Raw genomic sequence first — 72,089 nt, forward strand, 5'->3', positions numbered from 1 at the left:
GAGAACATTTATAGAAAGTCTTGTAGACAAGAAAGTGGAAACTATAATTTCTTGCGAATCATGGAAAGAAGTCCCATACATATCATATCCTGATTGAACTGAATAATGTGAAGGTCTAATAATAGATTTGAGCAACTCGATTTTTGGTACAAATAGGACTTATTTTGAATTTTCCAAAAGTTTCAGATTTCAATCAGAAGCTTTTGGGATTCATCCCACATAAATAGCTCAAAATGGTGGCTGAATCATACAGATCATAATACAGAAAAAAAAGGATTACATGATATTGGGTGGTAGCCGGAGAGCTTCCAGATAAAGCCTTGCAGGCAGCCCTCCCTTTAGCTCAGCCAATCATGAGGTACTATATGTGCAAGTTATTAATGACTGTGGATGAGTCATATCAACTATAAAACATCCTATCCAGGAAATATTGCAGATTTTGGGGGCACACAGAATACAGATAGGTAGTGGACCAGTGTCACTGAGTGTGTGTCATAGAGAGAAGAAGAAAATAAGATTAGCTTTTCAAAAAATGTCCTACTCAGTTAGTCAGTGTCAGTTAGGCAGGCACAGGAAGCCATTGCTGTAAGTGATGCTGCACCTATACAATTCAATTTCTTACAGTACATTCATTTGTGAATCGCTAACCATTTATTATCATTTCAAAATTCAAAAATCTCTTCAATAATATTAGTGATGGTGCTGATAGCGTGCCGTTCCCCTCTAAAACAGATGCCGCTGTCATCATGTCATTTGTATATATCTAATGGTGCCACCAAGTATTGTACTGCATCTAACATTTATACAGCACCATTATACTTCATTCTGTACCCAAGTGAAAATCGGAACACTTTTGATTTAATTTGAAGAAAATTGAGAACTTCATTTATCTCTACCCACTAACTATTTCACATGACAATCTTGTGCTACATCATCTGTGGATCCAAGAAATTTTTAAAAGTTGTCTCTTTAAGTGTAAGCTAGATATACAGTAATGTATGGCTCATGTGAAGCTTGGCATCTTTCATGGTTTTGAAAGTCACAGTATATTAAGACTTTCCACGTGGCTGATTTCCTGAGTTGTAAGCCAACATACAGTAGTACTTTTACTGCACATCATAATTTAATATTTTATTATTTTTATAACAAATCATTGCGGTTAATTAAATTTACTATATATATAACATTAAGATTTTATTGTGTAGTTTGGAGTTTGATGTACTCTTACCTAAGTATATTGCCTATGATTAAACATTAACACAATTTTCTATATTAAACTGTGAATATTGATCATTGCGGTAAGATGTTTTAAAAGTTATAATATTAAGAATAAAGACCTCTATACATATTTGACTAATGTCGGCTGAACCAATATTTTTTGTCAGCACCAGCCTAAATTGTAATTTGTATGGGGACTTCAAAATTCTACACCAAAATATGATGTCTATGGAAAGAAGAATCAGTTTTAGATCCATTTTCTCTCAAAAGGCAAGCTGCTGCCAGGGGCAGTTGGAGACTTACCAAAAAAACTAACTAATGGGCTTCAAGTATTGTAAATCAATAAATAACAATCATTCTATTAACTTTTCATTAAATTAGCTCTTTTTTCTCTCAAAGATAGTAAATCTTTCATTTACATTTTGCAGAGACCATTTTAATCACTCCCCCGTTAAGTAAGACAACATCTCATCCAATTTGTTCAGTGATAGAAGTGGAAAGAAAATTTCTGTTTTGATAAAATAGAGAAAAAATACTTTAAAATACATAACTATAAATACAAAATTACAAATAAATACCCTGGTTGCTGTCGCATCACACATCAAAGAACAAATATATATATGTATATATATATATATTTGTGTAAGGGGCTTACGGTAGTACAGTGAAGAGCCCTGGGAAAGCAGGGAATGAGTGCAGTCGGTTGTGGTGTGCCGAAACCGAGGATGAGGTAGGCCTGAGAAAGAAGAGGGCCTACCCAAGGAAAAGATATAGAAGAAATTAGTTGTAAATGAGTGGAGTGGTGGGAGGGTCAAAGCTCAGACCTCAATGATGCAGGAGCCAGGTAAGGGGAGTGCCCTAAATAGGCTGGAGGCGGACCTCAGCCCCTCCCACAAATCCAGGCAATCTGCCTTAATACTTGTGTAAGGGGCTTACGGTAGTACAGTGAAGAGCCCTGGGAAAGCAGGGAATGAGTGCAGTCGGTTGTGGTGTGCCGAAACCGAGGATGAGGTAGGCCTGAGAAAGAAGAGGGCAAAAATGGAAATAACCAGTTTATTGTAGCCAATTGATGTATCAATAGCTTAACCCGACATGTTTTGGAAAGCCACTCTTAAACTCTTGTGTTGGATTGGGGAATGTATTGCGCGTAAGCGGATGACTCCCAGCGCCCCAATCCCCTGATGCCATGAGTGAGGATGTTGGCACTGGAGGCCGTGGACGTGGCTCCAATGCGAAAGGAGTGCCCTGAGTAGTTGGCTGCGTTGAGGCCTAGTTGTGTGAGGGATGACCCGACATGGGTCATGAAGGTGGTGGTGGTGAGTACCGAACCATGTAGTTGAAGTAGCGGTTGAGAGGGTAGAACTTGTGACGCTGATTGTGAGCATCCAGGACCCTGACTGGACACCATCTGTTGTGCGTGGGGTAATATGAAATGTTGACGGGTAAGTGCTGACTATTCTTGGAGTGAGGTAAGGACAGGATGTAGTGAACCATGTGTTTGACAAGTGGGAGACAAGAAGACAAGGTGAGGTTCGGGTCGTGGAGGCTGTAGTGAATTTCCCGGAACTCAGGAATCCGTAGAAGGTCAAGTAAATGCCGTATTGATGATGAAGTTGGTATCTGTTTCCAGAGGCGTGGCGTCCAGTAAGTCGGATAATGCTTTGAAGATATGATTGATTATGGGTAGCCTCTGGGCTGGACGTGCGGGTTCCGTTTCCTGAATACCTCTAAGTATGGATTTGATCTGGTGCGAGGACATGAAGCTGATGTTATTGGGGTGTATGATTAGCATATGATGTTGAAATGCCAGTGAGATATGGTTTGATGGTGTTGTATGACATGAGTTTGAGGTGGCAAAAAGAAGCCAACCCCGGAAGAGACGTCATGACAAAAAGGGTGCGTGATGTTGTGTTCCAACAGGACCTGTTGAATAGTGTGAACGCTCTGTCGTATGTTCTATGTGTATCGTCTGATAGTGCTAAGCGGGACAAAGACTGGCTATGCCGCATGATGCCTTCTAATCCAGAATGAGCTGTTTGAAATGATGGAGTGATGGAGGCCGTGGGTAACGCTGATGGGAGAGCTTGATGAAATGCCTGAAATTTGACGCGAGACAGACTGTCAGCTGCCGTATTGCCCACCCCCGGGACATGGAAACAATGCAAGAAGAAAATATTGCAAGCGGCCAACCAAGGAAGTCTCCGCAGAAACCTCACGATTGTGAGAGATTTGGAACAATCCTGTTGATGAACTGGCAGGTCGTATGGTTGTCTGAATAGCACCGGACCGACATGTTGCCCATGAATGACCCCATGCTACGGCCGCCGCCACGATGGGGTAGATCTTGAAAAGCGCTGAGGCAGTGGAGAATCCTTCCAAACCCCGGACTGCAGGAGGCCAGCTGCCCCACAGCCAATCGTTCCCAAAAATGGCCGCGAAGCCTGTGGTAGATGCCGCATCTGACCAGATAGAGGGGGAAGAGTCCGACGGCTGAGGGAGAAACAAGCTCCCGCCATTCCAGGTGGACAGAAATCTCCCCCACATGCCCAGACCTGCCTGCAGCGTGGGCATCCAGGGACAACCTGTGCGAGTCGTGTAGGAAAAGGGGAGAGGTGCAGGAGCCGTGATATAAATGAGCGACACTGAGGTGGATGCGCATGGCAAAGATCAGGGAGCCCAGCAGGGACTGCAGTTCTTTGCGGTTGCCGGTGCTGAGTTGAAGGTAGTTGCCTATGTGGGCGAGAATGTCCTGGATCTTCCCGGATGGCAAACTGGCTGAATCCAACTGGGTACCCAGGAAAGGTGATGACCGTGTCTGGCCCTTCTGTCTTCTTGGTGGCGATGGGTACCCCCGGTTCCTCCTCCGGTATTATGTGCGTCGGGCTGACTTCTTGGTCCTCCAGGCTAACGGTCGACGTGATCACTGGCAATCGGGCCGGTGACGCTGCCGGTGGTGGCCCCGCCAAGGAGAGGGTCGCAGTGACCGATTCCAGCCTCTCCAACCTGGCGTTGACTTTAGACATGGATGACATTTAGGGAGGACAGCATGGTATGTATATCCCCTGTGCTGGACTGGCTAGGTCCTCCCCTGCCTCCCTGTTATCGATTGGCGTGCGCAGCAGCCGGAAAAGCTCTGCTTCCCTTGCCGTGGCGGGGAAGGGAACATGCCGTCACCTTGACTCCGTCGTTATGCGCGGGATTGCCCAGGATCTGATGGGTGCTGGACTGGCTAGACCGTCTCCCTGGGTAACAGTGACGGATCTAGCAGGGGTGCCAGGTAGGGAGAAGTTCTTTCCCTTCCAGAGATATAGTAAAACAAAACAGTTGATTAGCTTGGGGAAACACAGGATCGTGCTGGCTAGCTAGGCCGGACGGCGAAAAAATTATACTTGCATGGTGACAGATGAGGCCCTGCTAATTGCCAAGCGGCTTGAGAGGCTCTACCTATGATTTGGCGCGAGGGGTTAATGAGGCCACTTGTGGTAGTGGCAGGAGCGTTGGCCTCTCGGTGACTGTAAGACAGGACTAGGGGAAGGGAGTGACAGGTGAGGCCCTCTCTATGCAACACGCGAGGCGGCTTACTAACGAGGTGGCGCGTTGGGCGGGTGCCTCTGTACGTTTGAGGCGGGGTGTCGGCCTCGCGGGACCACTAACTGCTGGCGAAGCCAAGAAGGGGGTAACCTAGTGGGATGATGGTGCCCCTAAAGCCAGCACGCTGACCCTAACGGGATTATTCGAAATGTAAGGAAGACTTTTGTTAATGAGCAAGTGAACGTACCTGGTGGTAAGAAAAATTCTCAGGATACATGGTAGTGCAAAATACAATATAGGTTAACCGCCTGAAAAAAGAAAGGGGGAGGGTAGACATAAAATAGTGTGATGAAATGTGCAAATGCATATGGTACATATACACGACCGGGCGGATCATGGCGGTTGTTCATGAAACGACAGCTTGCGCCTGGTGTGAAAAGAGACCAGTGCGTGCCGTGTGGCCATGCCCAGGCGGAAAGCGCGTGCCGGCAATTTAATGGAACATTTGGACCGTGTCCCTGCAATTCCCACCTATTTATTGATTATGATGAAACAATTATAATATATATATATATATATATATATATATATTTTTTTTTTTTTTTTTTTCCGGATGACCAGACGATGACTCCTCCCCCCAGTGCTTCCATTATTATTATTATTTTTTTTTATTTTTTTTATTTTTTTTTAAGCTGATGACCTATCCAAAGGGTAGATCATTGTTAGCAAAAAGGTGAAGAACCCTTTTGAGACAGTCTCTTTGCAGCTGAGTGTGTGTATGGGAAGTTATGCCCTTTCAGCCAGAAGAGCATTTATAAGATCATACATTGATTTTGGACAAGAGGGCCTGGCTTATAATCTTCATGTTTATTCCAAAAGGTGTTTGATGGCGTTTTTTTATTTATTTATTTTTCTTTTCTTTGTGTGGGCTGCTGGGGTGTTATATGACTGTAAGGGGCGTGCTGGAAGGCTCCCCTGCCGTCCGACGGCGCCCCCCGGCAACAGAAGCGGCGCGCACGGCCGCCGGGACACCGCGCACGCGCCATCGCCGCGCATGCGCAGAACCCCGGCCGCGCATGCGCAGACCAGGCACCAGGACGCGGCCGGGCGCCATCGGCCGCGCGGCAGGAGGAGCGGTAACCAGGCAGGAGGTGGTGGGGAGGGGATGTCAGGGCAGCGGTAAGCCCAGTGGAGGTGAAATGAATGGGGGGGGTGCAGGTTGCACCGCCGCTGGCCCCCGTGACAGCGCACCTAAATGACCGGGGGGGGGGGGGGGGGGGGCCATGAACGTTGTTGGTGAAGTGAAAATGAATCATGTGGAACATGCTTGGAGGATTATGTGACTGTTTGTAAGGAGTGACATTTTGGAGCATAGGAAAAATGAAAGCCATTTATTTTTGAACCCATTCGTCCGGAGTCCCCCCACGGCTGCCGGGACACCGCGCATGCGCCGATGAAATCGCCGCGCATGCGCAGAACCCCGGCCGCGCATGCGCAGACCAGGCCCTAGGACGCGGCCGGGCGGCGCCATCGGCCGCGCGGCAGGAGGAGTGGCAAACAGGCAGGAGGCGGTGGGGAGGGGATGTCCGCGCCGCGGCAAGCCCAGTGAAGTTTGAAATGAATGGGGGGTGTGCCGGGTGTACCGCAGCTGGCCCCTGTGCTGTGTACCTGGAAAACGAGGAGGGGAGGGTAGGGGAGGGGAGGGGGGGGGGGGGAGGGCATGAATGTTGGATGTTTGAGGGGTGAAACCCAGAAATGGGGAATGGGGCTGGAACCATCAGGGGGCTGACCGGAGTGACGGTCCTGTGGGGAGACGCCAGAATAGGCATGAGCAATGAGCTGCCGGTGATTGCTGAGAGCAGCCGTGACATGGATGCAGTGTGTGTGAAAAGAACCATGGAAAAAAAGGGGGGATTTAATCCACGAACCATTGGTCGCATGCTGCCAGAGCTGTTGACCGGAATGGTGGTGTGGTTTGTGAATGAATATGCATGAAACAGGTGTGACAGAAATGAATGCTGGTGACTTGCATGAAAACCGTGACATTGGTGCGCATTGATGAAGTGAGATGAACCGGTACAGGGGCAACCGTGAGGCCCTGCTGTACCGTATGAAATAACTCATACGCATTTGTGCTCCTGCAGCCGTGCACATGAACATGAGGAGGGGGGGGGGCATGAATGTGGATGATTGTGGGGTGATATGGACTGAAAAAGAAATGGGGAACAAGCCTGGACCCCAGGGGTGCTGACCGCAGTGTTGTGCCTGTGGGAAGATTGCTGAACGAGACATGACAAAAAGAGATGCTGGTGACTGTGAGAAAGCCGTGACATTAGCGCAGCGTCCATGAAATGAAACAGAAATGGGGGATTAGGCCAGAAACCATGCCGCATGCTGCAGAGGTGTTGACCGGAATGGTAGTACGGTGTGGACAAATTGCGCATGAACAAGGCGTGACAGAAATGAATACTGGTGACTTGTATAAGAAAACCGTGACATTGGTGCAGTGTATGATGAAAAAGAAATGAACCGGTACAGGGGCAACCGTGAGGCCCCGGCTGTACCGTATGGATGACTCAGAAACCACTGCCTGCATGCCGCAGGGGTGTTGACTGGAGTGGTGATACGGTGTAGATAAATTTACGCATGAACAAGACATGACAGAAATGAAATGCTCGTGACCTGGGCGAGAAAGCTGTGACATTTGCAGCGTTCGGTGAAACGAAATGAACAGAAATGGGGGATTGCCCAGGAACCGACTGCATGCTTGCCGCAGGGGTGCTGACCGGAATGGTGGTACCATGTAGACAAATTGTGCCTGAACAAGGCGTGACAGAAATGAAATACTGGTGACTTGTATGAGAAAACAGTGACATTGGTGCAGCGTTTGGTGAAATGAATTGAACCGGTACAGGGGCAACCGTGAGGCCCCGGCTGTACCGTATAGATGACTCGCAGTTTAACGGGCAAACGTGACCCACAGTGAACCTGAGTAAAGCTGGAAAAATAGAACCGAAATGCTCCAAATCCAGAACTGATGGCAACGAAAAAACTCCCAGGAATTCAGCGACTCGCAGGCAACTCTCCCGACACTCCACAAGCGACCTCCTCTCTCCAAAGCTCAGACCTCAATGATGCAGGAGCCAGGTAAGGGGAGTGCCCTAAATAGGCTGGAGGCGGACCTCAGCCCCTCCCACAAATCCAGGCAATCTGCCTTAATACATATAGTGGATAAAAATGTCAGTTTTATGTAGAAAAAAAGAGACAAAGATAAATCATTTCAGAACTTTTTCCACCTTTAATGTGACCTATAAACTGTACAACTCAATTGAAAAACAAACTGAAATCTTTTAGGTAGAGGGAAGAAAAAAATATAAAAATAAAATAAGATGGTTGCATAAGTGTGCACACCCTTAAATTAATACTTTGTTGAAGCACCTTTTGATTTTATTACAGCACTCAGTCTTTAGGAGTCTATCAGCATGGCACATTTTGACTTGGCAAGATTTGCCCACTCTTCTTTGCAAAAACACTCCAAATCTGTTGGATTACGAGGGCATCTCCTGTGCACAGCCCTCTTCAGATCACCTCACAGATTTTCAATCGGATTCAGGTCTGGGCTCTGGCTGGGCCATTCCAAAACTTTAATCTTCTTCTGGTGAAGCCATTCCTTTGTTGATTTGGATGGATGCTTTGGGTCGTCGTCATGCTGAAAGATGAAGTTCATCTTCATGTTCAGCTTTCTAGCAGAAGCCTGGAGGTTTTGTGCCAATATTGACTGGTATTTGGAACTGTTCATAATTCCCTCTAGCTTAACTAAGGCTCCAGCTGAAGAAAAACAGCCCAAAGCATGATGCTGCCACCACCATACTCCACTGTAGGTATGGTGTTCTTTTGGTGATGTGCAGTGTTGTTTTTGCGTCAAATATATCTTTTGGAATTATGGCCAAAAAGTTCAACCTTGGTTTCCTCAGACCATAACACCTTTTCCCACATGCTTTTGGGAGAATTCAGGTGTGTTTTTGCAAAATGTAGCCTGGCTTGGATGTTTTTCTTCGTAAGAAAAGGCTTTAGTCTTGCAACTCTACCCCATAGCCCAGACATATGAAGAAAAAGGGAGATTGTTGTCACACAGTCAGGACTTGCCAAATATTACTGCAGCTCCTATAATGTTGCTGTAGGCCTCTTGGTAGCTTCCCAGACCAGTTTTCTTCTCTTCTTTTCATCAGTTTTGGAGGGACCTCCAGTTCTTGGTAATGTCACTGTTGTGCAATATTTTCTCCACTTGATGATGACTTCACTGTGTTCCATGGTATATCTAATGACTTGGAAATTCTTTTGTACCCTTCTCCTGACTGATACCTTTTAACCTTTTAACAATGAGATCCCTCTGATGCTTTGAAGCTCTCTGTGGACCATTGCTTTTGCTGTAGGACGCGACTAAGAAAATTTCAGGAAAGACCAACTAGAGCAGCTGAACTTTATTTGGGGTTAATAAGAGGCACTTTAAATGATGGCAGGTGTATGCTGACTCCTATTTACCATGATTTTGAATGTGATTCCTTAATTCTGAACACAGCTACATCCCCAGTTATAAGAGGCTGTGCACACTTATGCAACCATATTATTTTAGATTTTTGTTTGAATTCTTCCCTCCACCTTAAAAATTTCCATTTTTTTTTTTTTTTCCAATTGAGTAGTACAGTTTATAGGTCACATTAAGGTTGGAAAAAGTTCTGAAATGATTTATCTTTGTCTCATTTTTTTTACAGCACAGAAACCTGACATTTTAACAGGGGTGTGTAGACCTTTTATATCCACTGTTTATATACAGTACAGACCAAAAGTTTGGAGACACCTTCTCATTCAAAGAGTTTTCTTTATTTTCCTGACTATGAAGGCATCAAAACTATGAATTAACACATGTGGAATTATATACATAACAAACAAGTGTGAAACAACTGAAAATATGTCATATTCTAGGTTCTTCAAAGTAGCCACCTTTTGCTTTAATTACTGCTTTGCACACTCTTGGCATTCTCTTGATGAGCTTCAAGAGGTAGACCCCTGAAATGGTCTTCCAACAGTCTTGAAGGAGTTCCCAGAGATGCTTAGCACTTGTTGGCCCTTTTGCCTTCACTTTGTGGTCCAGCTCACCCCAAAGCATCTCAATTGGGTTCAGGTCCGGTGACTGTGGAGGCCAGGTCATCTGGCGCAGCACCCCATCACTCTCCTTCATGGTCAAATAGCCCTTACTTTCAAAGTTTTCCCAATTTTTCGGCTGACTGACTGACCTTCATTTCTTAAAGTAATGATGGCCACTCGTTTTTCTTTACTTAGCTGCTTTTTTCTTGCCATAATACAAATTCTAACAGTCTATTCAGTAGGACTATCAGCTGTGTATCCACCTGACTTCTCCTCAACGCAACTGATGGTCCCAACCCCATTTATAAGGCAAGAAATCCCACTTATTAAACCTGACAGGGCACACCTGTGAAGTGAAAACCATTTCAGGGGTCTACCTCTTGAAGCTCATCAAGAGAATGCCAAGAGTGTGCAAAGCAGTAATCAAAGCAAAAGGTGGCTACTTTGAAGAACCTAGAATATGACATATTTTCAGTTGTTTCACACTTGTTTGTTATGTATATAATTCCACATGTGTTAATTCATAGTTTTGATGCCTTCAGTGTGAATCTACAATTTTCATAGTCATGAAAATAAGGAAAACTCTTTGAATGAGAAGGTGTGTCCAAACTTTTAGTCTGTACTGTATATACGATTAGACAATTTTTTAATTGTCCAAATCAATAATACATGAATGAAGTAGGCTCCCATTTGCCTGAAAATTGGTATATGACACTCTGAGGTCTCCTAGGACACAATAACAGTAATAGTGTCATAAAGCGACACTGACATATATAACTATGGGTAAATGCATGGTTTAAGGTAGATGGTGTTAACAAACAGCATGTTTAAAAACACACTGCACCGTCACATCTGTTATGCTTTTTTGTATTATAAATAAGGTTGAGCAAATCGGGTTCTGATGCTGTATCCGAACCTGATTCTTTTAAAAACTTGGTTAAGAATATCAGCCCCATCCTACTGTAAAATTTCTTGTCTTTGTGGAAGTCTTTCCAAAGTTTCATCAAATATTGCAAGACTTATTTTGACTCGCTTATTCCAAATAACAAAAGATTTCCAGCTCACCGCATCCACATGGTGCACCAAACAGACCGGACCCGTCCTCGAATGCAACGACAAAAAAAGAAGGAAGTTCCAACATCCAGTTCATCCAAAAGTAGCTCCGTCTTTATTCAGGTTACTTTAAAATATCAACTTTAATAGACACCTTCACCCACCACCGCAGTTTAACATGTTTTGAACTTCAGCGGTTCTTACTCATAACCTCAAGTGGTGTCCAGCTTCAGGGTTAGAAAAAGAGAACCCCTTCCCATCAGAGGAGGGGGGAGGGAAATAGAAGCACAAACAGAAAGAAACAAAAAAATGAAAATCCAGCAAGTAAAGACAAAATAGAAATACCAGACCCTCGTCGACATGGACACCACTTGGTTTAACATGTATCACCAATTTCCAACATTAGATTAAAATAGATACATTCCCAACTACTGTGCAAAAAGAACATAGGCATACTAAATTCATTGTCAGGATAGCTCTACATCACTGTTGTCTATACATATGATAGTTTAATTGGACCCCCACCCACCCTGCCATTTATCACAGAATGGCCTTTGCTGTAGCTCCAGACAGCAGGTCCAAAGTGAACCGTGTGTTTTCTATACAAGATATATCTACCCAGGATTGGCTGGGGATGAAAACCAAAATGCAAGAGTTGGAAAAATTATTAATCCAAGAGATTAAATTGTGGTGGGATCATACAATGCTCACTAAATACGTTGAAAAATCCATGATTCCAAAAGGATTGCGTATTAAGAAAATTCCTACCACTGTCTTTTTGGACTATTTTTGTATCTAGATGGTATGGCATATTATCCTAATGTTCACTCCGCTGATGACACTTATCATTGAATGTGAAAGAGAGAAACTAACTGCGATTCAACAAGATATAGAAATTTGCCATACCTGTCTTAAAAAGTTCGAAAATATACACAACTTCCATGAGTTGGAGGAAAAAACCTCAGCTGTGGTAAAAGATCTAGAGGAGAATATTATAGCTAACAAACAGATTAAATTTCAGCGTGATCTCTTTCACTATAATAACAAAGAAATATATGAATGGGGCAGACGAGAGAATCCTCTACGTACCCCGAAATCCATTCTTAAAGAGGACCTTTCATCAGAATCAAGTATGTAAACTGAATATACATACATGGAGAGCGGCGCCCAGGGATCCCCCTGCACTTACTATTATCCCCGGGCGCCGCTCTGTTCTTCTGTTATAGGCTCCAGTAAAGTCATAGTTAGGCTCCACCCATTTGAGCCTGCCGGCGTCTCTTTCTCCTATGTTGTAGCGCTGGCCAATCACAGCGCTCAGCTCATAGCATGGCTAAGAGCTGAGCGCTGCGATTGGCCAGTGCTACAGCATAGGAGAAGGAGACCGCGGCAGGCTCAAATGGGTGGAGCCTAACTATGACTTTACCGGAGCCTATAACAGAAGAACGGAGCGGCGCCCGGGGATAATAGTAAGTGCAGGGGGATCCCTGGGCGCCGCTCTCCATGTATGTATATTCAGTTTACATACTTGATTCTGATGAAAGCTGTTAAAAAAGTTAATAGTTCGTCCGAACCTTGTACCGGCATGCTGGAAAAAAATCTTCCCTAGAATCTTCCGTAGGATCCGAACAGACGTCTGAAGCAAAGCTCCGCAAGCACCGCATGTGAGTCCACCAAGCACGCTGACGATACTGGATTCAGAGTCAGCTGTCACGGACTTGTTCACCGATCGGGGAGGTAATATCCCGGAGAGACAAAGCGACCAGACCAAGGTAATATTGCGCAAGTGAGTGAATCCACCACGAGCGCTCATTCTTCTGTACCTGGGGTCAGTTTGCAAAAACCGAAAAGGATCGGTGAACTATTAACTTTTTTAACAGCTTTATGTGCTAGGAGCGGAATTGTCTTTATCAAAATTTCCTGAATTGAGTGACTATTACGATTCCTTATAAAGAACCACCTGTGCTGCTATTTTCCTAGAAGGAACTATCTATGCTGCTATTTCTCCATAAGGAACCATCTATGTTGCCATGGTGATTAACCCAACTCCAGAGTTATATATTTTGGATCCAAACATTATTTGAATGCGTTATATCACCTATTTGTCTTATGCCACATGTGCTGCACTGATATATTATTGCTGCTATATTTATTGTTAGTGTTATATTATATTGTCACAGTTTGTTTAATTGAATTTTATCCATTTTTATCAGTGTGTGAATAAATATCTCATTTTAGTAACATATATTAAGTGCCTGGTCTATCCATTTTTATAATATATTACTGTCTGGGAAGAGGTGAAGGACCTGTGGTCAGGGCTGGCCTTTGGGGTGTGCGGGCTGTGCGGCCGCACAGGGCGCCATAGCAACAGGGGCGCCGGGCGGCCAATAGCCCGCCGTGAACTAAGTCTAGAGGAGTCTCTACTCACGATTATTCTGCGATTGCGTCGCCGACTAACACAGCGCTCAAAGCGCACGGTCCGGACGATTGAAGGAGTGAGGAGGGGGCGGGGCCCGCGGCCGCTCTGAGCTCCGCTCTGCTGCCTCGCTGGCCTGCCTGTCTCTTTAAGGGAGCAGACCAGTGGCTGCTGGAGCGTAGCTGCCGCACAGGCACTTCTTCCCTTTTGACGTTGCCACTGAGCTCCACCCCCAGAGAGAAGACTGAGCGCGCCCGAGCGCCAGCCAGCAGCCACAGCAAGGAAGGCCCACGCAGCAGCACTACAGTCTACACAGCAAAAGAACAGGTAGGTATTTGGAGAAATGTGCCATGGGGGCTGGGGGGGTGGAGAAATGTGCCATGGGGGTTGGGGGGGGAGAAATGTGCCATGGGGGCTGGGGGGGGGAAATGTGCCATGGGGGCTGGGGGAGGAGCAGAGATGTGCCATGGGGGCTGGGGGGGACGGACAGAGATGTGCTGATGCTGCAGTGCCCATCTGGAGGGGAGAAATGTGCCATGGGGCTGGGGGGACAGAGATGTGCTGATGCTGCCCATCTGGAGGGGAGAAATTTGCCATGGTGACTGGGGGGGGGGGATGTGCTGCTGCCAGCCGACTGGCCCATGGAGTGGGAGAAGTGTGCAATGGGGAAGGAGGGGGGCTCAGAGAGGACTCAGGGGGGGCTCATAGAGGACAGGGGGACAGTGTGCTTTCCTGCTACTACATCAACCTCCCCCCCCAGGGATTTTGGGGGCCATTAAGGGTTGGACTTTAACTCCTTGCTGCTGATGTTGAGTGTGCACATAGCCACTAATCATATTCCTCTCCCCCAGCACATCAGTTACCTTTAGGAGGGGGGGATATGATTGGTGGCTATGTGCACAATCTGCATCATCCAACCCCTAATGCCCCCCAAAATGCCCGGTGTGGGGGGGGGGGGGTATGACAGGCAGGAGGAGCAATGTGTATGCGGGCCCTTGCCCTGCACTCGCTCAGCTGTGCTTGCATACATATCGTGCCCTGTGTCCACTGTCCTGTGCCCACTCTGCTAAAGCCTGGCATAGCCCAGCTATGCCCAGCTTTACCAAAGCAGACAGGCAGGAACTGTGATGTGATCATATTTATTGTATGTATGTGTGTGTGTCTGTCCCTGTGTGTGTGTGTCTCTTCCTGTGTGTCACCATCACCATGCCCACAGTGTTCCTATGTCTTGACGCAGCTGCATCAGGACGTTCTGTGCAGAGGAAGAAGGAAGAGGAGGCAGCGCCGCCAGCAGGGAGTCCGTGCGATAGACACAGGAAGGCACACTAAGGACGAAGGTAACACTACCACATTATCAGCACTAGTGTTATCTGTAGTTTTACATAGGACTGCAGGTAACACTACCCAATTATCAGCACTAGTGTTATCTGTGGTTTTACATAGGACTGCAGGTAACACTACCACATTATCAGCACTAGTGTTATCTGTGGTTTTACATAAGACTGCAGGTAACACTACCACATTATCAGCACTAGTGTTATCTGTGGTTTTACATAGGACCGGAGGTAACACTACCACATTATCAGCACTAGTGTTATCTGTGGTTTTACATAGGACTGCAGGTAACACATTTTTTTCCTCTTTGTGTGTGTTTATGCGACCAGGTGTAAGGAGGGGGGGCGCCACAAGGTTAGCTCGCACAGGGCGCCTGAACACCTAAGGCCGGCCCTGCCTGTGGTGACATCACAGGTCATGTGATCAGCAAAACAGGCTGTGATAGGATGACCTGGATGATGTCACCATCATGTGATCAGTGCAGGATCGGACCTGAGTGAAAAGGAGAAGGAGCCTAATGGTGATTTCTGTACATGAGGAGAGGTAAGTAAAGGGAGAGGCAGAGCAATGCTGGGAGTTGTAGTTATTTAACTAGGATGTATGTTAGGGCTGAAGGGAGGGATGTTATTGACATGGAACTGTGTGCTTGAGGTGGCTGGGGGAGGGAGTGATGTTATTTACATGGGACTGTATGTTGAAAGTGGATGGTGGGGGGGGAATGATGTTTATGTACATGGGACTTAATGTTTAGACTACGTTCACACTTGCGTTTGGGGATCCGCTTGTGAGATCCATTTCAAGGCTCTCACAAGCAGCCCCAAATGCATCAGTTTAACCCCAATGCATTCTGAATAGATGCAGATCCATTCAGAATGCATTCGTTCGGCTCCGTACGCCCCCCCGTTCCGTTTTGGAGGCGGACCCCAAAATGCTGCAAGCAGCGTTTGTGTCCGCATGGCCTTGCGGAGCCAAACGGATTCGTCCTGACTTACAATGTAAGTAAATGGTGACGGATCCCTTTACATGGACACAATATGGTGCAATTGAAAACGGATCCGTCCCCCATTGACTTTCAATGTAAGTCAGGACGGATCCGTATTGGGACTTAGAAATTCAAATCTAATACAAACGAATCCGTCCTGAACGGATGCATTTGTTTGTATTATTGGTGCGGATCCATCCTGTACAAGTACAGGACAGATCCGCACGAACGCAAGTGTGAAAGTAGCCTTAGGGGGTGATGCTTACATGGGATTGTGCGTTGGAGGCGGCTGGGGAGGAGGTGATGTTATTTACATGGGACTGTATGGTGGAGGGAGGATTATAACTGCAGGGGGCACTGCAGATCCAGGGGACATTATAGGCGGTCTTATTACTACTGGGGGCTCTATAGGAGGGTCTTATAGATCCACCTTATTTCTACTAAGCACACTATGGGGGCCTTATTACTACTGAGGGGTCTATAGGGAGCTTTATTTCCACTGGGGCAGCAATAGGGGGCCTTATTTCTACTGGGGACTCTGTGAGGGTATTATTAATATGGGAGGGCTCTTCTAATAATGGGGGCATTGTTGAGGAGCATTATCACGGTTGGGGCAGTGTTACTAATGAGGGCATTCTAGAAGGGAATTACTATTGGTGGGACTATGAGGAGCACTATTACTATGGGGGGCAGTAATGTTTCTTCAGGATAGTATTTGGGGGTATTGGGGGGGGGCAGGGGGGTAACTAAAGGCTCATGGGCTCCGGTGCAAGAGTTCAGCTTGGGCCCCCCTTCCCTCAGTGCTTTGTGTGTCTTCTTATGCGGCACAAGTGTCTTTGGGCCCCTTCAGGCTCCTGGGCCCGGTAGCGACTGCTACCTCTGTTCCCCCTATAGCTATGCCCCTGGGGGGGGGGGGGGGGGCACATCAAGCAACAGGATAACACTGTGGGGACTCCAGTTGGGGGATAATGATAGAATGTGAGGAAGCTAAGATGTCTGTGTGTCACACTCTGCAGAGACGAGGCGGCTGAGAGAAGTTGTCCAGACCGAGTGGAGAAGATGATGAGAGAGAAGATCTACAGAGAAGATGATGACAGAGAGGAGACGTCACCTGGAGGCCCTGGACGTGACAGGTAAGTGCTGCTGTAAAGCAAGTACAGCAAAGTGCGGGGGCGTGGGGGGGGGGGGGGATCCAGGGGGCCCAAGTAAATTCTTGCCCAGGGTCCAATCAATATTAAAGACGGCCCTGGGTAGAAGACTGCAATGTTACAGACCAAGCCTTTCTATTACAAAAGAACAGAGAACAAATCTAAACGGGGGATCACCCAAAAAACAAACGAGAAGAGCAGGTCAGAAACATACAAAAAAAAAAACGCATGGAATAACAACCAGACACCGGAGGCAGGTATTTGACAATTCAGTTTCTTCTGATGTTATTAATTTATCCCAAGTGAGTTTAACTGAGGATCAACTGGAAGTTTTATCCCTGGGATTGAATTTTTCCCTGGTTTGTCTCACTAATTTACAGAATAAAAATGAGAGCTTCACAGCAACAGTTCCCAAATAGGATTTCAGGACCGCAAATATTAAATATTATCAAATTAATTCCCGTACTCCAAGTATGGACACTTTTCAAGAAGTCCTGGAAAAAGAACTGATAGCTATATATGCATTTAACCCCTTCAGGACCTTGGACGAGAATGCTCGTCCTAACTTGCAGGTATTTAACGCACTAGGACGAGCATTCTCGTCCCAGGGTTAATGCACTGCCCCACAACTGCTGCCACGATCAGCAGCAGGGGCCCGTATCTGCCAGCATCGGTGAAAACACAGATGCCGGCGGATTAACCCCCTGTATGCCGCGGTCACGCTGACCGCAGCATACAGGGGGTTTGCGGCAGCTTGTACATCCCTATCGGGTTCCCGTGCTGCGGTGACGGGGAACCGAGGGTTGCTATGGCAGCCCCGATGTCTTAACTGCCAGCTACGGAAGCCCAGGAGATCCAGCCCCAGGGCTGGGTCTCCTAGGCAACTGTTAGTGTCTTACAGTGTAAGACACTGACAGTTCAATACAGCACAATACAGATGTATTGTGCTGTATTGAAACAGGGATCAGACCCTGTCCCATAGTGGGACAAAAATGAAAGTGAAAAAAGAAGTTAGGGTCCATTCACACGTCAGTTTTTTTTTTCCGGATCCGTTCCGTTTTTTCGGAACGGATGCGGACCAGTTGCGTACCCATTCATTCTCAATGGATCCTGAAAAGATTAGGACAGCACAATGTGTGCTGTCCGTTTCCGTTGTTCCGTTCCGCATGTCCGATTAAATATAAAACTTGTCCTATTATTATCCGCAAAAATCGGTTCCTGGTACTATACAAAGTCAATGGATCCGCAAAAAACGGATGAAATACGGAAACATTTTCAGGAACAACAGATCCGCAAAAAACGGACCGAAATTCGGGATATAGAAAAATACTGACGTGTGAATAAACCCTACCTAAGATAATCACCCAAAAAACTGAAAAAAACTAAAGCTCTCAAACTATGGAGACACAAACATTTTTTTGTTTCAAAAATGAAATCATTGTGTAAAAATTACATAAATAAAAAAAAGTTGGCATATTTGGTATTGTTGCGTCCGTGACAACTTGCTCTATAAAAATACCACATGATCTAAACTGTCAGATGAATGTTGTAAGTAACAAAAAAATAAAAATGGTGCCAAAACAGCTATTTCTTGTTACTTTGCCTCACAAAAAGTGTAATATAGAGCAACCAAAAATCATGTACACTAAAATAGTACCAACAAAATTGCCACCTTATCCCGTAGTTTCCAAAATAGGGTCACATTTTTGGAGTTTCTACTCTAGGGGTGCATCAGGGGGGCTTCAAATGGGACACGGTGTCAAAAAACCAGTCCAGCAAAATCTGCCTTTCAAAAACCGTATGGCATTCCTTTCCTTCTGTCCCCTGCCGTGTACCCGTAACGCAGTTTACGACCACATATGGGGTGTTTCTGTAAACTACAGAATCATGACCATAAATATTGAGTTTTGTTTGGCTGTTAACCCGTGCTTTGTAACTGGAAAAAAATTATTAAAATGGAAAATCTGCCAAAAAAGTGAAATTCTGAAATTTCATCTTTATTTTCCATTAATTCTTGTGGAACACCTAAAGGGTTAAAAAGTTTTTAAAATAAGTTTTGAATACCTTGAGGGGTGTAGTTTCTAAAATGGGGTCACTTTTTTGGAGTTTCTACTCTAGGGGTGCATCAGGTGGGCTTCAAATGGAACATGGTGTCAAAAAACCAGTCCAGCAAAATCTGCCTTCCAAAAACCATATGGCATTCCTTTCCTTCTGCGCCCTGCCGTGTGCCCTTACAGCAGTTTACGACCACATATGGGGTGTTTCTGTAAACTACAGAATCAGAGCCATAAATATTTAGTTTTGTTTGGCTGTTAACCCTTGCTTGTAACTGGAAAAAATTGATTCAAATGTAAAAATCTGCCAAAAAAGTGAAATTTTATTTTTCCATTAATTATTTTATTTTTCCATTAATTCTTGTGGACCACCTAAAGGGTTAACAAAGTTTGTAAAATCAGTTTTTAATATCTTGAGGGGTTTAGTTTGTAAAATGAGGTCATTTTTAGGTGGTTTCTGTCGCGGATGATCCGCGAGAATATTGAACAATATTCACAATATTACCAATATTAATATCCCTTAGTGATCAATTGGTCTATTAAAGAGTACTTATTTCCATAGGGCCACTGAAGCTGCAGGGCCCCAGAGCTTACAATTAGTGATGAGAGGGAGGTGGTATATTCAATTTTGCGATATTTCACGAATATTTGTTTGAAAATTCGTTAATATATTCGTTGAAATCGAATATTCGTAATTATTCTATATATTGTGAATGTTACGCAAATTTATATTCGCATTGCGAATTAAACTTTGAGTTTCTTTTCATATTGTCTCAAGTAGTTTATCATTTATTGCGGGATGAGGTGATGGTTTGCTCGGTACTATTTTGGGGTGCATACACCTTTTTGATCGCTTGGGGTTGGAATTTATGTCATGGAACGTTACAAAATATGCCTATAAAATATGTCTGTTTTTGACACCTTTTTTTTATAATTTTTGTATGGGATTTGCCAAAGGTGTAAGGTCACGCTATATTTTTATAGAGCTGTTTTTTATAGAGCTGGTTTTTACGGATGCGGCTATACCAATTATGTGTACTTTTTGTAATGACCGGCGTCACGCACAGGGAGGGAAAAGGGAAATCCCTGCCCAAGGGAGAGGGAAAGGTGGTGACCCCTGACTCACCTTGCGGCTGGCACCTGACTGCCCTGGCGTCCCTAGACGGGTTGCTCACCCGTGCGGCGATCACGTGCCTAAACCCTGGCTTTCCCTAGAATGAGCCCTAGATAGTGAACGGGCCGGTGGGATCGCTAGTCCGCACCACTGACACTAAGAGGGAAACACCAGGGAGAGGACAGACAATACAGACAAACACATACACCCAGGTGGGCGACCACAGCAGACCCCCAAGGTCCAACAGGGATCCGGAGGGTAACGTTCTGGACCAACTACCAGAGAACGCAGCAACACAGCTCCAGAGGGTCAGTATAGAAGTCCAGGCAGGAAGCTCTATATCTGGCAACCAGAGAAGTGTGAGAGGGGAATATAAGGAGGTTGGGAGTGCTGGACAAGGAACAGCTGAGGAGAAGGAGCTACGGATCCCTGAGTGAGCCAAAAAGGGTTGCAAAGCAAACCCAGAAAGCTACCATAAGGAAACAGGCCTATCTTAAATAGAGCGCGCAGCCAACCGCTGCGACTTCCTGACCCCGGGTATAAAGGAGTCAGGCGTGGGTCTTGACACCCTCGTGACACTTTTATTATTTATGTAATTTTTAGATTACCTAAATAAATATATATGAGAAAATACCATTTCAAATTTATTTTTCTTTAAAAAATTTTTTATTGTCTTTCAATTTTTTTAGGACTTTTTTTTATATATATTTTTTTTTATTTATCAAGAACCATCTGGATCCTGAAGATCCATTGGGTCTGATCACTACACAGTGCATTGCAATAGTCATCTATTGTAATAAACTGTATAGTCAGTGCTACACTTACGCTAAGGCTGATCAGGGCCTGATTAGCCTTAGGTAAATGGCAACTAGAACGCCTTTGTAAGGTGCCATGGCAACCATCTTGACGTTGCGGCAGCAGTGACGGCAAGATGGAAGAGAGAGGGAGCTCCCTCCCTCTCAACCACATAGATGTCGCTGGCCTGAAACAGGCTTTTTTTTTTAAGTGCTGCGCTACGATTGGTTAGTCTGCAGAGCCAAAACAATCGAAGCGCTTACTAGCAAGGGAACACTCTGATTGTTCCTTTGCGGCTTACCACATGTGTCTGCTTCTGGGGAGAGAGGAGACTCCGGGGCTGTGACACTTTATAGTGTCACAGCCCCGGTACGCAGTTTTGGCGTGGCCGTACGTCAAAATGCAGCAAGTCACTTGTTATTTGGTCGTACAGTTATGTCAGAAAGCATGAAGCGGTTAAAGGATAAAGATTTAACATGTTTATTATTGTTTGCTGGAACTGACACCAGTGACTGAGTTAAAACACCCACAACACATATTATTTACCCTCCTGGCGGGGGGTGGTCACCAGCTCCTCCTCCTCATTCTCCTCATGAGAACCGTGGTGGTCTGGGGGTCCGGCATCCTCATGCTGTGGGGTAGGGTCAAAGGGTCTGGCCTGCTCCTGCTCCTCCTCCACCACCACTGCCTTTTTTGAAGGCCTGCAGCATAACTGTACATATATATTACAGAGTGTTGGTGTCGGGTCCCGTCACAGCAGCACGGGGACCCAATAGCCACTGCAGATGCTTCCCGATCACCCGGAAACACTGCAAACTGGGGTGGCATTGCTTTTATTTCGCAATTTTTGTCCATTTTGCATTTTGTTTGGCTTCCTAATACATCATATGCAATATTAAATGGCGGCGTTAGAAAGTACAACTTGTCCCGCAAAAAACAAGCCCTCAAGTGGCTCTTTGAAGGCAGTGAGCGAAATAAAAGGCTAACAAAAAAAACTCTGGCTTCGACAGGGTTAATATGCACTGAAGCTAGATAACATGTGAATTTGTATAAATACATTGAAATAACAAACATGTCATATGTAATACAGTGCTGTAATGTGGAATTACTTAGTGATCAGGAGATCTTCCTCGACTTCTTTAAAATTGCTCGAGACCATTTTCACGCGAGTCACACACGAGTAATGCACTGCGCTTCAAACTTCCACCTGTCAACAAACTCTGAAGACAAAGCCATGCCCGTATAGGCTCACACAAATATTTCAATGAAGAATTATTGCGATAGAAACACCATGTGCATATTGCGAGTGCAACTTAGGCAACTTCCTATTGGTTGCCTTGATAGAATGAACGATTATTGAGAATATACCCCTCTGTAAGTTGGATGCGCAATGCGAGTAAACTTACTTAAATTACTCGCATTGCGCATACAACTTAGTTCTGTGTATAGGCAAAGTTTTCCTAATAATGGTTTGCTTGCTAGAATTAACGAATATGACGAATACGAATATAGCGCTATATTCTCTATATTCGTTAGTTCTAACAAGCCAACCATTAGGAACGTTGCCAATACACAAACTTAAGTTGTGTGCGCAATGTGAGTAATTTAAGTAAGTTTACTCGCATTGCGCATCCAACTTTTACCATGGTCTCGATAACCGTGATTCTCACATCCGACAGTTCATTCTAGCATGGAGGCGTTCCCATGGTGATGGGGATGCTCCATGCACACTGGAAGTCGGCACTCGGCAGACTCTGCAACGGGCACTGACTGGAGCGTGCAAGGAGCATGGAGTCCCCCGGACATGTAAGAAGAACTGCTTTTGGGAAGTGGGAACAACATAAAAATAAAAAATAAATGAATATTCGAATTAACGAATATATAGCACTATATTTGAAATAGTCGCAAATTAGCGAAGTGCCGATATTCGCGATTAAAATTCGCTATTCGAATATTCGCGCTCAACACTACTTACAATCTGATTGCTGAGAGCGTCTCCATCTGTAATGACTGAATTTATGGATTTGGCGTGTACAGTACACAGAGAACAAAAGGAGTCCTTTTGTTCAAGTCATTCAATAGAGGCCAGCATATGGTTCAGGCTACCTGCAAAGTGTCTGTAACAGCTAAGCTGGAAATGGACACTTCCGGACCGAATAGTAACTAATTATGGGGCCCTCGTCAATTAGCTAATCAGACTTTGGCTATTCATCTGCGTCCCCTGGTAAATAGGAGGTTACGTGGTTAGGGCTCCCTTTTGTCAGACCCACGTAGAAGTGTGAAGTCAATTTACTGAGAAGGAAGCTGTCCTGATAAACTGCAGACAGCCAGGCACCGAAGTATGAGATATGATTTTGCCCTTTTTAAGAGAGACCATGCATCTTACGGACATGAAACTTACATCATCTTGTCACTCAGAATTGACTGGACCATTCCATATTACACACATGGCTCTAGGAGAAGCCCAGGTAAAGTTATGGCTTTTCCCCATCATAGAATAGGTTATAATATTCATATTTGATATCACTGAACTTTATATTTTGTGGGGAATGTAAATCTGTGCTGGTTACTTGTGTACAGCGGAGACATCCCGACATATGGCACATACCATATTTCAGAACTGACGTTCACCTCAGGAATACAGCCGGCCCCAGCAGGCGGACTCTCAAGCCCCGCCTTGATCCTGGGACCCTTATAACAAGGACCTAGAATCTGCTAAAGGGAGTTCTCCAATTGTAACAACACCTGAAGAGGGCCACAGCCAGAGAACCCGTGGGCTGTAGGTATATTGGGATTATTTTATGCAAACCAAGACATCCTGAATTATTGGACTTCCTGAATAAAGGCTCCTTGGACTTTATCCCTGCAAACGGACTCCTTCACCAAAGGACCTCTTTCCTGCGGAAAATAAGTATCCTTCTGTTTTCTTCCCTTTTGTTTATTGGACTATACTTTTCTCAATTATTGTTTTAATAATTACTGTACATCTTAATAATTTGTATTATATATATATATATATAAAATGACCTCCAAGTCATTTCTCTAGCCATGCCTGTTTTCTAACACTGCAATAACTTACCCTAGCCTCTCTGAAGAGAAAGCTACTCGACTCTGTTATCCAGATCGTGGGTTCCTTGCTTCCATAAGTCGCAAGGTGGTGGCAGTAAACTACCCTGTGGGTGGTTCCGGTCCAGTTGCTCACACGCTTACTCGTGGACCATCTGCGGTCCAATCCCCGTGGTTTCAGCCTATCGACTTTACGGACTCAAGTTAGACTGTCGGTGTGCTGAAAGCGGCTGGGAGGCCTGCTTTGCGGATCGACAACTAGGGGCGAGGTGACAGTTTCGTGACATATTTTGGCCACGGCGGTGGCAGTTCATCACAGTTTCTATTATGTAAGCCTCATAGTATTTCTATTATGTAAACCGCACCTTGAACTGGTCCTGAAAAAGTGGGCTTTAGAAATTTTCTGAAAAATATCAAGATTTGCTTCTAAACTTCTAAGCCTTCTAACGTCCCCCAAAAATAAAATGGCATTCACAAAATGATCCAAACATGAAGTAGACGTATGGGGAATGTAAAGTAATAACCATTTTTGGAGGTATTACTTTTTATTATAAAAGTAGAGAAATTGACATTTGGAAACTTTAAAATTTTTACAATTTTTTGGTAAGTTTGGAATTTTTTCATAAATAAAAATGTATTTATTTTTTTACTCAATTTTACCATTGTCATGAAGTACAATATGTGATGAGAAAACAATCTCAGAATGGCCTGGATAAGTAAAAGCGTTTTTAAATTATCACCACATAAAGTGACATATGTCAGATTTGCTAAAAATGGCCTGGTCCTTAAGGTGAAAAATGGCAGAGTCCTTAAGGGTTTAAACAGTTTGACAAACAAAGATATCATAATCTTACTAAAAAACAGGGAGAAGCTATGAGACAACTTGGGAGCATACAGACCTTGTCATTAAAAAAGCGGATAAAGGGGGCTCTATTGTAGTTATGGACAAAGTTGTATATTGCCAACAAATGGTAGATCTGTTATCGGATGACTCCACATACAGGGGAACCCACTGGATAGATACCAAAAGGAATATACCTCCATTTTGGATAAAGGCCGAGATAAGGGCTTTATAGACGAAAAATAATATAATTTCCTGTGTGTGGAAGATCCTGTAACTCCGATCATACATGCACTTCCTAAAACGCAAAAGAAGGTGTTTCCTCCCCCGTTATGGATAGGGTCCCTATTAGAAAGGATAGGAGAATGGTTCGATGCTATTTTACAACCCCTTGTTAAACGGTTACCTGGCCTTATTAGGGATACCTCTAATGTCCTTTCTAGACAAGCCTTTCTAGACAAGCCTGGGATGGAGGGATACATTTGGTTGACCATGTATGTAGTCTCCCTGTATCCCTCCATTCTGCATAATATAGGCCTCCTAGCTTTGGAGTACCATCTCCATAGATTTTGCAGTCACGCTACAGATTTTATAGATTATGTTTTGGAGGTAACTTCTTTTCTCATGATGCACAATTATTTTTGTTTTGACAAATAATTATTTTTGCAAAGTAAAGGTGTCTCGATGGGTGCTAAATATTCACCGTCTTTTGGAGCGGAGATGTGTTTGCCATACCAGACTTCATCAAATATGCCAACAATAACAGTTACAACTTGAAATTCACCCACCATATGGATAGATGTTCAATCTGTTTCCTGGATATAAAACTGATAGGGGTTCCCAACCGTATTATAAACACGGAGACCTCCTGCAAAGAGGTCTCCGGTAATACTATTCTGAGAGCTAACAGCCATCACCCGGTACATACAATAAAGGCAAACTCAGTGGGTGAATTTATAAGGGCAAGAAGAAACTGCAGCACGGATATTGACTTCCAGAAAGAATGTGAAGTGATCTGGAAGCGATTAAAACAGAGAGACTTTACCAAGTGGATGTTATCTAGAGCAAAGAATATAGCTGTGAATAAGGGTAGAATAGAGTTACTCATGAAACATCCCATAAAAAAAAACTGGTGACATCAGTAAAAACAGGAGAAATTGAAAAACATACCTTGGTACTTACCTACAGTAGACAGTTTTCAGCAATAGAGCAGGCTATCCGTAAATGCCTTCCAATCCTATATGAGGACAATAATCTATATGAGACCTTTAAAAATGGTTGTAGGATTGTATCCAGATGGCCCTGTAATTTAGCCAATTCTCTGTCCCCTTCTATGTTCACACGCACTTCTGGTACGATCAAAAATACCTGGATGAAATATCTGGGGTTTAGCAAATGCGGGGGTTGCTCATGTAAAATATGCAGATATGCTTATGCCACCACAAGCTTTGATAATTCCGGACACACAGAAACTTTCCCCATAAAATGTTATATTAACTGTAATAGTGTGGGTGTTACCTAAGTGATCAAATGTATCAGCTGCGATGTTATGTACGTGGGTAGTATAAGCAGACAAGTTAAGGTCAGATTCCGTGAACATTTAAATTATATTGCTAACCCCGGAGCTACTGGTATTTTTAATGCAGCAAATCATTTAATCAAACAACATAATAGAAGTGTAGAGAGTTTCCGCACATATGCCATTGAGAAGCTGATCATTTCACCTGGGGGGGGGGGGGGGGGGGGGGGGGGCGGGCAATATAACAAATAAAATACTCTTACGTGAAGCATTTTGGATTTTTAGATTAAATACCCGCTATCCATTAGGATTAAACTTAAAAAAGGAACTTTTTGTACTGCTATGTATAGTGCTTGATATCAGAATTGCAGGGAGGTAGATCTCTGTATTTTCTGATGTAGAGCATTATATATTTTCTATAAAAACACACTTATAACATCATTGGATGACATATAATATTGTCCAGGTATTACCAGCTTGGGGCCATTGTTCTAGTCACATGAACCTGAAGGGAAAAAAAAAAATTTTATTGAAAATTTTGAGTATATTCACACTATTATAATTTTTTTTTAAGCTCATAAGGTGAACTTACTATTTGTTTTTTTCCCTCTATTTCTTTCTTGTAAGGTTCTATCTGTGCTCTCAGTTTTTTATATGAATTTGGTATGCTTATGTTCTATTTGCACAGTAGTTGGGAATGTATTTATTTTAATCTAATGCTGGAAATTGGTGCTACATGCTGTCTTAGTTTTTATATTTTTGTGACAAGTGATAAACCAAGTGGTGTCCATGTCGAATAGGGTCTGGTATTTCTATTTTCTCTTTACTTGCTGGATTCAAATTTTTATATTTTTTTATTTTATTTTTGTGCTTCTATTTCCCTTCCCCCCCCCCTCCTCTGATTGGAAGTGGTTGTCTTTTTCTAACCCTGAAGCTGGATACCACTTGAGGGTATGAGTAAGAACAGCTGAGGTTTGAAACATGTTAACCTGCGGTGGTGGGTGGAGGTGTCTATTAAAGTTGATGTTTTAAAGAAACCTGAATAAAAACGGAGCTACTTTTGGATGAACTGGATGTTGTAACTTCCTTCTATTTTTGTTATTTTGACTCGCCTCTATTATGCGTCACTTTGCTTATTCGCATAAATTGCTGCATTAAAATACTAAGCCGGACTCGGCTTTGTGCTTCATTAATGAAGCCGAGTTCAGCTTTGTATTTAGATACAGTCATTTATGCGAATAAACAAAGTGACAAGTGATAGAGGCAAGACAAAGTAAGTCTCCAAAATCCATGCCTCGTTCAATTTGACAAAAGTGATGTTTTGTAGACTGGCAAAAGGCAACTTTGTCCGTTTGGGTGTGACAATGCCACATGCCACGCTGAAAACGGTCTGTGAAATGACACTAGCGGCTGGAAGACAATACATAGAGAGCATACAGAGCCAGTTCCAGTCACTGTTCAAATCTGCCTCTACAGAAGTTCATGGAGTCGGTAACACATTGCACTGGAGAAAGTCCAGAGTTCAGGTAAGACTGAAACCAGAGGCAGTACATTTCCATTTGCTGACTTGCCTGCACTGCTCTGCGCTGTTTCTGTTGGGGATGGGAGGATGTCCATGGAGGAGGATGTGAAGGAGACAGCTAAGTGCCTGGTGTGGGACCCAGACCAACACAAACATGCAGGTGTCAATAAGACCTGGCCTTGATGCTGCAGTGGTGCCCTACAAAAAAACTGACCTAGTGGGTGGTGAAAGATATATTCTGTCCCTGCTGATAACAGCTGCTCCAGGTGTCCACTGTGGCGTGCACCTTACTACACAGCGAGAATCACAAGGAGCGGCCCATGTCCTCTGCCACATAAGATTACAAGGCAAGCATGGTTTTTAGAGAAATAATGTTGATTAGGAGAAGATAAGCACACTCCATCATCCTCCAAAGAGCAGCAGAATATAATAAATGGTAAGGAAATGACTACACTGCCAGCAACTTGACCAGATGGGAGTTAAGCTTGCATGTTAGCGAATTTCTGGGCTGTAGAGTTGTTTCTTGGCCACATATTGCGTTAGTGATGGCTGAGTAGGGATCAGAGTAGAAGGAGGAGGAGTAATCTGAGCAGAAGAAGAAGTAAGATGATGCTGCAAAGGAGACCTGGAGAAAGTGGATGCTCTTGTTGCCCTAGCTTGCGGTCACTTATCCATCTTTCCACAGTAACTGGTGATGCTATATCAAGTGCTGCAATAGAGCCATGGTTCTAAGTTTGTGTTTGAACACCTATGGCTTATTTTAATCCTCTAAATCTTGCACATGCTTTTGTTTTCAAGCACTGTAAAGAAAAACTGCTAGATGGGAGATACTAGCACACTCTGCACAGAACTAGCCTCAGCCAAGCTTGACTTAGGTCTGGCATGTTTTTAGCATGTTCCACAGTATGAGCAGCATCCCCAGTTCCTGAGCTGACCATAATAGAAGCATACCTGATGCTGGCAGTTTTTTGGGGCAGGTTCTGGCTATACTCTACCTGTGCTCTTTATTGTCACTGCCATTGCCACCTCCCTCCTCCTCTGATGTTACCTCCTCTTCATCACCCTTAGGGTCCATTCACACGTCCGCAACGTGTTTTGCGGATCCACAAAACACGGACAGCGGCAATGTGCGTTCTGCATTTTGCGGACCGCACATTGCAGGCACTAATAGAATAAGCCTGTTCTTGTCCGCAATTGCAGACAAGAATAGAACATGTTCTATTTTTTATGGGAATGGAATTGCGGACCCGGAAGTGCGGGTCCGCAATTCCGTGTCCGGGCAGCACATTGTGCTGCCCCTCAGAAATGAATGGGTCCGCAAAATGCGGAACGAAATTGCGGATGTGTGAATGGACCCTTATCCAGATCCCAGGTCCTGTCCAACAAAGAATCATCATCTTTATCATCCTCGTCCTCCATGCAAATTTTATCTGAATGTGATATGTTCTGTATTTGCCCAAAGTTCCATTGTCACTACAAATGCCCATACTGCCACCACCATAGTAACAAGTGCTACTACGATCACCACCACCTAACATAGCTACGCATGAGGCTCCTCGTCTCCACCTGAACCTCTTCTTCATGGCAGTCAAAAAGCTGACTGTTCTTACACAAGTCATCAACAAAGACATAATCTTAAGTATCTTCCATAGACAGAAAAAGATGAAGGTTGAGAACGGCAATTACGAAGTGGATGATGATGAGACACAGTTGCCAATAAGTCGACCGCAATTAGTGTCTCATGAGGTTCATGATGAAGATGAGACGCAGTTGTCAATAAGTGAGGTTAATGTTAGGTCAACAATTCAGTTGGATGACCAGAGTGAGGAAGTGGACGATGAAATCACTGGATCTCACAGGCCGGAAGCTGTATGAGTAATACTCACTGTATTACTCATACAGCCAATGCATTCCAATACAGAAGTATTGGAATGCATTCTAAACGGATTAGACCCCCAAAAGTTCAAGTCCCAAAGTGGGCCAAAAAATAAAGTGAAAAATAAAGTTTCCCCCCCCCAATAAAAGTTTCAAGTAAAAAACAAACAAAAATGTCATTTTCCCCAAATAAAGTTAAAAAAAAATTGGTAAAAAATAGGCGGGAAAAAAAAGTATACATATTAGGTATCAAAAAAAAGTGGTAGGTTGTGGTGGCTCACTAGCAAGTAGTTAAGGTATGGTGCTGCAAGCTCATATAGAGGGAATCACCCCACCCTCTCTTAAAGGCAAATGTAGTAATAGAGTAATGAGCGAGCACTCATACACTTGGCAACCAAATTGACATGTGCAGAAAATATTTATTATATCCCCATAAAATACAAGTAATAAAATTTATAAGAACAATGTAGCAATAATATACAACATTACAATCACATATATTGTGGTAGATATGATCAACACTATATTCATATGACTCAATAGTGTCGATAAATTCAATAATATATATCACACCAAGAAACTTCAAGTATATGCTGTTATTTGGGAAAGAGGGGGTATTATCTTCTAGCGCTCTATCCCAATTTGGGAAACTGAATGTCACTGAAAATGTTGTAGGTGTATTCACTGGGAGCGCAATATGTTCATAAAGTGTCCACATAAATCCTGATAATGTGAAAAGTCTCTTATAGCATATCCTTTTAAGTTCGATATGAGCTTTGGATTGGAGAAAACTTTAAATCGATGTTTGGCTTACCGTCTAGCCTCTTACCACTGAGGAAGGGAGAGTGAATCTACCCGTAACGCGTATGGTGAAACAAGTGATGTACCTGCATTGAAAAGCCTCCGATAATACTGTATGGCCATACAGAAGAAAATCTCTACAGTAAAGGATTAACTATTCTTATCGTCGAAAGCTGCACCACAGGAAATTGCGGAACAGAGTGGTAACTCCTGCGATCTTTGGAACTCCTGCGAAATTTAAACCAGCTTGCTGTATGGAGCGACTGAATAAGCCGGCAAATATTTAAAGCTCCATTGAAGCAATAGGGAGACAGCAGACGCTAGACGGTAAGCCAAACATCGATTTAAAGTTTTCTCCAATCCAAAGCTCATATCGAGCTTAAAAGGATATGCTATAAGAGACTTTTCACATTATCAGGATTCCTGTGGACACTTTATGAACATATTGCGCTCCCAGTGAATACACCTACAACATTTTCAGTGACATTCAGTTTCCCAAATTGGGATAGAGCGCTAGAAGATAATACCCCCTCTTTCCCAAATAACAGCATATACTTGAAGTTTCTTGGTGTGATATATATTATTGAATTTATCGACACTATTGAGTCATATGAATATAGTGTTGATCATATCTACCACAATATATGTGATTGTAATGTTGTATATTATTGCTACATTGTTCTTATACATATTAGGTATCGCCACGTCCGTATCGACCGACACTATAAACATATCACATGACCAAACCCCTCAGATAAACACCGTAAAAAATAAATAAAAACTGTGCTAAATAAACCATTTTTTACAACAGCAAGCAATCAAAAAGGCGTTTTCCCACCAAAATAGTACCAAAAAAACTGTAACCTCATCCTGCAAAAAATGAGCCCCTACCTGAGACAACCACCCAAAAAATAAAAAAAAACTATGGCTCAGAATATGGAGACACTAAAACATAAAAAAAAAAAAAAAGCTGTTATTGTGTAAAACTTACATAAAATATTTTTTTTTTTATAATAATAATAATAATATTATATATATATATATATATATATATTTATTTGGTATTGCCGCGTCCGTATCGACCGGCTGTATAAAAATATCACATCACCTAACCCCTCAGATGAACCCCCTTGAAAAATGTAAAATAAAAACTGTGATAAATAAACCATTTTTTGTCACCTTACATCACAAAAAGTGTAATAGCAAGCGATCAAAAAGACACACGCACCCCAAAATAGTGCCAATAAAACCGTCATCTCATCCCGAAAAAATCATACCCTACCCAAGGTAATCGCCCAAAAACTGAAAATATAATGGCTCTCAGACTATGGAAACACTAAAACATAATTTTTTTTGCTTCCAAAAGGAAATCATTGTGTACAACTTACATAAATAAAAAAAAGTATACGTATTAGGTATCTCAGCGTCCGTAATAACTTGCTCTATAAAAATATCACATGACCTTACCCCTCAGGTGAATACCGTAAAAAAAATAAAAACCTTGTGAAAAAAAAGCCATTTTTTGTCATCTTACATCACAAAAAGTGTAATAGCAAGCGATCAAAAAGTCACACGCACCACAAAATAGTGCCAATAAAACAGTCATCTCATCCCGCAAAAATCATACCCTACCCAAGGTAATCGCCCAAAACTGAAAAAATTATGGCTCTCAAACTATGGAAACACTAAAACATGATTTTTTTGGGTTTCAAAAAAAGAAATTATTGTGTAAGACTTACATAAATAAAAAAGTATACATATTAGGTATCACCGCTTCCGTGACAACCTGGTCTCTAAAAATACCACATGATCTTACCTGTCGGATGAATGTTGTAAATAACAAAAAATAAAAACGGTGCCAAAACAGCTATTTCTTGTTACCTTGCCTCACAAAAAGTGTAATATAGAGCAACCAAAAATCATATGTACCCTAAACTAGTACCAACAAAACTTCCATCCTATCCCATAGTTTCTAAAATGGGGTCACTTTTTTTGGAGTTTTTACTCTAGGGGTGCATCAGGGGGGCTTCAAATGGGAAATGGTGTAAAAAAAAAAGAACAGTCCAGCAAAATCTGCCTTCCAAAAACCGTATGGCATTCCATTCCTTCAGCGCCCTGCCGTGTGCCCGTACAGCTGTTTACGACCACATATGGGGTGTTTCTGTAAACTACAGAATCAGGGCCATAAATATTGACTTTTGTTTGGCTGTTAACCTTTGCTTTGTAAAAGTAAAAAAAAATATTAATATGGAAAATCTGCCAAAAAAGTGAAATTTTGAAATTGTATCTCTATTTTCCATTAATTCTTGTGGAACACCTAAAGGGTTAACAACGTTTGTAAAATCAGTTTTGAATACCTTGAGGGGTGTAGTTTCTTAGATGGGGTCCCTTTTATGGAGTTTCTACTCTAGGGGTGCATCAGGGGGGCTTCAAATGGGACATGGTGTAAAAAAAAAAAAAAAAAAAAGTCCAGCAAAACCTGCCTTCCAAAAACCGTATGGATTTCCTTTCCTTCTGCGCCCTGCCATGTGCCTGTACAGAGGTTTACAACCACATATGGGGTGTTTCTGTAAACTACAGAATCAGAGCCATAAATATTGAGTTTGGTTTGGCTGTTAAAATTAAAATTATTAAAATGGAAAATCTGCCAATCTGACATTTTGTAATTGTACCTCTATTTTCCATTAATTCTTGTGGAACACCTAAAGAGTTAACAAAGTTTTGCATTTTTGGGTGGTTTCTATTAAGTAAGCCTCTCAAAGTGACTTCAGACCTGAACTGGTCCCTAAAAATTGTTTTTTTTCAAGATTTGCTTCTAATCTTCTAAGCCTTGTAACATCCCCAAAAAATAAAATATCATTCCCAAAATGATTCAAACATGAATTAGACATATGGGGAATGTAAAGTAATAACTATTTTTGGAGGTATTACTATGTATTATAGAAGTAGAGAAGTTGAAACTTGGAAATTTGCCATTTTTTGAAAAAAAAATTGTAAATTTGGTATTTTTTTATAAATAAAAATGATTTTTTTTTTACTTCATTTTACCAGTGTCATGAAGTACAATATGTGACGAAAAAACTATCTCAGAATGGCCTGGATAAGTCAAAGCGTTTTAAAGTTATCACCACTTAAAGTGAAACTGGTCAGATTTGCAAAAAATGGCCTGGTCCTTAAGGTGAAATAAAGCTGTGTCCTAAAGGGGTTAACCTAGTGGTTTAGCGGTTTCTCAAAACCTACCCCAATTTGCCTAAGCTACTAGTGAAGGTGTGCCGCGTTTGTGCTCATTTCCAAAAGTCATCTACAGCTGACGCCGGTCTGGCAACACTGAAGCAGCGCTTGCAATTGCCAGCTCACCGACTGTTGTGCGACGTGAGCATGCGCTGGAACTCGAAGTTCCACATGTTGGCCAGGCTTTATAAGTAGCAGAGGGCAGTAGTGAAATACCAGCTGCAACATGGTCGTCACCTTTCCAGTCAGCTTCCACTGTTCACAAGCGACGAGTGGGCATGGATGTCTGACTTCTGTGAGGTTTTACGCAACTTTGAGAAATCAACACAGATGGTGAGCTGCGATGCCGCTATTATCAGCGTAACCATCCCACTTCTGTGTCTACTGAAACGCTCGCTGCTCACAATGAAGGCGGATGCTTTACATGTGGAAGAGGTGGAAGTGGGCAAAGACAGTACACAGGGCCATAGCCAGACCACCCTCAGTTCATCTTCTCAGCGCGAATGGGATAATGATGAGGAGGAGCAGGAGATGGTTGACTCCGCTACAGAGGGTAGTACCCATAGCAGGTTTATTTTTTCTGTTCGGTGTGGATGGGTCATAGAGGAGGAAGAGGATGAGAGGATTGAGAGTCATCCTCCTGATGAGGACAGCAAAGTCTTGCCTGTTGGGACTCTGGCACGCATGGCTGACTTTATGTTATGCTGCCTTTTCTGTGACCATCGCGTTATATGCATTTTGGCCAACACCGATTACTGGTTGTTCACCCTTCTTGACCCCCGCTACATAGAGAACTTCTCATCTCTCATTCCTGTGGTGGAAAGGACTAGCAAAATGGTGCAATACCAGGAGGTCCTTGTGGAAAAATTGCTCCAAAAAATTCCAGCTGACTACGCTTGCGGCAGAGTACGTAGTTCCTTGGGCAACCGGGAAGGGGAGACAAGGGGAACACACAGCAGTTCCAACAGAGGCAGGGAAACACTCTCCAAAGCCTGGGACAGTTTCTTGACATCCCTCCAGCACCCTCACCCTGATGCGCGGCATAAGTGACACAAGGAGGGAAAATTTTTGGAAGATGGTGAAGGAGTACGTAGCAGACCGTGTCAGAGTCCTTAGTGATCCCTCTTTGCCTTACAACTATTGGTTGTGCAAGCTGGACATGTGGCACGAACTGAGCTCTACGCCTTGGAGGTGCTGGCCTGCCCTGCCGCCAGCGTTTTGTCAGAATGGATATTTAGTGCTGCTGGGGGCATAATAACCGATAAGCGCTTCTGCCTGTCAACTGAAAATGCTGACAGGTTGACTCTTATCAAAATGAACAAGGCCTGGATTGCCCCTGACTTCTCTACTCCACCAGAGGAAAGTGGCTGAACATAAAGGCACTAAGGCACTTCAAATGTGGCTTTTATGGTATATTGAATACACTGTATTCCCATGCACCCCTTCCACCACAAAAAAGGTATATGGTTCAATATTCCTTTTCTCATCCTTCTCCTCCCTCATATCAACATGCTTATTAGGCTGCCCTCACTCCTACTGTTTTACAGGGTCAGCTCAGCAGCAGCCCCTCACCCCTAATGTTTTAGAGGGTCAGCTCAGCAGCAGACCCTCACTCCTAATGTTTTAGAGGGTCAACAGCAGGCCCTCGCCCATAATGTTTTAGATGGTCAGATCAGCAGCAGGCCCTCGCCTCTAATGTTTTAGAGGGTCACCAGCAGGCCCTTGCTCCTACAAGTGTAGGAGTCCCACTACCTGAACAATTGTACCACAATGTGAATAAGGCCCTCCTTTATGTGATATACAGGTTGTATTGGAGTGCTTCTTCCTTGTAATTTTTGGCAGCACTTGCAATTTATATCCAAGTAAATATAAAGGAAATAATGTTTCCTAACAATTTTTCCTCTAAAATCAATTTTATCTTCGGTTTTGTGCGTATTATTGTCAGTCTGTTAAAGTGGCGTACTACTCAGACAACATCGTTCCCATCAGCGACCTGGGAGTCCAAGATGCATCCAGACATCCTTCTCATGCTGTTCCCGAACCATTTCAGTGGTGTTTCCATCAATTTCTGACCTTTTCCTGTGAACCGTCAACCTCCCCTCTTCAGAGCAGGGGGTATCTGGTTTAATGCTCGGGTTCTCCCATTGACTTTCATTGTGCTCGGGTGCTCTGTTGAGCACTCGAGCATCCCAAAAAGTGTTCTACTCGAGCACCCGAGCACTTTGGTGCTCGATCAACACTATAATGTTTTTTTTATTTCCTCTAGTTCGATACTGTGCTAATATATCATATGCACTGTTCGGATATGATCTATTAATACGGTATGTGATGCATCCTGGACTTGTATTGACGTTATGTTTGAGTACGTCTTCTCTTCTGACATCCTTGGAGTCAGTTGTAAACCTTTCTGACAGGAATTTGGACAATGGATGCTTGTTTTATTTGATGGACCTTTTTGCCACAATGGACTTCCAAATTTAGCATTTACATATTTTATTTCAATATTTTTTCTTATTTTGGAAATCTTGTCTTTTGATACTTTTTGAGGGTATTTGTAATCATTATTTATTTTGGCATTTATTGATTTTTGTTTAGTCATGCTTTTCCCCCATTTTCCTGTCTGGCGACCAGGGCTATCATTAATTTATATTGTGTAAGGGATCGCCTCTTATTTGGGGGTCATTCTCACAGATACGGCTTTAGGACACCAGGTTTCAGGTCCAAACCGTGCATTTATTGTGCACACTCCAACCAATACAGGTTATCATGAAGTCGCAGCTTCACCTAACACATGTGACATCCACATAAAATAATAAACACTTGCCCGGCTAGGCTCTAACTAACACAGAGTTTCCTGACTCACCTAAGTCCTTGTTCAACCCCTGTGAACACAAGCGGCTTTCTCAGCCAATGTCCCACAGCCTCCTGGCTGTACAGAGCACAGTACGCCCACTGCCTCCAGTCCAGTGTCTCAGCACACATGGGGAATAGTGGTCTCTCAGCCCTCCTGGCTTGGACCACACAGAGCCTCTAGGCCTCTGTCCACAGGCAACACACTCCCCCCTTTCTGACACTCTGGGAGGTCCCTTATACCAGGCTTAATACCTCCAGCTTCTATCACCTGTGGTGGAACAGGGGTGTGGACCACACTATCCACCCCTTCCTTGCCTCTAACCTGAGTTAGACCTGTCACTGTCTCACATATCCCCCCCCCTTTGTTCAAGCCCGTGAGGGTGAACACCTGCATAACCACGGGAGGCTGGTGAGAGGGTATCGACCTGGCCTGGACGTGGGGAACAGCCACCCACCCTGCTCTTTGGCTGCTCCCAATAAGAACAGGCCCAGATTGGCTTTACAGACACACTAAGTAACCCAGTGTCAGCGAGCACTAGCTGCCGCTGACACAGATAATTACTGGTTCTTATTTCACCGAGGCCAGGAACCTCGGTGACACGTACCTTCCCTTTGTTCTGCCAGACCCACGCCAGCAGAGCTTGGTTTATCACCAAAACCAACATCTTGCCTAACTGAAACTGCCTAAAGGCCTCATGTGCCCATCTCATGGCCAGATACTCTTTTCTTACTCTTTCCCCAGTGATGATGATGCGTTGTCGTATATTTTGATCTCTCTCTCTTTTTAGATCCTCTGGCTCCTGTACATGAGCCTCACGTCCTTTCTTGGACTGCTGCAGCTCTTGCCTGAACTGTTGCCAGTCATGGTCATATCCCAACACTTTCTCCTTTGCTTTGCAGGGCTCCTTCAGCAGAGCATGCTTGCCCCTACTCGCTTCTTTTACGTGCACCTGGGTCACTTCTTCCTTCTTTCCAACAGTAGTTACTCCAGCTACTATGGCAGTTTTAGAGACCTCTGCTTCTTTAGCGGCTTTTTCCACTTCGGCCGCGGCTCCCTTTGGCTTAACTTTGGTCTCTGTAGAACCTGGGGACCTCATGTCAACCAACATATCGGCCTTAACTTTTTCAGTCTTTGTCTTCTTGAAGTCTCCAGTCTCTTTGACCGCCTTCTCATCCTTCTCGGACATGGCACCATACACTTGCCCTGTTAACCCCTCCCCCTCTTTCTCATTGAGGCAGGAGGCACCAGGGTCTTCAGCAGACTCCTCGTCTTCTGTCATTTTCTCCAGAGGCTCACCCAGGACCCTGTTCTCATTTTGTGGAGGAGTCAGGAGATACAGCCCATTGTAATAACCCGGATCCGAAAACTGATCGTTCACCTCCTCGTACTTCTTCCCCAGCAGCCTGCTGGCTATTTAGAAGGCCTTGTATGCAGAGGGGACGTCTTCCAGGCCTAGGCTACACGCTACCACGGGTGTGTGGTCTTCGGCATCCACATCAGCCCCATCATCTGGTTTAGAAGAAGCATCTTCCATCTTCTCTGCCACAGCCAGCACCACAGTGCCACGCTCTCCAGTCCCATTTTTAACAGGCTCTGGCTTCTTAACGTCTTCAAGAGAACTCTCCTCTTCAGGTTTCTCACCTTCCACCTGCTGTTTGAGAGCACACTTAGATTTCTCCAACTCATCTTTTAAGCTCATGAGATTTTCAGTCTCTGCTCTGAGTTGCTTGTTCAGCCTCTCCAATTCAGCATGCTCCTCAAGCGCTTTTTCCAGGGCTTTAGCCAAGGAGAGGGCCTTGGTCTCCTTTTCCCAAGCATCAGTCTCTGTTTGGTCACGTTTTTCACCATATCGAGCCGAGATGTATTTCTCTTCAGCTAGGAGCCAATCACACTTCTCCTGTTTCTTTGCTAGATTAGACCTAACTTACTTCTGGTGGTCAAGGTCCACCATCAGATCATCCAATTCTCGCTGAAGTTTGTTCTTGGTTTTCTCCACCTTTTCATATGTCACACCCTATTTCTCCAGGCGCTGAACCATCAACTCCCTGTTTTTCAGCAGTTTCTTTTCAGCTTTTTGCACAAGCTTGTGGGAAGTGCCCCGCTTTTGGGCCTCCGGTTCCAGCTGCTCCTTGCTCGGCTCTGCTGCAGCAGATGTAGGAATATCACCATTCTCTTTCTGGCTCTCCTTCTTTGCCCTTTCTGAAGCCTTCTTCAGTTGCTCTGTGAAGACAGCTAGTCCCGTCTCTAACGTTTCTAGGGAGCGTGAGATGAGAGAGAGATCATCCTCCTGTTTGCAGCTGTACTGTCGTGTCAGGTCACCTACCACTGTCTGGATATGGGCTTCAGACCCTAGGCTGACGTCACCCGACTTAATTCTCATCTCGTCAGATATAACTGTCTGGTCGCTACTAGTAACCACCTTTGTTTCACAGGACCTTGACATGGTAGCTTCACTCTCTGGGTTGCTACCGGTCACAGCACATACGTCACCTATACCGCTCGTGTCATTATTAATTCTGACCTCTAGGGGCACCGATGAGCTAATCCCCACCTGGGACACTTCCTTAGTAAACAACCAACATTGTGGAGACTGCATTTCCACCTCTGGTACGTGCGGTACACCCTCTAACCCAATTATATTTTCCTGCACCTTCAAACACTGAGCTGGAGCTGGGCTTTGCTCCACACTACTTATATGCATGTCTTCAGACCTTTTGATTAAGTCATATCGCGCTTCATGAAACATAGCAGATGCAGAAAATAAAGTTTCATCATCATTTACATTTTTACCACCAGGGGGCGTTTCTCCCCTGACCTCAACCTGCAACGGAAAAGATAGATCACTGTCACCACGTATTTCATATGACATCATATTTTCCTTATGCATTTCCGCACTTTTGTCACCATCACTTTGCACTTGACCAGCACCATTGTTTCCAATGGTCAATATTCTTTCCCCATGCAGGTCAAAGTGCAGCTCCCTTAGATCCTCACTTAAAGGGACAGGTACAGGTTCTGCAGGAGTTTCGTCACTATCTGCAGAAGTGTCTACCTTACCCCATAGCAACAAACCGATATCACGTCCCAACACTCCCTCATGCATGAGCGTATCTGTAACATCAAATTCATCAGTCTCTGTTCTCATTGGAGTCTCACGCTCAGTGAAAATCAGCGGATAGTCCTTATCCACACGACTGTCCAGCACCTTTATTATTTTACCAGTCCCAGGTTTCAATATTGTGCTGCCTCTTACCCGGGCTAGCATGGGATCCCGGATCCTTGTCATCCCATGTCTAGCCTTGATCCTGGGCATTTTGGGTAACACAAGAACATTCTCCCCTGCAGATTCCTGCGAGGGAGCGATCACAACAAGTTTACCCGCCTGTTCAGACACTGGTTTTTCCATGTTATCACACATTTTCGCAACAGTTTCTTGCCTCCGTGACTTATCACCTACCGGCCCGACAGGTATCAACTGCCGCCGGCTTACTGTCACTGGGTCTGCCACATAATCACTAACAGGAACAGTCTTACCCTTTGTAATCAACCATTCTGGTAAAGCAGTGACATTCTCTCCCGCGGACTCATCAAGGTTGTGGTTGCTCCTAGCAACAGCTTTACTGCACCTCCGCACTCCCTCTCTAGGACTCCGGACACAGTCGCAGGGAAGATATGCACTCCTGAGAACCGCATCACTCTCCACCTCTTTGTCTTCCCGACGGTTGCCCTTGGCAACGGCATATCTTTGCTTTTCCCCCCGATAATCCCGGCACACCACCAACCTCTTGGAACTTTGTACAGGGTCCATACAATGTTGAGAACCCATTTCTCAAGGCCAGCTGCAACTGCGCCTCCAAAGCCTCTCGCTCTGCATTCAATTTTGCCAATTCATTCTTAGTGTAGCCAATTGCTATGGCCATTTCTTCTGCCTGCTGTATGCGCCAGCGCTGCCGGACGTACTCTTCCCCGAGACCCATGGTAGCAGGAAAAACTTTCAGCCACAAGTCCACTTTTGCTGGGCTACTGGCCCTTTAATTCACTAGTTTTACTTGCACTACAGCAAAATAGTCCACAAAAGCATGAGCAGCACCTGCTCCACTGGACAAACAGGCTTCCAGCCCTTTAACTCCAGAGCACAGCAGGATTCAGCAGCACCTGCCCTTTCTCATTGTTGCTCCTAGCAACCGACCGTTGCCCTTCTCTCATGGACAACTTGCCCGCATCCTCCACCAATTGTAAGGGATCGCCTCCTATTTGGGGGTCATTCTCACAGATACGACTTTAGGACACCAGGTTTCAGGTCCAAACCGTGCATTTATTGTGCACACTCCAACCAATACAGGTTATCATGAAGTCGCAGCTTCACCTAACACATGTGACATCCACATAAAATAATAAACACTTGCCCGGCTAGCTCAGCAAGCCCGCCGCCGGGCACCACACGGTTGCGGCGGGTCCGGCCGCCGCCGCGCCTGAGCCCAGAGGATACCCCCAGGGTCCGGCGCCGTGTTAGGAGCCCCTTGCGGGACCCTCCGCGCCGGGGGGCCAATGTGCAGACTCCCTCCAGGTCCTCCCGGCGCGGGAGGAATCCAGTTGTTCGGCGGGGCAGCGTACGACAGGGAAGCAGGAGCTGGTACTGCAGGCTCCCCTCTCCAGGCGGGGGGGGGGAGGGCTGCTTGACGTGGGAGAGGCAGCAGCAGCAGGGGTCGCGAGGCTGTGCACCAGGAGCGAGGTGGAGTGCACAGGCCTCAGCAGCATGACGGACAGCGTTCCGCTGGTCCTGCCCGCGCTGAAGATGAGGAGGAGGAGTCGTTTTCGCCGCACAGCGCATCCAGCGTGGAGGATGCTGGGATGCCCGGTCCGAGCGGGAGAGTGGCGTCTGGAGTGGTCGTTCCAGTGACGGCGGGGTCACTACGTCAGGAGTCAGGAATTCCAGCTGCGGGGTTCACAGCGCCCCGGCAGCCAGGTGAGGCGGCATTGGGAGCTTTTCTTGCGCTGGCGCAGGGTTCTGGGCTGGGTGGTTTAGGAGGGGGACAGAAAGATATGATGGCGGGTTTGGGGAGATTATTGTGTGGGTTAGCTGGTGTGGATTCTGGGAGTGGTGTGTCAGGCGGGGGGCCGATGCAGGCTTGGGGTGTTGGGCCTGTTGGGGGAGTGGAGACAAGGGGCTCAGGTAGTGCAGCGGCAGCTTCCGTGTCGGTGCAGACGCAGGCAGGGGGTGACGACGATAGGCCGCGGGTGGATGATGCTGCTAAGGGGGAGGTTTATGTGTGCTTTGAAGGCCCACTAGGTGCGCACTTAAAGCAGGAGGTCAGGGATCGGATTTGCCAAGGGGAGTACGTGGATATATTTTCGCTGCTTCCCCTGGAGCGTTTCAATCTGGATTTAGCAAAGCGGGACGGGTCAAAAAGGGAGGAGGAGGAGAAGCGGCGTTATAGACTGATACCGCGCACGTTTGCTAACTGGCTGCATGCCTTCGCCATTTTGGCTAGCGTGATTGGGGAAAGGGCGCCGGACAGTTGTTCGGCACTTTTTTGTTACTTGGATGCGATTGGGGAGGCGTATAGGGTTTATGGGGGTTCTGGGTGGTTGAGATACGATGAGCAGTTTCGTCAGAGAAAAGCGGTCCGCCAGAGTATGCGGTGGGACCATAAGGACATAGGGTTATGGATGAAGGTAATGGCGCCGGTACGGGCTGTGCAGCCCTTTCGGGGGGAGCAAGGGGGGTCAAGTCAGTCGGGATTTGCATCCGTCTCGCCCGGCGGAACAGGGGTGTAGGGTCAGGAAGAATTTGCGGTCAGCCTTAGAGCACAAGGAGGTTGTATCGGAGAAGCTGGCTAAGGAGGTAGCGTTGGGGAGGATGGATGGGCCGTTTGGTGACTTGCCGTGGGAGGATTTGAGGGTTTCCCCTTTGGGGGTAGTGCCTAAGAAGGAGCCGAACAAGTTTCGGCTTATTCATCACTTGTCTTTCCCAAAGGGGGCGTCGGTCAATGACGGTATTGATCCTGAACTTTGTTCGGTGGTCTATACCTCGTTTGATGCGGCGGTAGGTTGGGTACGTAGGTTGGGGCCTGGGGCCTTGTTGGCAAAAACGGACATTGAGGCGGCATTCCGTTTGTTGCCTGTTAATCCAGATAGTTTACACTTGTTAGGTTGTTTCTGGGACGGGGGTATTTTGTGGACAGGTGTTTGCCAATGGGGTGCTCGGTGTCTTGTGCATTCTTTCAAACATTCAGTTCTTTCTTGGAATGGGTAGTTAAGGATGTGTCGGGGTGTGTGTCGCTGATACATTATCTTGATGATTTTTTATGCTTGGGTCCGGCGGAGTCACGAGTTTGTTCATTGTTGTTGTCCACGTTGCAGTATGTTTTTGACTTGTTTGGGGTGCCGTTGGCGGCAGAGAAGACGGTGGGACCCACGACGGAGTTGAGTTTTTTGGGTATTGTTATTGACACAGTTAAGATGGAGTGTCGGTTGCCTGAGGAGAAGGTTCAGGACCTGAGGGGGGTGGTAGGTAGTGCACTGAGGGCGCCCAAGATTCGACTGAGAGATTTGCAGTCTTTATTGGGCAAGTTGAATTTTGCATGTCGGATTATGCCAATGGGGCGGATATTTTGCAGGAGATTAGCGGCTGCTACCGGGGGGGTGGTTGCCCCACATCATTTTATTCGATTGGGGCGGGAGTTAAAAGAGGATTTGGTGGTTTAGGACAAGTTTTTGAAGGATTTCAATGGCAGGACATTGGTGTTGGGGGAGGTGGTGGATAGCTTTGACTTTGATTTGTATTCGGATGCAGCAGGGGGGGTTGGTTTCGGGGTTTTCTGTAATGGACAGTGGTGTGCGGGTCAGTGGCCAGAGTCTTGGGTGTTGAGGGGTTGGGTCCGCAATGTGGCTTTGCTTGAATTGTTTCCAATTGTTTTGGCAGTGGTGCTCTGGAGGGATAGGTTTCATGATAGGAAGGTTCGTTTCCATTGCGACAACCTTGGAGTGGTGCAGGCTATTAATGGGTTGACGGCTTCTTCTCCCCCGGTGGTTAAGTTATTGCAGCATTTAGTGTTGTGTTGCTTGGAAATTAATGCTTGGGTTGTGGCTGTGCATGTGCCAGGGGTTGATAACGGTGTGGCTGACTCTCTTTCTCGTTTGCAGTGGGAGCGTTTTCGGCAACTCGCCCCGGAGGCGGAGGCGGTCGGGTTGGTGTGTCCGGAGTCCCTGTGGGAGCTCTTGGAGGTACAGTAGCGGGGCTGTTGAGGGAGTCTTTGAGCGCTGGTACATGGGCGGCATACGGTAAGGCCTGGAGTGAGTGGGAGGGGTGGTGTACTGAGCTAGGGGTGGGGGTCGAAGATGGTGAGGTTCCGTTGGTTTTGTTCTTGGGGCATTTAGCTGAACTAGGGAGGTCGGTTGCGCAGGTGAATCGAGTTATGGCAGGTTTGGCTTTTGGTTTTAAGCTTAGAGGCCTACCTGATGTTACAAAAACCTTTTTGGTGAGGCAGGTGTTGAAGGGTTGTAGGAGGGGGAAGCGAATTGCTGATCAGAGACGGCCGGTTTCATTTGCTCTATTATTGAAGATAGCGGAGCAGGTGGGCGTGATTTGTCGGTCAATGAGTGAGGTAAGGTTGTTTAGATTGGCCTTTTCGCTAGCGTTTTTTGGGGCTTTTCGGTTGGGTGAGTTGGTGTGTCCTAGTATTAATAGGGCAGGGAGTTTGTGTTGGGGGGATGTGGATTTGTATGGTGACAGAGTGGTAGTGCGGATACGGGTGTCTAAGACGGATAGGGAAGGTAAGGGGTGTAGCGTGTCACTGTTTGGGATTCCAGGTTGTGGGTTGTGCCCGGTGCGTTGCTTGAGGGAGTACCGGGAGGGTGTAAGTTTTGGGAATATGGGGCCCATGTTGAGGCATGAGGACGGATTGTTTCTGTCGCGTTTTCAGTTCGTGGCAGTGTTTAAAAAATGTTTGGGGGAGTTGGGAATGGACTCTAAGCTTTTTACGGGTCATTCCTTCAGGATTGGGGCTGCTACGGAGGCGGCGAGGTTAGGTTTGGGCGAGGAGGTGATTAAAAAAATTGGGAGATGGGAATCTTTGCGTTTTAAATCCTATGTTCGTTTGGGAAGTTGGTAAGCTGAGTGATGGCATTAATTTTCTTTGTTTGTATTGCAGGTGCGGTGTTGGTGTGGATTATGGGGCATTCATTTGTTTTCTGGGGTGCGCTGCGGGCTGATGTTCGTCCGGAGGGGCGTCAGCTGGGTTTCAGCAGGAACGAGGCGGTGCTGCGGTGGCTGGGTAGTAGGGGTATGTTGTGGGGAAGTGTGATGAGGGAGGTGCACCATTTTGTGAGGTTGGATCGAGCCCCAGACATTTTAGTGTTGCATGTCGGGGGTAATGACTTGGGGGTTAGACCGTGTCGGGAACTTATCAAGGATGTGAAGTTTGACATTTTGAGGTTGTGGTCTTTGTTTCCGGGTATGGTGATTGTCTGGTCCGACATTGTGGCTCGGAAGACATGGAGGGAGGCGCGTTCGGTGGAGCGGATCAACAAGGCCAGGGTTAAGGTAAATAGGGCTATTGGAAGGTTTATGGCACGGAATGGAGCAGTGGCGGTTCGGCATGCGGATCTGGAGGCGGGGAGCAGTGTTTTTGGAGGTCGGATGGTGTTCACCTGAATGCGGTGGGCATTGATCTGTGGGCGCTTGGTTTGCAGAATGGAATTGAACGGGCCTTGTGTTTGTGGAGGAACGCGCAGGCTTGAGGGTGGTAGTAGGGTTCAAGCTGCGCGTTGTTGGCGGTGGGAGATCATAGAAGCTGGTGGTATATGACGGTAGTGGAAATGGGAGGGCCTCAATGGTGGGGCTGGACTCTCATAGTTTCAGGTACTTGGTTAATTGGAGAAGGCATCCATCACTTGGTGTCTCCGAGCTGGTGCTTACGGCTGGAGGCAAGATGGAGTTGCCAGGTTGGCTTCTTGTGGATGGTAACATTTTGGGGCTTCTACGATCTCCCTCGTCAGGGGTTAATGTTAATTTAATGTTATTGTTATTTATGGATGTATTTATTTTATTAATAAAACGGCTGCTGTGGCCGATTTAATCCAAGCAAAGTGTGTGGTGTTTTATTGGGATGGTACTTGGAGGTGGAAAAAGGGGAAGTTATGGAAGGCCCTGAGTAAGTAACCAATAACCCTATCAAGAGAGGCCGGACTAGGACGCCAGGTAAGGGGAGGCCGTCATGATTGGTTTTGGTAGGAAGGGCCTGGGTTGGAGTGAGTTAAACTGGTGGGTAGAGGTGTGGTTAGGGTAATGAGATGGGAGGAGTTAGGGGTTAAATAGAGGTGACCGGCAGGCAGCCGGTGCCATTTTGTGTAAAGCAAACTCCCTCCCTCCCGCCCTAAGGTTTTGTGGTGGTGGAATGTACGGGACAGTGTTATATGTCGCGGCAGTCGTGGCGGTGGGAGATCATAGAAGCTGGTGGTATATGACGGTAGTGGAAATGGGAGGGCCTCAATGGTGGGGCTGGACTCTCATAGTTTCAGGTACTTGGTTAATTGGAGAAGGCATCCATCACTTGGTGTCTCCGAGCTGGTGCTTACGGCTGGAGGCAAGATGGAGTTGCCAGGTTGGCTTCTTGTGGATGGTAACATTTTGGGGCTTCTACGATCTCCCTCGTCAGGGGTTAATGTTAATTTAATGTTATTGTTATTTATGGATGTATTTATTTTATTAATAAAACGGCTGCTGTGGCCGATTTAATCCAAGCAAAGTGTGTGGTGTTTTATTGGGATGGTACTTGGAGGTGGAAAAAGGGGAAGTTATGGAAGGCCCTGAGTAAGTAACCAATAACCCTATCAAGAGAGGCCGGACTAGGACGCCAGGTAAGGGGAGGCCGTCATGATGGGTTTTGGTAGGAAGGGCCTGGGTTGGAGTGAGTTAAACTGGTGGGTAGAGGTGTGGTTAGGGTAATGAGATGGGAGGAGTTAGGGGTTAAATAGAGGTGACCGGCAGGCAGCCGGTGCCATTTTGTGTAAAGCAAACTCCCTCCCTCCCGCCCTAAGGTTTTGTGGTGGTGGAATGTACGGGACAGTGTTATATGTCGCGGCAGTCGTGGCGGTGGGAGATCATAGAAGCTGGTGGTATATGACGGTAGTGGAAATGGGAGGGCCTCAATGGTGGGGCTGGACTCTCATAGTTTCAGGTACATGGTTAATTGGAGAAGGCATCCATCACTTGGTGTCTCCGAGCTGGTGCTTACGGCTGGAGGCAAGATGGAGTTGCCAGGTTGGCTTCTTGTGGATGGTAACATTTTGGGGCTTCTACGATCTCCCTCGTCAGGGGTTAATGTTAATTTAATGTTATTGTTATTTATGGATGTATTTATTTTATTAATAAAACGGCTGCTGTGGCCGATTTAATCCAAGCAAAGTGTGTGGTGTTTTATTGGGATGGTACTTGGAGGTGGAAAAAGGGGAAGTTATGGAAGGCCCTGAGTAAGTAACCAATAACCCTATCATGCACATAATGATTTGGCATCTGTAGGGCAGGACGTGTAAGTACACCCTGCACTTTTAATTTAGAAATATTTTCTCTAATAGTGCTGGCACTTACTGTATGTTTACTAACCTCCGCATGTGCTGTTCTGAGATTGTATTTTTTCCAGACGTACTGTGCCATTACCGGGCAGCGAATGCGTATGTTGTTGGCGTATTTGCAAGGCGTTGTATATTCCACTTCCTTTGACTTGCCCAGATGTATTAATGGGCGCATGCACTGCTCTGATTGCCTCTAGCCGCCATTACAAGTAACTTTTGTGCCTCTCTACTGTCCAGATCATTACTATTCTCCACTATAAATTTAAGGGCCTTATTACCCTTTGGACACACACCCCTGATGAAACCAGGGTAGCTTGCGATACAAGTGGGGTTGCTTGCACCATCCCCCGTCCCAGACTGCGAGGTTTTTGTATGCAATTTATGCATTATTCTTTATTGTCTTGGTCTATTAGTCTATTGTTGACATGTACTTCTTATATTGTTATTTAGCCTTGCACCCTAGGTTGTGTTTTATTGATATGATACGGGAGATGGCTACGGTAGGGTACTTCACATGGTTACCCACTTGTGTGTCCGTTTGCTGTTTTAATTGTTTTTATGTGAATACCTTTTCCATGGTATTGATTTAATAAAGATTTTGGTTTATAATACTCATGGTGTGCTTGCTCTTTTAGCCATACTACTTTTCTTTTTCCTTATATTTACATTCTCTTTAAGATAATCCCTATGGTCAGTTGTGAGTATCTTTGAATACGCAGGGTTCTGCTGCATCTTTTGATTGCAAATGCATTGCAGTAACAACTGACATTCACTTGCCCATTTCTTTCACTTTTATCGGTAGGATTAGTGACTGCCACCAGGAATAGAAGTCATAACAATCTGTCAACAGTTGTATTTTTCTATCTACAAAATGTGTATCCACAAAAATATGGATTACATCCGTGCTACATATGTTGTTGTTTTTTGTGGATCCATTGTAACAATAAATATTTTTGCCATATTGTTGTTTATTTACTTCTTAAAAATGCAAAATTAAAAAACTTTCAAAACAGTGTTTGTTGAAAATTTCCTTCCATGTTCACCTAGTCCTTCATTTAGCCTTGTGGTACTGCTGAATTTGACATTAGTCTGTCAGAGCTCTGCTTTTTCTGGCAGCTCAATATGTTCTCCTCCTCTCTTCTCTTAGTTTTAGGCCTACTGCTCATGACTGATTCTGTTTTGCTATGCGTAAATTGCAGATCCACGTTTCGTATGTAGTCCGTTTACATCCCACGATTTTCCTGAACCCACTGTAAAAAGGCCTATTCTTGTTTACAAACTGGATAAAAATAGGAAAGGTTCTAAAATGTGTGGCCTATTTGTACAGATGTGGAGACAAATATTTTTTTTTTTTTGTGGACCCATAGAAATCAACGAGTCCGTGTGTGATCCACAAAAAATGAGATGAGCAGTTTGCAGAATTTTCCAAAAAGGTTCCATTTGATCAGAATTTATTTGTAGCAAATCTCGTTAAAAAAACACTTATTATCTGGCTGCAGAGAGCCTGTATAGTGATGTACAAAACGGTGCCTTGCAGAAACACGCATAGAGAGTCCACTGTGGTAGTGAAACAATAGAGTGAATCAGTATGACATGCAAATGACAGGTGTTGCTCTTAGAATCACTGAACACTTCACTTATTTGGGCAGTCATGGGGCCAAAACTGACCAAATAACTCAAGTGTAAACTCAGCCTTAGGCCTCATGCACACGACAGTTTTTTTTTTGCGTGGGCTTTCCTTGATTTTTGGAGGATCCAAGGACATGAAAAAAAAGTCGTTTTGGTGTCCGCCTGGCCGTGCGGAGCCAAATGGATCCGTCCTGAATTACAATGCAAGTCAATGGGGACGGATCCGTTTGACGTTGACACAATATGGTGCAATTTCAAACGGATCCGTCCCCCATTGACTTTCAATGTAAAGTCAGGAGTTAATATACCATAGGATCGGAGTTTTCTCCAATCCGATGGTATATTTTAACTTGAAGCGTCCCCATCACCATGGGAACGCCTCTATGTTAGAATATACCATTTGAGTTACATCATGAAAACTCAGATCCGACAGTATATTCTAACACAGAGGCGTTCCCATAGTGATGGGGACGCTTCTAGTTAGAATATACTACAAACTGTGTACATGATTGCACCCTGCTGCCTGGCAGCACCCGATCTTTTACAGGGGGCTGTGATTAGCACAATTAACCCTTCAGGTGCCGCACCTGAAGGGGTTAATTGTGCGTATAATAGCCCCCTGTAAGAGATCAGGGGCTGCCAGGCAGCAGGGGGCAGACCCCCCTCCCTCCCCAGTTTGAATATCATTGGTGGCCAGTGTGCAGCCCCCCCTCTATTGTAATATCATTGGTGGCCAGTGTGCGGCCTCCGTCGGCCCCCCTCCCCTCCTCTATTGTAATTTCATTGGTGGCCAGTGTGCGGCCTCCGTCCGCCCACCTCCCCCCTCTATTGTAATTTCATTGGTGGCCAGTGTGCGGCCTCCGTCGGCCCCCATCTATTGTAATTTCATTGATGGCCAGTGTGCGGCCTCTGTCGGCCCCCCCTCCCTCTATTGTATTATCATTGGTGGCCAGTGTGCGCCCCCCCCCCCCCCCGCTCCCCCCTTTATCATTGGTGGCAGTGGAGATTCCAATCGGAGTCCCAGTTTAATCGCTCTGGGGCTCCGATCAGTAACCATGGCAACCAGGACGCTACTGCAGGGAGCTCCTGCTACTAGTAAGTGACAGATCATTAAGCAATGCGCCGCACAGACCAGTCACTTACCAGTAGGAGGAGCTCCTGGCCGGTCACAGACATCGCAGCAGGTAAGTATGATGCTTCTAATATTGTAATATTGCTAAGTAACCATGGCAACCAGGCCTGCAGTAGCGTCCTGGTTGCCATGGTTACCGATCGGAGACCCAGAGCGATTAAACTGGGACTCCGATCGGAATCTCCGCTGCCACCAATGATCGGGGGGGGGGAGAGGGGAGGCACTAATGATATTAAAACAATAGAGAGGGGGCGGGCACACACTGGCCACCAATGATAATACAATAGAGGGAGGGAGGGGGAACCGGGGGAGGCCGCACACTGGCCACCAATGATATTACAATAGAGGGAGGGGGGGCGGGGGGCAGCACACTGGCCACCAATGATAATACAATAGAGGGAGGGGGGCCGGGGGGGGCCACACTGGCCACCAATGAAATTAAAACTGGGGAGGGAGGGGGGTGTGCCCCCTGCTGCCTGGCAGCCCCTGATCTCTTATAGGGGGCTATGATATGCACAATTAACCCCTCAGGTGCAGCACCTGAGGGGTTAATTGTGTGGATCACAGCCCCCTGTAGGAGATCGGGTGCTGCCAGGCAGCAAGGGGGCAGTCATGTACACAGTTTGTAGTATATTCTAACTAGAAGCGTCCCCATCACTATGGGAACACCTCTGTGTTAGAATATACTGTCGGTTCTGAGTTTTCACAAAGTGAAAACTCAGCTCAGAAAAAGCTTTTATGCAGACGGATCTTCGGATCCGTCTGTATGAAAGTAACCTACGGCCACGGATCACGGACGCGGATGCCAATCTTGTATGCATCCGTGTTCTTTCACGAACCCATTGACTTGAATGGGTCCGTGAACCGTTGTCCGTCAAAAAAATAGGACAGGTCATATTTTTTTGACGGACAGGAAACACGGATCACGGATGTGGCTGCAAAACGGTGCATTTTCCGATTTTTCCACGGACCCATTGAAAGTCAATGGGTCCGCGAAAAAAAACGTAAAACGGCACAACGGCCACGGATGCACACAACGGTCGTGTGCATGAGGCCTTACAGGTCAATGTTAGCTCCAGGTTTAAAGAACCGTGCAGAGGCCGAAGATACTACTATAGCGTGAAAGAGCACACTCCTTTCACAACATCGTCAGCTGATTCCACATGACGGAGACTGTGTCAGCAGTAAGTTTGTGTTAACGTCAAAGATTATTTTGCCCTTCCTCTGATCTGTCAGAACAATAACCCTCAAAAGTGGATCCTGTCTGTTGAGCTTCCGCCTTCACATGGTCAGTAATCCATCAGTATTGCTAAAGCAAAAAAAAAAAAAAAAAAACAACAAGAGTGGATCCAAAACAGAGAAGACATGTGAATTGAATATTTGCATGTTGTCTGTGTTTTGTACCCACTGCTGCTTTTGGCCACCAAATCATAGGCCAATTTTGATGCAAAATAGGGACCATGTCATACAGGCTTTACAGCTGATACATAGACAGGATCCGCTGTGTGTCTGAATTTTCCTTACTTCTGACAGATCAGAAAAAGGGTCAAATAAATGGTTATGTCATCCAGGCCAAAAAGGCAATAGTGGCCCAGTCATGGAGTGGGAAGGGTGGGAACAGCATGAGAAGTCCACAGAGTGGCCCAATGAAAAAGTTTTAAGGTGGCAGCAGCAAGAGTATACCACAGAGTGGTGAGGTGGCAGCAACATAAGAAAATCACAGAGTGGCCCAATGACATAGTAGTGAGGAGGCAGCAGCATGAGGAGACCACAGAGTGGTGAGGTGGCGGCAGCATGAGGACACCACAGAGTGGCCCAGTGACAGTGGTGAGGTGGAAGCAGCATGAACAGACCACAGAGTGGCCCAATGAGTGTTGAGTTGGCAGCAGCATGAGGAGACCACAGAATGGTGAGGTTGCAGCAGCATTAGGAGAACATAGAGTGTCCCAGTGACATATTGGGGAGGTGGCAGCAGCATGAGGAGACCACAGAGTTGCCCAGAGATATAGTGGTGAGGTGGCGGCAGCATGAGGAGACCGCAGAGTAGCCTAATGACAAAGTGTTGAGGTGGCAGCGGCATGAAAAGACCACAGAGTATTGAGTTGGCAGTAGCATGAAGAGACCACAGAGTGGTGAGGTGGCAGCAGCATGAGAATACCACCGGGTGTTGAGGTGGCAGCTGCATAAGGAGACCACAGAGTGGCCCATTGACATAGTGGTGAGGTGGAAGCAGAATAAGAAGACCACAGAGTGGCCCAATGACAGATTTTTGAGGTGGTAGCATCATGAAGAGACCAAACAGTGGACCAGCAGTGACAAAGTGGTGAGGTAGCAACAGCATGAGGAGACCACAGAGTGGTGAGGTAGCAGCAGCATTAGGAGACCACAAAGTGGCCCAGTGATATACTGGTGAGGTAGCAGCAGAATAAGGAGACCACAGAGTTACCCAGTGATATAATGGTGAGGTGGCAGCAGCATGAAAAGACTACAGAGAATTGAGGTGGCAGCAGCATGAATAGACCACAGAGTGCTGAGGTGGCAGCAGCCTGAGGAGACCGCAGAGTGACCTAATGACAAAGTGTTGAGGTGGCAGCAGCATGAAAAGACTACAGAGAATTGAGGTGGCAGCAGCATGAATAGACCACAGAGTGTTGAGGTGGCAGCAGCATGAGACCACAGAGTACTGAGGTGGCAGCAGCCTGAAGAGACCACAGAGTGGTCCAGTGACATAGTGTTGAGTTTACAGTAGCATGAAGAGACCACAGAGTGGCCCAGTGACAAAGTGGGGAGGATGGGGGACAATACCAGTACAAGCTGAAGTTGGTGGGTGGCAGTAGGAGCACCTGGCGGCAGGTGTGTTGCATCAGGCAGGTGGTAGCATCATAATAGTAGCTGAAGTAGGTAGCCAGAAGAAACAGGTCTCTTTTAACAACATTTAGGTGTGGCACCATGGATGATCTAGTCTGATGCATCAGTACTGGTGTGTGGAAATCCTAGCTGATCCACACCTAATTAATCTTCACCAAGGTCAGTTTCTCCACAATTTGGGTGGACAGACGAGTTCTCCTTGGGGTAACTATGGCCCCCACTGCACTAAACACCTCTCTGATGCCACACTGCTCACCATTCAGGAAAGCTTGTCCAGGGCAAACTCGGCTAGTTGCGGCCACAAATCGAGTTGGCTGCACAGTAGTCCAGGGGATCTTCGATGTGGGCTGGCAGGGTGCACTCCAAGTATGCCACAATCTGCTGGTTCAGGTTCTGCTCTATGTCTACCTGCTGCTGCTGGCGAGTAGTTTCTTCAGTAGGCGGGTGAAGAAAACTGCTTATCAGCAACTCTAGACTGAATTTGCTGATGATGGAGCTGGTACTGCTCCCCCCCCCCAAGCAGCTATGGTAGTGGGACATGAGTGAAGAGGGGCCCCCGGTCAGACCTGTGTAGGGATAGGCAATGGCTCACATGGGCAGTGGCCAACTGACTACTTAGGATGTCTCGATAGTAGTTCAGTTTGTCCTCCCTCTCAGCTGGTGGAAAAAAGGCCCCCATTTTGGACCGGTAGTGTGGGTCTAACATGGTGGAGAGCCAGTAGTCATCCCTCTGCCGAATGGTGACAATTTGGCTGTCACTACACAAGCAACCAAGCATCGGGCCATTTGCCCAAGTGACTCGGAGGGACTTCCTGCCTCCGTCTCCACTGTATACTGCAACGGTGTGTCTGGGTCATCTGCCTCGTCTTCCTCATCACCCTGTAGCTGCTCAATCTGCTCCTGCTCCTCCTATCCTGTCACCTGTGTAGAAAAAACTGCCATTTCTCTATGCATTGCTTGTGCTCGAATGTCCTCCTCCTCTAGTTCAGCCCCCACAGGATTTATGTGGCCGTGACATGTAGTTTCCACGTTTTCTGTACCCTGGCCAGCCAGATTTAGCAGCATCTGTTCCAGGACATATATCTGTTCATCCCGTAGTCCTGGCGATTGACAAATAAAGTGGCCTCCTCAAAGGGCCTAAGCAAATGGGAGGTGTCAGCTCTGTCCGCCTGTATCATTAATAAATCGTTTATGGCTTTTTTCTGTTTATATAATCGGTCCCAGAAATGGAGAGTGGAATTCAGACGGGTGGAAAAGTCGCATATCAGCCTATGTTTGGGGAGCGCCGTTCTGTCGCTGCAGCTCAAGAAGGGTGTGCTTTGCGGTGTTCGGGTGGCTGAAGTGACGTTGTTCATCCCATAGTCCTGCCGATTGACAAATAAAGTGGCCTCCTCAAAGGGCCCGAGCAAATGGGAGGTGTCAAGCGTGACCTGCCACTGGCTAACATTGAAGTTACACAGGGGAGTAACTCTGTCCGCCAGTATCATCAAAAAATCGTTTATGGCCTTTCTCTGTTTATATAATCGGTCCAACAAATGGAGAGTGGAATTCCAACGGGTGGAAAATTCGCATATCAGCCTTTGTTGGGGGCGCCGTTCTGCCGCTGCAGCTCAATAAGGGTGTGCTTTGCGGTGTTCAAGTGGCTGAAGTGCATGCAAAGTTTCCTAGCTATTTTAAGGATGTCTTGCCAATGGGGTGAAGACTTAAGGAACTGCTTTACAACCAGATTCAACACGTGCGCCATGAAGGGCGCATGGCTCAGCCCTCCTTGATGCAGCGTCGAAACCATGTCCTTCCCATTGTCGGTCACCATGGTTCCGATTTTGAGTTGTCAAGGAGATAGCCAGGATTCGATTTCTTGATGAAGGATGCTGAGCAGTTCCTTCCCTGTGTGACTCCATTTGCCAAGGAAAACGAGGTGCAGAACAGCATGACACTGCCATGCCCTACACATACGGTAAGCTGGTGGGGCACTGTGGATTGTCCCTGCAGTGGAGGCTGAGGACACGGAGGAGGATGAGGAGGCAGAGGCGGACATTGTTGCAGCACCAACGGCATAAGAACGTGGAGGCGGAAGCGGAGTCACCTGGCCAAGTTGATGGTGTAGTTAGGCAGGAACAACATTTACCCAGTGGGCCGTAAAGGACATATATTGTCCTTGACCATAGTTACAGCTCCACATGTCGGCGCTGCCAAGCACTTTGGCAGACACTGACAGGCTCAAGGACTGGCCCACCTTCTGTTCTACATATGTGCGCAGGGCTGGTACTGCCTTTTTCGCAAAGAAAACAGGCCATCAGTTCTCTGAATGGTGCAAAGTCCACCACCACCACTTGGAAAGGGAAGGACTGCAGCACTATCAACTTGGCCAGGTGCACGTTTAGCTTCTGCGCCGTTGGATGAGTGCACTCATACATACTGTTGTTTCTTGGCAATCACTTTGGTGATCGATTACTGATGAAATGACTGACGAGGAGTAGGAGGATGAGGAGCAGGAGCATCAGGACCAGTAGATGATGGGAAGGACAGACAGTTCCTTTCGGCTGAGGTGGTGAAGCCTTGACTGCATGAAATCGCAGTTGCTGCGGCTGGCTGGACCAACATATCGGAGCCATTGTTCTCCCAGGCCACTTTATGGTGATGGTGTTGACGCACCCTGCCACAGTTAACCTTATGCCCACAAATTCGGCAAATGGCCATATTCACCTCCTCTGGCTGCATAACAAAAAAATGCAATTTTCCCCCAACACTCTGCACTGACTGCATGCTACCAATGCCTCTGTGAACCCCTGCACTGTTACTTTCCAGGCAGGTAGGCTACTGTGAAGCCGGTGGTCTACCCCGGGCATGTTTGGCTCCCGCCATCCCACCGCTGCCACCCTCACGACCACGCTACTCAGTTGCTGCCTCATGCACAAGCTGCCACCCTCTTCTCACGATGATGATGAAGCCCCTTCTTCACCCAGCTCCCAAGTGCGATTGGCTACATCATCATCATCCGCTACTGTCTGCACATCATTAATGTCCCCATCAATTATCTCAGGCCCAAAAGGCAGCAGCAGATGTCTCCTCTAGATCATGGCTGGGTACTAGCTGCTGACTGTGCTCTAGCAGATTGTCCTCGCTGAAAAGTGGAGCCGAGCCTATGGCATATAATACTTCTCGCGCTGAGGGAACAGAAAATGACAGTGGCCAGTTGAGGACAGTTGGGAGCACAGGGGCTGCTCACGGGCCATGCCAACTAAGTGTCATGTCAGAGCAACCCACTGACTCTTAGCTGGGGGTGTCTAATGTCACTCGCAACGAAGTCGAAGACTGAGTCAACCATTCAAGCACCACTGGTTTGCTGGTCAAGACACGAACGCTAGATGACACTGGGAGCTTAGACCTCTCGTTGTGACTGCTGCTGCCATCCCCCCTGCTGCTACTTCTGCCTGTGACAGAAACATTTTGGCCGATGCCTGTTCCCATTGAAGGGCCTGTCTTTTGTCTGTCTGACATACTGTAAAATAAAAGAAAGAAATTAAAAGTAAATTAAAACACCCCATGAATGGCTGTAGTACAATGTAACTTTACTGCAGAATGACAAATAAAACATATTTGTTTTTACTATTAATACACCCCATAAAAATGTGTATAACAATATAAATTCACTGCAGAACAGCTAATAGGACGTACATATATTTCCTATTAATATACCCCCCCCCAAAAAAAAACTGTAGAACAAAGTAAATTCACTGCAGAACTGCTAATAAGCCGTATGTATATTTCCTATTAATACACCCTGTAAATGGCTGTACATATATTTACTATTAATGCATCCCATAAATGGCTGTAGTAAAATGTAACTTCACCGCAGAACGGCAAATATTACATATTTTTTCCCATTAATACACCCCCAAAAAAAATGTAGAACAATTTAAATTCACTGCAGAACGGCTAATAGGACGTACGTATATTTCCTATCAATACACCCCGTAAATGGCTGTAGTAGAGTGTAACTTCACCGCAGAACGGCAAATAAGACATAATTTTTTTTTCTATAATTTTTTAATACACCCCCAAAAAAACTGAAGAACAATGTACATTTACCACAAAATAACTAATAGGATGTACATATATTTCCTATTAATATACCCCTTAAATGGCTGTAGTACAATGTAACTTCACCGCAGAACGTCAAATAAGAAGTATTTTTTCTCTATTAATACACCCTCTAAAAAATGTAGAACAATGTAAAATCACCGCAGAACAGCTAATAGAATGTAAGCATTCCAATTAATACACCCTGAAAATGACTGTATCACACAGCACTTGCACCCCAATTGCAAGCAAGGTTTGCTGGAATTACTTGGCTATCATATAGTGCCAACCTAAAAGCAGTAGTATAACAGCAATTTGGATCCCCAATTAGTGAAGCAATGTGTAAGACCTCATGCACACGACCGTTCCGTTTTTTGCGGTCTGCAAACAGCAGATCCGCAAAAAACAGAAGCCGCCCGTGTGCCTTCCGCAATTTGCGGAACGAAACGGGCGGCCCATTGTAGAAATGTCTATTCTTGCCCGCAAAACGGACAAGAATAGGACATGTTATTATTTTTTTTGTGGAGCTACGGAACGGATTGGACCCATTGAAGTGAATAGGTCCACATCCGAGCTGCAAAAACTGCAGCTTGGATGCGGACCAAAACAACGGTCATGTGCATGAAGCCTAATAGAATCACTCCTATTACCCAGGCTGTACACTCGCCTCTTGAACCCTGTTCTCCTTTTATAGTGTAGATAATGCCTCCCTGTCCTTTCCCTACACTATGAATAATCTTTCCCTGAACTTCTAAATTGTTTTTTCAGCACAATAAAGTGTTTCCTAGCACTGTCCCTAGCGCCTGTCACATCTCTCCCTGCATTAAGTACACTGGAAAATGGCTGAATCCAAGATGGCTGAGGCTATTTATAGGGCTGTGACATCACAGGGGCTGGCTGGCTGCTGATTGGCTGCATGTACGGCATTGTGGGTGATCCCTCACCAGAGTTCTTTGCTCCATGACCTAACATGTGCAGCAGCCATTTTAGGAAGAAAGACGATTTGTTACTATAAAGCGTGAGGAAATTCGACTTTGGTGCAAATAGAATTTTTCCTGAAATTCGGATCGAATTCCACTTCGTCAACTTCGATTCGCTCATCTCTAGTGGATCTGACCAAAAATATGGTTGTCTGCATGAGGCCCTAGAGACAGAAGAAGAGTGGGTGAAGACATAATGCACAACAGATCAAAGTGTAGAGAGGGGGGTACATCCAAGGAGGGCAATTCAACCACAGGATGTAAATGCTGGGAAGAACACAAGACGGTTTGCAGGGGAAGACAACTGTATCCTGCATAAACAGATCTCACAGCCACCATGAAAAAAGTGTACAATTAACAGTAGGATACAAACTGAATATCAGGCAGTCTGAAAATGAATTAAACAATAAAGATTGCAGCCTGAAACATTTAATGCAACTTTTAATTTTTACTTTTACTCAAGATAAATAATATAATATGTAAAATCATTTAGATTTGAATTTACAAATTGGTAGCAAGATTAGCCTGTGCCAGTCTATTGTTTTATTGTGTGCGGCTCATGTACAGGAATCAATGTGAATGGGCCACTATTCTGGACATAACGTGCATGTACAGTACATTATTTTCTGATATAAATTACTGGACAAACTCTATACTGCTAACTGCAAAGTTTACTGAAATGGCAGATAAATCACCAACTTAAAGAATGAAATGATAAAAGCTGTACTGCAGACAAAATCAGTCATGTTTCACTATAAAAGAAAACTAAAAAATACCACTTTCTACAAAAAAAGAAAATCTTTACACAGTAGGCTTTTCTCTATGGATTTGTTGTGCATGAAATATTTTGGCATTGTAAAGCCTAGATTTAAACATGTTACTGTTCTTGCCTTTTCGCTGTGTATTTTCAAAGCTGCTTGTAATGTTTACCTTGTTAAGAAAATGGGTTTTTGCAAGTATTAAAATGTCATATACAAAAAAGAGAATAGTTCTTTTCATTCTGTACAATTGTATCATCTGTAAATCTCACTTATGAAACATTTAAGGCAAACCGCATCAGTAAGAATTCTGTGCTTGCTTTGTTAGTTATCTTTTAGATGCTTTGGAACCCAGCTGTGCTGATAATCTTGCAAATACTCATGAAAATCACAAAATTGCTCATTTCACAAGACATCACATTTCAGTTCATGAATGTTGTATCACTCAGTTCTAGAGGGACTATATGGTGTGTGGCTACTCTACCTGTTGGAATATGTTCTTTCTATGAATCTAATGCAATGCTTTAATTTACATGGACTGGTTAGTTTAAAGACAGTAATCTTTTCTACACTGTTTTCAATAATCAATATTAATTTTATTGATCTTTTTACATTTTTATCTCCTTCTCCTCGGTACTATAACTGTATACATTTATACAGTTAGGACTATGTATATTTGGACACTGACACAAAGTTTGTTTTAATTACCTGTTTACTAAAACATATTCAAGTTATAGTTATGTAATGGACATGGACATAAAGTCCAGACGTTTAGCTTTCATTTGAGGGTATCCACATTAAAATTGGATGAAGGGTTTAGGAGTTTCAGCTCCTTTACATGTGGCATCCTGTTTTTAACCACCTCAGCTCCCCTAGCTTAAACACCCTTAATGACCAGACCACTTTTTACTATTCTGCACTACACTACTTCACGGTTTATTGCTTGGTCATACAACTTACCACCCAAATGAATTTTACCTCCTTTTCTTCTCACTAATAGAGCTTTCATTTGGTGGTATTTTATTGCTGCTGACATTTTTACTTTTTTTGATATTAATCGAAATTGACCGGAATTTTTGCAAAAAAATGACATTTTTCACTTTCTGTTGTAAAATTTTTCAAATATAATTACATTTCTATATAAATTTTTTTCTAAATTTATTGTTCTACATGTCTTTGATATAAACAAATAAATGCAATAAGTGTATATTTATTGGTTTGGGTAAAAGTTATAGCGTTTACAAACTATGGTGCAAAAATGTGAATTTACTCACTTTGACTTTCTGAGCACCTGTCATGTTTACTGAGGTTCTACAATGCCCAGACAGTAGAAACACCCCACAAATGACCCCATTTCGGAAAGTATACACCCTAAAGTATTCACTGATGGGCATAGTGAGTTCATGGAAATTTTTATTTTTTGTCACAAGTTAGCGGAAAATGATTTTTATATATTTCTTCTTCTTAGAAAGTCTCATATTCCACTAACCTGTGACAAAAAATAAAATTTTACATGAACTCGCCATGTCCCTCACGAAATACCTTGGGGTGTCTTCTTTCTAAAATGAGGTCACTTGTGGGATATTTATACTGCCCTTGCATTTTAGGGGCCCTAAAGTGTGAGAAGTAGTTTGGAATCCAAATGCGTAAAAATGCCCTGCGAAATCCTAAAAGTAATCATTGGAATTTGGGTCCCTTTGCGCACCTAGGCTGCAAAAAAGTGTCACACATGTGGTATCGCCATACTCAGAAGAAGTAGGGCAATGTGTTTTGGGGTGTATTTTTACATATACCCATGCTGGGTGAGATAAATATCTCTGTAAAAGACAACTTTTCCCATTTTTTTATGCAAAGTTGTCATTTTACATAGATATTTCTCACACACAGTATGGGTATATGTAAAAATACACCCCAAAACACATTGCCCTACTTCTCCTGATTACGGCGATACCACATGTGTGACACTTTTTTGCAGCCTAGGTGCGCAAAGTGGCCCAAATTCCAATGAATACCTTTTAGGAGGGCATTTTTAGGCATTTGGATTCCAAAATTTCTTCTCACGCTTTAGGGCCCCTAAAATGCCAGGGCAGTATAAATACCCCACATGTGACCCCATTTTTGAAAGAAGACACCCCAAGGTATTCCGTGAGGGGCATGGCGAGTTCATAAAAGTATTTTTTTTTGCCACAAGTTAGCGGAAATTGATTTTTTTTTTCTCACAAAGTCTCCCTTTCCGCTAACTTGTGACAAAAAGTTCAATCTTTCAGCGAATGCCCCTCAGCGAATGCCTTGGGGTGTCTACTTTCCGAAATGGGGTCACTTGTGGGGTGTGTTTACTGTTCTGGCATTTTGGGCGGGGCTAAATTGTGAGCAACCCTGTAAAGCCTAAAGGTACTCGTTGGACTTTCGGCCCCTTTACGCACCAAGGCTGCAAAAAAGTGTCACACATGTGGTATTGCCGTACTCAGGAGAAGTAGGGAAATGTGTTTTGGGGTGTATTTTTACATATACCCATGCTGGGTGAGAGAAATATCTCTGTAAATTGACAACTTTGTATAAAAAAAATTAAAAAGTTGTCATTTACAGAGATATTTCTCTCACCCAGCATGGGTATATGTAAAAATACACCCCAAAACACATTGCCCTACTTCTCCTGAGTACGGTGCTAACACATGTGTGACACTTTTTTGCAGCCTAGGTGCGCAAAGGGGCCCAAATTCCAATGAGCGATACAAAATACCTTGGGGTGTCTTCTTTCCAAAATGGGGTCACATGTGGTGTATTTATACTGCCCTGGCATTTTAGGGGCCCTAAACCGTGAGAAGAAGTCTGGAATATAAATATCTAAAAGTTTTTACGCATTTGGATTCCGTGAGGGGTATGGTGAGTTCATGTGAGATTTTATTTTTTGTCACAAGTTAGTGGAATATGAGACGTTGTAAGAAAAAAAAATATATATATCAATTTCCGCTAACTTGTGCCAAAAAAAATAAAAATCTTCTATGAACTCGCCATGCCCCTCAAAAGTGATCTTTATAGCGCTGCAGCGATTTTACAGTGTTTTTGCAGTGATCAGAAAAAAACATATTTCTGTCACTGCGGTGGGGCGGACTGATCGCAAGTGTGCGCACAAGATCAGGCCTGATAGGGCGAACACTGCATTTTTTGTAGAGCCTATAGAACATGTCCTATTCTTGTCCGCAATTGCGGACAAGAAAACGCATTTTCTATATAGTTCTGGCAATGTGCGGATTTGCAAAATGCGGAAAGCACATTGCCGGTATTCGTGTTTTGCGGATCCGCGGAGTCCGTGTTTTGTGGATCCGTGGATCCGCAAAACACATACGGACGTCTGAATGGAGCCTTACAGGGGGGTGATCAATGACAGGGGGGTGATCAGGGAGTCTATATGGGGTGATCAGGGGTTAATAAGGGGTTAAAAAGTGACAGTAGGGGGGTGTAGTGTAGTGTGGTGATTGGTGCTACTTACAGAGCTGCCTGTGTCCTCTGGTGGTCGATCCAAGCAAAAGGGACCACCATAGGACCAGGTAGCAGGTATATCAGACGCGGTTAACAAAACAGCGTCTGATATACCTTTCAGGGGTTAAAAAAAATCGCATCTACAGCCTGCCAGTGAATGATCGCCGCTGGCAGGCTGTAGATCAGCTCGTTTACCTTCCGATCCTGTGAACGCGCGCTCCTGTGTGCGCGCGTTCACAGGAAATCTCGCGTCTCGCGAAATGACGCGCCGATGCATCTAGGAGGAACAAACCGACCGCCCGCAGGACGCATCCCTGCGTTAGGCGGTCGGGGGGAGGTTAAAGGGACCAAAAGTAATTGGACAATTGACTCAAAGGCTGTTTCATGGGCAGGTATGGACAACTGTTTCATTATTTCATTCTCAATTAAGCACATAAAAGACTTGGGGGTTGATTTGAGGTGTGGTGCTTTCATTTTGAAGATTTTACTGAGAAGTAAACATGCAGTCAAAGGAGCTCTCCATGCAGGTGAAATAAGCCATCCTTTACCTGCAAAAACAGAAAAAAAAAACATACAATAAATTGCTACACTATTAGGAGTGGCAAAATCTACAGTTTGGTACATCCTGAGAGAGAAAGAAAGAAAGCACTGGTAACCTCAACAATGCAAAAAGACCTGGACGTCCACGGAAGACAACAGTGGTGGATAATCGCAGAATAATTACCATGGTAAAGAGAAACACCTTTGCAACAGCCAATCAAGTGAACAACACTTTCCAGGATATATACGTATCAATATCCAAATTTACCATAAAGAGAAGACTGCATGAAAGTAAATACAGAGGGTTCACTGAACGGTGCAAGCCATTCATAAGCCTCAATAATATGAAGGCTGGATTGGACTTTGCTGAAAAAAAATCTTACAAAACCAGCAATCTTCTGGAATAACATTGTACACCTCTGAATCATGGTACAGCTCATGATCCAAAGCATACCACATCATCTGTAAAACATGGTGGAGGAAGTGTGATGGCTTGGGCATGCATGGCTGCTAGTGGCACTGGGTCCCTAGTGTTTTTTGATGATGTGACATAGAGCAGCCGGATGAATTCTGGAGGTTTCAGAGACATACTGTGTGCTAAATCCAGCAAATGCAGCCAAACTGATTTGTTGGCATATTATAATACAGATGGACAATAATAACCCAAAACATAAAGCCAAAGCAACCCAGGAGTTTATTAAAGCAAAAAAGTGGAATATTCTTGAATAGGCAAGTCAGTCACCTGATCTGAACCCAATAGAGCATGCATTTCACTTATTAAAGACTAAACTTCAGACAGAAAGGCCCACAAACAAACAGGAACTGAAAACCGCTGCAATAAAGGCCTGGCAGAGCATTAAAAAGGAGCAAACACAGCTTATGGTGATGTCCATAAGTTAAAGACTTCAGGCAGTCATTGCCAACAAAGGGTTTTTAACCAAGTATTAGAAATTAACATTTTATTTACAATTATTTAATTTGTCCAATTACTTTTGAGCCCCTAAAATGAAGGGATTGAGTTTAACGCACTGAATTGAAGCTGAAAGTCTGAACTTCAACTGCATCTGAATTGTTTTATTCAAAATCCATTGTGGTAACGTTCAGAACAAAAATTTTTTAAAAAAAATCTCTGTCCAAATATATATGGACCTATCTGTATAGGTTAACCCCTTAAGGACTTAGGGCGTGACCGCGGGGATCAGAAACTTTAGTGTGCCTAAAATATCGATTTTGCACCCCCCTGCACCCCTGCATGATTTTTTGATGGCGGGTGGTGCAGGGGGGGGGAGTTGTGGCCGGTGCGGGAGGCGGGCGGTGCGTCAGGCGGGATCGCAATCCCCAGCCCGCCTCCTCTTGAAAATTCGTTGGTGTACAGTGGTTATACCAGAGTGTCAGCACATTGCTGACACTCTGGTATAAACGGCTAACATCTGTGCAGATGTCAGCCGTTTAACTCTTTCCATACCGCTGTCAGTACGGACCGCTGTATGGAAAAAGTTAACAGTAAGAGGGAGCTCCCTCCCTCTCCCATCGGGGGGCTGCTGTGCCTTTGCAGCCCCCCGATGGGGAGGGAGAGAGCCCCCAGACAGCCCCCAGACAGTCCCCCTCCTTACCCTTCCCCGTCTGCGAAGTTGTGGCCACAACTGAGCAGACGGGGAAGGTTCCCATGGCAACAGGACGCCTTCTCAGGCATCCTGCTGTCCATGGTGCTGAACAGATCTGTGCTAAAGGCATAGATCTGTTCAGACAAAGTGTAAGTAAAATTCAGTACAAAACACTATATAGTGTACTGTACTGTATTAGGCTACTTTCACACTAGCGTTCGGGTGTCCGCTCGTGCGCACCGTTTGAAGGGGCTCACGAGCGGCCCCGAACGCATCCGTCTGGCCCCAATGCATTCTCAGTGGAGGCGGATCCACTGAGAATGCATCCGCCTGCCAGCGTTCAGCCTCCGCTCCGCTCAGTGAGCGGACACCTGAACGCTGCTTGCAGCGTTCGGGTGTCCGCCTGGCCAGGCGGAGGCGAGCGGATCCGTCCAGACTTACAATGTAAGTCAATGGGGACGGATCCGCTTGACGATGACACAATATGGCTCAATCTTCAAGCGGATCCGTTCCCCATTGACTTTCAATGTAAAGTCTGAACGGATCCGCTCAGACAACTTTCACACTTAGAAAATTTTCTAAGTTTTAATGCAAACGCATCCGTTCTGAACGGATGCGAACGTCTGCATTATCGGAGCGGATCCGTCTGATGAAACATCAGACGGATCCGCTCCGAACGCAAGTGTGAAAGTAGCCTTATACAGACATCAGACCCACTGGATCTTCAAGAACCAAGTGGGTCTGGGTAAAAAAAAAAGTAAAAAAAAGTGAAAAAAATGTAAAAATCAAAAAACAGATTTATCACTGAATAAAAATGAAAAAAATTAAATTCCCTACACATGTTTGGTATCGCCGCGTCATGTTACTTTCCCCGCACGGTGAACGCCATAAAAATAAAAAAATAAAAACTATTAGGATATTGAAATTTTGCCCACCTTACTTCCCAAAAAAGGTAATAAAAGTGATCAAAAAAGTTGCATGTACGCCAAAATAGTACCAATCAAACTGTCATCTCATCCCGCAAAAATCATACCCTACCCAAGATAATCGCCCAAAAACTGAAAAAACTATGGCTCTTAGACTATGGAAACACTAAAACATGATTTTTTTTTTTTTTTAAAATGAAATCATTGTATAAAACTTAAATAAATAAAAAAAAAGTATACATATTAGGTATCATCGCGTCCGTATAGACCGGCTCTATAAAAATATCACATGACCTAACCCCTCAGGTTACCACCGTAAAAAAATAAAAATAAAAACGGTGTAAAAAAAGCCATTTTTTGTCATCTTACGTCACAAAAAGTGTAATAGCAAGCGATCAAAAAGTCATATGCACCCCAAAATAGTGTCAATCAAACCGTCATCTCATCCCGCAAAAAATGAGATAATCGCCCAAAAACGGAAAAAAACTATGGCTCTTAGACTATGGAGACACTAAAACATTTTTCAAAAATGAAATCATTGTGTAAAACTTGCATAAATAAAAAAAATTGTATACATATTAGGTATCGCCTTGTCCGTGACAACCTGCTTTATAAAATTACCACATGATCTAACCTGTCAGATGAATGTTGTAAATAACAAAAAAAAGACGTGCCAAAAAAGCTATTTCTTGTTACCTTGCCGCACAAAAAAGTGTAATATAGAGCAACCAAAAATCATATGTTCGCTAAACTAGTACCAACAAAACTGCCACCCTATCCCGTAGTTTCTAAAATGGGGTCACTTTTTTGGAGTTTCTACTCTAGGGGTGCATCAGGGGGGCTTCAAATGGGACATGGTGTCAAAAAAACCAGTCCAGCAAAATCTGCCTTCCAAAAACCGTATGGCATTCCTTTCCTTCTGCGCCCTGCCGTGTGCCCGTACAGCGGTTTACGACCACATATGGGGTGTTTCTGTAAACTACAGAATCAGGGCCATAAATAATGAGTTTTGTTTGGCTGTTAACTAGGGATCGACCGATTATCGGTTTTACCGATATTATCGGCCGATATTCAGGATTTTGAACGTTATCGGTATCGGCATCTATTTTGCCGATATACCGATAAAGTATTGGGAACACAGAACGCACTGCTCTCAGCGCTCTCTGTGTTCCCTCCGCAGCACAGGGGAGAAGGAAGCAGTGTCTCCCTCCCCCTGTGCTGCTGCTGCCGCTGCCGCCAATGACAGGAGAGAAGACAAGAGGAGGGGAGGGGCTGTGGCTGCTGCGCCACCAATGAAGATGAGTCTTTCATTAATTCATATACAGGAGGCGGGAGCTGGCTGCAGAATCACATAGCCGGCTCCCGACCTCTATGACAAGTAGCTGCGGTCCGCGGTAGTTAACCCCTTAGGTGCCGCGGATCGCAGCTACCGCTCATAGAGGTCGGGAGCCGGCTATGTGATTCTGCAGCCAGCTCCCGCCTCCTGTATATGAATGAGAGACTTATCTTCATTGGTGGCGCAGTGCGCCCCCCCCAAGCCCCCCAGTATTAATCATTGGTGGTGCAGTGCGCCCCCCACCCCCATCCCAATAGTAAAAACATTGGTAACATTTTGTAAAATCAGTTTTGAATACCTTGAGGGGTGTAGTTTCTAAAATGGGGTCACTTTTATGGAGTTTTACTCTAGGGGTGCATCAGGGGGGCTTCAAATGGGACATGGTGTCAAAAAACCAGTCCAGCAAAATCTGGCTTTCAAAAACCATACGGCGCACCTTTCCCTCTATGCCCTACTGTGTGCCCGTACAGTAGTTTACGGCCACATATGGGGTGTTTCTGTAATTGGCAGAGTCAGGGCAATAAAGATACAATCTTGTTTGGCTGTTCACCCTTGCTTTGTTAGTGGAAAAAATGGGTTAAAATGGAAAATTTGGCAAAAAAATGAAATTCTCAAATTTCATCCCCATTTGCCAATAACTCTTGTGCAACACCTAAAGGGTTAACGAAGTTTGTAAAATCTGTTTTGAATACCTTGAGGGGTGTAGTTTATAGAATGGGGTCATTTTTGGGCGGTTTCTATTATTCAAGCCTCGTAAAGTGACTTCAGACCTGTAGTGGTCCCTAAAAATTGGGTTTTTGTAAATTTCTGAAAAATTTCAAGATTTGCTTCTAAACTTCTAAGTCTTGTAACATCCCCAAAAAATAAAATATCATTCCCAAAATAGTAGTTTGGGAATGATATCCCAAAATAAAATATCATTCCTACATGAAGTAGACATATGAAGAATGTAAAGTCATCACAATTTTTGGGGGTATTACTATGTATTACAGAAGTAGAGAAACTGAAACTTTGAAATTTGCCAACTTTTCCAAATTTTTGGTAAATTAGGTATTTTTTATGCAATTTTTTATTTTTTTTTAACTTCATTTTACCAGTGTCATGAAGTACAATATGTGACGAAAAAGCAATCTCAGAATGGCCTGGATAAGTCAAAGTGTTTTAAAGTTATCAGCACTTAAAGTGACATTGGTCAGATTTGCAAAAAATGGCCAAGTCCTTAAGGTGAAATAGGGCTGAGTCCTTAAGGTGTTAAAGGGGGTTGTCTGAGCTTTTACTATTGATGACCTATCCTCGGACCCCCACTGATCTGATATTGATGACATCCTGAGAATAGGTCACCAATAGTAAAATCCCAGACAACCCCTTTAATTCCCAGAATAAATTCCTCTTAATCCCTTAAGGACACAGCCTTATTTCACCTTAAGGACCAGGCCATTTTTTGCAAATCTGACCAGTGTCACTTTAAGTGGTGACAACTTTAAAACACTTTGACTTATCCAGGACATTCTGAGATTGTTTTTTCATCACATATTGTACTACATGACACTGGTAAAATGAAGTAAAAAAAAAAAACATTTTTATTTATAAAAAAATACCAAATTTACCAAAAATTTGTAAAAAATTGCAAATTTCCAAGTTTCAATTTCTCTACTTCTATAATACATAGTAATACCTACCAAAATAGTTATTACACTAGTCATACACCGGCGCTTGCACTTAAATAGACTGACGCAGCGGTACCGCAACGGTATCGCCAACGTTGAGAATCAAGTAAATGATAAATGCAATATGTGTATTAGGTACTGCGCGACATGTACCCCTTCTATTTTCCCTGCCTGTCGGCACTTTGAAGGTCCGCAGTATACAATAATACAGAAACTTACAGATTTTAGAATACCTTATCCTGGGTGTTCATCTGTGAGGGCTGTTTCTCCTGCGTCTTTCTGTTTTTTTTTCTTTTTTCTCTTTTCTTATTTCTTAGGTGACGTTCAGGATAAGTAAAGGTGTAGGGGGCTGGACCCTAATGATTATTTGTAATTTATTTTTTTGTAAAATACAGAGCTTGCCCCGGCCGGTGGCACAGCTCGTGGTTTGAAGAAGCCGCTTGTTCGCGCTCGCACGGAGTGCCCCGTGACGTCACAAGCTACGGTGGACTAGGAGGACCAGAGTTACTCCAACGCGTTTCGATTAGTACGCTAATCTTCGTCAGGGATGCTTCTTCTGGTTCCTGGTACTACTTTTAAAGGTCCTTATCTCCTCCCTTCCTTAACCCCTTCACCCCTGGCATTCTAGTTTTGTACTATTGAAAGGCGAATAATTCTATCTCGGAGTTCAGTCCTGAGGGAACCAGAGTGTTTAAATTAAATATCCAACGGCTTTCTGCTCTGGACATTTTTTTGATGTAATCTCCTCCTCTTTTGTCTTTTTTTACCATTTCTATTCCACAAAAAATGGTGCCGCTGTTGTTTCCCCATGTTTCTCCTTATGGTGTCTAGAGAGCGGATGACACTCATATTTTCTTCCTATATTATAGATGTGCTCCCCTATTCTTTTACTTATGGTTCTTTTTTTGCATCCTATATATGTTTTTTTGCACGGACATGTTTTGGCATATATTGCCAAGATACTCAGAGATAGAATTATTTGCCTTTCCATAGTACAAAACTAGAATGCCAGGGGTGAAGGGGTTAAGAAAGGGAGGAGATACGGACCTTTAAAAGTAGCACCAGGAACCAGAAGAAGCATCCCTGACGAAGATTAGCGTACTAATCGAAACGCGTTGGAGTAACTCTGGTCCACCTAGTCCACTGTAGCTTCTGTCGTGACGTCACGCGGCGCTCCGTGCGACCGCGAACAAGTGGCTTCTTCAAACCACGAGCTGTGCCACCGGCCGGGGCAAGCTCTCTATTTTACAAAATAAAATTTCTAAAAAAAATTACAAATAATCATTAGGGTCCAGCCCCCTTCACCTTTCCTTATCCTGAACGGCACCTAAGAAATAAGAAAAAAAAAACAAAAAAACAGAAAGACGCAGAAGAAACAGCCCTCACAGATGAACACACAGGATAAGGTATTCTAAAATCTGTAAGTTCCTGTATTATTGTATACTGCGGACCTTCAAAGTGCCGACAGGCAGGGAAAATAGAGGGGGTACATGTCGCGCAGTACCTAATACACATAAAAAATAGTTATTACTTTACATTCCCCATATGTCTACTTCATGTTTGGATCAATTTGGGAATGATATTTTATTTTTGATGGATGTTACAAGGCTTAGAAGTTTAGAAGCAAATCTTGAAATTCTTCTGAAAATTTCAAAAACCCACTTTTTAGGGACCAGTTCAGGTCTGAAGTCATTTTGTGAAGCTTACATAATAGAAACCACCCAAAAATGAGTCCCATTCTAGAAACTACACCCCTCAAGGTATTCAAAACTGATTTTACAAACGTCGTTAACCCTTTAGGTGTTCCACAAGAGTTAATGGAAAATGGTGATCAAATTTCAGAATTTAGATTTTTTGGCAAATTTTCCATTTTAATCAATTTTTTCCAGTAACAAAGCAAGGGTTAACAGCCAAACAAAATGCTATATTTATTGCCTCGATTCTGTAGTTTGCAGAAACACCCCATATGTGGCCGTAAACTACTGTACTGGCACACAGTAGGGCGTAGAGGGAAAGATGCGCCGTATGGTTTTTGGAAGGCAGGTTTTGCTGGACTGGTTTATTTACACCATGTCCCATTTGAAGCCCCCCTGATGCACCCCTAGAGTAGAAATTTCATAAAAGTGACCCCATCTAAGAAACTACACCCCTCAAGGTATTCAAAACTGATTTTACAAACTTTGTTAACCCTTTAGGTGTTGCACAAGATTTAATGGAAAATAGAGATACAATTTCAAAATTTCACTTTTTGGCAGATTTTCCATTTTAATATTTTTTTTCCAGTTACAAAGCAAGGGTTAACAGCCAAACAAAACTCATTATTTATGGCCCCGATTCTGTAGTTTACAGAAACACCCCATATGTGGTCGTAAACTGCTGTACAGGCACACGGCAGGGCGCAGAAGGAAAGGAATGTCACATGGGAGGGGTGGACTTCAATGACCAGATGTTGGCTCCCTATTTAGTTTCGCACCAGATGCTGGTATAAGAAGGTGTCTGTATATTTAATTCAATTGGCTGTATATAATAGTTTTGTTCTCTACAGTAAGGCGGGGAGAACAGGATCCTTCCTAAAATTCCAGGAAGAGATCATTTCGGAAATCCTGTATCCAGGAGGGTCCGTGCTCCAAGTCCCTGATGTAGTGAGCCGGCTACATGGCAGACACTTCCCCAGTGTCTATCCTGGTACCCCAACTCAACATTCCCCAAGAAAAAGATGTCGTGTCTGTAGCAGGGGTGGAATAAGGCGTGACACCACCTTTTTTTGTCCTGACTGTCCTGACCAGCCTGCCCTATACATAGGGGAGTGTTTCCGCAAGTTCCACACACAGGTACACTATTAGTGTAGGGATTGCGTGACACAGGACAGGCACACAGGGGTCTTAGGGCCCTTTCACACAGAGCTGCCACAAACCTCTCCTTTCACCTGGGACAAAGTGCATAATGTACTTCGCCACATCTCTGGGCGATTTGCACTTTGCACATTGTCCCATGGGGAAGGAGAGGTTTGTCCTCTAAAGGTAAAAAACAAAAAAACAAAAAATAAAACACAGATAAGCAAAAAAGTTCTGTTCTGTTTCAAAAGTTCAATAAAGTTTATAAAAGTTAATGTTCTGTTCAAATGTTATATAAAGTTAATGTTAATAAATTTATTGCGTTGCGGCCTGTTTTCTTTTTTTTTTTTTTTTTACCTTCTAGTTGGACCAAGCGATCAAGCAGCTGCAGCACTGATGTGCATTCTGAAAGAAGCATTGCGCTGCTGTCAGATTACACAAAAGTCTGTGTATGCGGCGCTGCAAGACGAGATTTCTCCTCTGCAGTAAAAAAGATACGTTTGCCGAGGCTTATGAGCTGAGGGGCGGTGTTCATATACTTTGGCAAACACTTTGCATAAAGATTAAAAAAATAAAAAATTCCGGCAATGATTTATTCATCCACATCGATTGATGTGAATGGAGAAATCGGGTTTGCATGTTGGGCGGAGCTCCTATGTCCTGGCAGACGTCTTTCCCCTCCTTTTTTATTTTTGCACATTTTTTGGCAGAGATTTTTTCATCCACATTGATCGATGCGAATGAAGAAATCTGTGCCGTTCATTTTTTATTTCAGCCCAGAGGCAGAACGGAAAAAAAAAATCTCATTACCCGTATGCTCAATATAAGGAGAATAGCAGAAACTCCTAATGCTGGCCATACATGTAATGATTGTGGAGACCCTCAAATGCCAGGGCAGTACAAACACCCCACAAATGACCCCATTTTGGAAAGAAGACACCCCAAGGTATTCGCTGAGGGGCATATTGAGTCCATGAAAGATTGAACTTTTTGTTCCAAGTTAGCGGAAAGGGAGACTTTGTGAGAAAAAACAAAAAAAAAATCAATTTACGCTAACTTGTGCCAAAAAAAAAAATCTTCTATGAACTCGCCATGCCCCTCATGGAATACCTTGGGGTGTCTTCTTTCCAAAATGCGGTCACATGTGGGGTATTTATACTGCCCTGGCATTTTAGGGGCC

Source organism: Bufo bufo, chromosome 2 (genome assembly GCF_905171765.1).
Source record: "Bufo bufo chromosome 2, aBufBuf1.1, whole genome shotgun sequence".
NCBI lineage: Eukaryota > Metazoa > Chordata > Amphibia > Anura > Bufonidae > Bufo > Bufo bufo.